The 71,538-nt window shown below is 51.0% G+C and overlaps 1 protein-coding gene and 1 non-coding gene across 2 annotated transcripts in view; both read left to right on the forward strand.

Moving 5' to 3' along the window:
- Positions 1–50,805: 50,805 nt before the first annotated feature.
- LOC142432808 (U4 spliceosomal RNA) lies at positions 50,806–50,946 on the forward strand. Its single transcript, XR_012780917.1, has one exon. It is a non-coding gene; the product is annotated as a U4 spliceosomal RNA (small nuclear RNA).
- A 16,644-nt stretch (positions 50,947–67,590) lies between these two features.
- Positions 67,591–71,538, forward strand: part of TSHZ3 (teashirt zinc finger homeobox 3) — an 87,788-nt gene continuing 83,840 nt past the window's right edge. Inside the window, exons 1-2 of the mRNA XM_075537179.1 lie at positions 67,591–67,717; positions 68,161–68,844. Of these exons, the coding sequence (XP_075393294.1) occupies positions 68,805–68,844 (40 nt within the window). The 5' untranslated portion in view covers positions 67,591–67,717; positions 68,161–68,804. The remainder of the gene's footprint in view (positions 67,718–68,160; positions 68,845–71,538) is intronic.

The raw sequence follows: 71,538 nt of genomic DNA on the forward strand, positions 1-71,538 counted from the left end.
CAGGCTTGAACCATCAACCTGGGGGTCAGCTGCCGGTGCTTACCTCGCAGCACCACCAGGAACACCCGCGGGAGGGAGTCAGAGTCTCTCTTTTGTGAATTGCTTGTTTTGTACTCTTTCCCTCTTTTCCATTTGAGCTGCTTCTGTGGTCTTTGTGAAATCTAGAGCCAGTTCTTTTGGGTCAAATGAATGGCAAATATCTTTTTTCCAACCCGCCACATATCTCTTGAAGTCGCCCGTATTTCCTCTGATTGGTGAGGAGTTGACTCATGTTTACCCCCTCGTCCCGCCCGACTGACTGACCCACCTCATTCTTGCCGCACCTGCAGAGTGGGCAGAAGAGCTGTCCTGGTGTCCTCGGCTGGTCTGACAGACATGGGGCGAGGGCGCCTGTAGAAAGCGTCGCTCTTCCTTGCAGCACGTGTGCCATCGTGTGTGGTGGAGTCGAGTCTGACTCACAGTGGCCATGTAGGACAAAGAAGGCAGTCGTTCCTTTTCCTTTTGTTTTCAGCTTTTTATTTTGAATCAGGTGAAAGTTTATAGAGCACAGAATCCCTTTTATATCCAACAATTCATAGACATCTTTGCTCTAATCTATCCATTGGCATCCCCTCAATGCATCCCCTCTTAGGGCCCGTTCTCCCTCGCTCCAGACCCCTGAACCTTGTCCTGGAGGAAATGCTTCCCTGTAGCTGTTTGATGGTTGGTTATTCTGATGCAGGGCTGAAGGGGCAGTTAAGGCCAGAATCCTGAGGAGTTTACCTGTCTCTGTCTGCACAGGAAGCCTGGTTTTTTTTAGTTCTGTTCCACATTTCCCACCCCATCCCCACTCCATCTCCCTGCCTATCCAGAACCTTCTAATGGGATCCTTTGGAGACTCTCTTGATGCAAACAGAGAGCCAGGTCTTCTCCTGTGGAGTGACTGTGTTCAAGCTGCCAACCTCTCCGTAAGCAGTGAGGGCTTAAGCAATAGCTTGTTGTTGCTTTCCACTCGGGGTCAGCGGGTTCCTCATATTGATCAAAGAAACAGTCTAAGTGAACAAGGAGCCCGTCTGATGCCATCTCAATCTGCCATGTTCTCTCTCTTTCTTACCAGGGCTCTTTGTGGTCCCTTTCAACCTGGCAGGCCCAGCCAGTGAGGAAGCCAGGAGTCTTCTGGCTTCTCTCTGACAATCTCCCACCAACTCCCACACTCAATGAGGACCTTCCATCTTCCTGGGGAGCTGCCCAGATGGAGACACATGTCCCTGCCAGGGGTCGCACAGGGTGCCAGACCCTCTCAAGAAGACGGGCTGCAATTCTATCTTATGAATCTATCAGAACTGGAAAAACAGGGAATACAGGACAGATGACTCCTTCAGGACCAGTGGTGAGAGTGGCAATGCCTGAAGGATGGAGTGGAAAGGGGGAACCGATTACAAGAATCTAAATATAGCCTCCTCCCTGAAGGATGGACAGCAGAGAAGAAGGTGAGGGGAGATGTCAGACAGTGTAATATATGACAAAATAATAATAATTTATGAATGATGAAGGGTTCGTGAGGTAGGGGGAGTGGAGAGGGAGGGGGACAGTGAACAGCAGATATTAAAGGCTCAAGTAGAAGGCAAATGTTTTGAGAATGATGATGGAAACAAATGTACAATGAATAGATGTATGGATTGTGATAAGTATTGTACCAGACCCCAATAAAATGATTTTTAAAAAAGAAGAAGAAGACGGGCTAGTGTGTGGGAGCCACTGTACCTACCTCTGATGCTTTGTGAGCCAGGGGCCTTCCCCTCCAGGAGGGGTGACTTGAGAAGGCATCTGGGTGATCTGCTCCTCTCAGCAGGAGGTCAACGAGAACCGCACAGGCTCCGCGCTCTCCCAACCACAGACGTGAAGATGAACGACAGCTGTTTTAGGCAAAATGCGATGCAGCTTTCTTAAGAGGCGTGGGCTTAACATCTCGCAGAGAGAGACGGGGGTGCTGGAGCTCCAGGGAGCTGGTGGCAGAGGCAGATCCTGCACCCGGAGGCCTGGGAGTGCTGCGGCGGGGCTCTGTCTGAGCCGAGTCTGTCGGAGGCGAAGCCCACCAGGAGTTTCCAACTTTCTTCCTGCTTAGGCCTCTGGGCCTTCGGACTAGAAAGATCCTCATTCTTGCAGACCATCCCTCGGGAACAAAGATGGCTCCCATCCCATGTAGCCGCCTGGCTGAAAGGAGACGTCCTGTGTGGCTTGAACTGGGCCCACTCCACAGATACGTGAGTACTAATCTGGGGCTCCCTGAACCTTGTTGAAGAATAATGTTTTGAAGACCTTGTCATGTTAACACGAGGCCAAACTCCAGTTATAAAAGAAGTAGATGGAGAGAGAGGGAGAGGGAGAATGAGGGAGAGGGAGAGAGAGAGAAATCACAGGAGGCCTCTCCTGTCCCCAGCAACTCGGAGAGCGGAGTGGCCTGTCCTTCTCATAGGAGCTGAGACCACTGTCAGTACGCCTGATTTGAACTCAGCCTCCAGGACTATATAGAAACTATACATTTCTGTTCTTCTTTTGGTTTTTGTGTTTTTTACTTTCATAGACTATTTTCTTTCATGGCTACTAAAAAGGGAAAGGAAATCTAGTCATGTACATAAAAAAAAATAACAAACAAAAAAGGATCGCCCCTCTCTGCGTGCGCGCACGGGCCGGGTCCTAGGTGAGCAGGGACCAGATATGAGGCCGTGGTGGTGATTGACCGCTGCAGTGAAAGCAGAAATGGCGGCTGTGTGCCGGCCCAGCCGACAGTGCATCCTTTCTGTCTGTCTGTTTGGCTTTCTCCCTCCACTTGGGTTCCACGTCTCCGAGTCACTACTCAAGCCAGTTTCCCATTCTTTCCTCCGAAGTCCAGCCTTCCAGGATTACGTCTGTATCTGTTGCAGTTGGTCTCTCATGTTAGAGGGGGGGAAAGGGTTTATCGGCATGTAATTCAAGGGGTATAGAATGCAGTAGTTTCAATATATTTTAAAGCATCGTTTCATTATTGCCACAATCCATTGTAGGACATTTTTCATAATGTGCCCATTATTATTACCTCCCTGCAACTTTTCAATTTCCCCTGTTGTAACCCTAAGAAACTATTCATTACTATCTCTACGGAGGACCTAGCCTGAATTTCATATTTAAAAATTAATACCAAAAAAGAGTAACAATCAAAGTAAGTCACCCACTTTGTAGGATTTTGTTGCTGTACCCTAAGAAACAGGGCCGCCACTCTATTCACTTCCTTTGACAGATGGGGAAATGAGGGCAGCAAAGGGGTGGTGAAGTCCCTCGATAGAGCACAGCGAGTCAGCAGGAAAGTCAGGAGCAGATGCCAGGTCGCTTCATCTGCTTACAGAGAGACTTGTTTCTGAGGGAAGGCTTACAAACAAACAAACAACCCATGGCAAATGCAGCCTGGACAGTGCCCTGGTGGCACATGCACGTGGTCCTCCCTGGGGAACTCCATTAGGAGATGAGTTTGGGAAAGAGAAACCAGGACCCCTTGGAGTCCACACCACCACTAACAGCCACATCCCCCGTGTCTGCCCTCAAAGCGGGAGGCAGACACTGCATGCGCCATTGCTTCAAACGTGGCCAAGCCTTGTGGACGCAGCGTGCCCTGGGGGTGGCAGGCCTGGAGTTCAAAACCAATCCAGTGGAAACCCAAGCTAGATCTTTGCCTTCCACCACACACAGGTGCTAAATTGAGATCAATGAAAGATTTCAGTGTCAAAAGTAAAAACGACAGAACCTGCGTGAGGGCGTTACTGCCGAGGAACAAATTACCTGCAAGGGTAACTTAGTGTCTGGCAGTTTGGGGCCTCTCCATGACTTGACATAACTGGGTCCCCTCCATCAGTGTTGCTGTCAGGCTCAGCCAAGGAGGTGGCTGTCATCTGAAGGCTTGACTGGAAAAGTGTGCTCTTCCAAGCTCATTTGCTGTTGGTACAATTCTGTTCTCACAGGCTGTTGGGCTGAGTGCCTCAGATCCTGACTTGTCACTGGTCAGGGGACTCACTCTGTCCCTCGCTGACCACATGGGCCAACCCAACATGGCAGCTTGTTTCTTCAAAGCAAGCAAGAGGGCAAAACCAAGTCACTATGGAATCATCAGCATGACATCTCACCCATCTGCTTTAGTCTGGGTGACAAGAGACACAAATCCAGAAACACTCATATATGTGTAAGAGAGAATGTTATATTAAAGAGCAATTAATTAGTGGAGAGCAAATGCCTTGAGAATGATTGGGGCAGGGAATGTATGGATGTGCTTTATACAATTGATGTATGTATATGTATGGATTGTGATAAGAGTTGTATGAGTCCCTAATAAAATGTAAAAGAAGAAAAGAGAAAAAAATGATTAGGGCAAAGACTGTACAGATGTGCTTTATACAATTGATGTATGTATATATATGAACTGTGAAAAGAATTGTATGAGCCCCAATAAATTGTTAAAATTAAAAAAAAAGAGCAATTAATTTTACATTAAGAAAATATCCCAAAAGCTCCACCAGGGGAGTCCTGGAAGCAATAGAGGAGGTTGGCAGAGTGGCAGGATACAAGATCAAGAAACAAAAGACCATTGGACTGCTATACACATCGGATAAGACCACAGAAGAGGAGATCAAAAAGGTGGTACCCTTCACAATAGCCATGCACAAATTGAAATATCTAGGGATATACCTGACTGAAAAAACAAAACATCTATATGAGGAAAACTACAGACCACTATTAAAAGAAACCAAACCAACAAATAGAAGAATATCCCATGCTCGTGGATTGGAAGACTCAATATAGTAAAGATGTCATTTCTGCCCAAGGCACTATTTAAGTTCAAATGCAATCCCTATACAATTACCCTCATCTTTCTTCAAAGAAATGGAAAAACTGATTACCAACTTCATATGGAGAAAGAAAAACGCCCAGAATTAGCAGAGAACTCAAGAAGAAGGACACAGTGGGAAGGCTTGCTTTACCTGACTTTAACACATATTACACAGCCACAGTGGTCAAAGCCACATGGTATTGGTATAATGACAGATACCGAGCCCCATGGAAAAGAACTGAAAACCTAGAAATAAAATCATCAGCATACAGACAACTCATCTTTGATAGATGCCCTCTTTAACAAGTGGTGCTGGAAAAAAAATGGATATCTACCTGCAGAAAACTGAAGCAAGACCCTTATCTCACTCCATGCACAAGAGTGAACTCTAGGTGATTCACAGATCTTGAAGTTAAAGCCCAAACTATTAGGGCCATCAATGAGGGAATTGGGATCAACCTGAGAACTTTGGCACAGGGAATACACGGGCTATCAGAAATAGGGAAGGACACAAACACAGAGGAGGCACAAATTGACAAATGGGATATACTGAAGAAAAAATGCCTGTGTACATCGAAAGAATTCACCAAGAGAGTAATAAGAGAGGCCACGGACCGGGAAAACATCTTTAGCAATGACACATCAGACAAAGGCCTTATTACTAAAATCTCCAATACTATGTTAGCGTCCAGAAAGAAAAGAACGAATTGCCCACTGAGGAGGTGGGCAAAGGACCTGAACAGAAGCTTTACAGGGGCAGAAATCTGAATGGCCAACAAAATATGAGAAAATGTTCCCCATCTTTTTTCCCCATAAGATAAATGCAAATTAAAACAACAATGAGGTGCCACCTAACACCCTCAAAGTTAGCTCAATTAAAAAAATCAGAAAGCAATAAGTGCTGGAGGGGCTGTGGGGAGATAGGAACTCTCACCCACTGCTGGGGATCTGTAGGTATGTACTGCCACTATGGAAATCAATCTGGCGATATCTAAAACAGATGGAAATCAAGCTACCATATGACCCAGCAATCTCCCTATTGGGTGTATACACAGAAGAGGCAAGAAACAAACCATGGTCAAATATCTCCGGTGTTCATTGTAGCAACGTTCACAATTGCAAGGAGTTGGAAACAACCCAAATTTCAATCAACTGACGATTGGATTAAAAAGCTGTGGTACATACATACAATGGAGTACTACGTAACACTAGAAAGCAGTGATGAACATATGAAGCATATCACTGCATGGGAAGAACTGGAGGAAACCATGCTAAGTGAAGTAAGCCAAGCACAAAAGGATAAGTACAACATGAGTCTGCTGAGGTAAGCTTTAAAAAAAAATGCAAAAGGGGAAAAAGCTACTGTATACAATCATTCCTGGGGTGAGGACCAGGTAGTATGGCGAGGGCCAGACCAAATCCAGGGATACATATGGTAGCCAACTAAATGGGTGGGGAGAAAAGGGGGGAAAAGAAATGGGTAGCGGGGGCACAGGGAACTAACCCACCCAAGGGGAGGGTATTGTTTATATCTCCACAGGGAAAGAGGGACCAGACTTCAAGCCAATGCTCCAAGATATGACTGCAACATGTCACCATGGAGTAGGGAACCAGTGGAGAGGTCTGAGGGGCCAGCCCCAATCCCAACTACATAGACACCTGCCCCTCCTCCCAGAAGAATTTATTTCAGAGGACAGCACTGAAGCTGCAGCTCAGGGAGAGGGACATGTGTGATCAGAGCACATGGGAGCCAATCAAGGGGGAGCAAGAGAGAGTGGAGCACATCCTGGCCCTCCAAGCCTTGACAGATGAGATTTCCACTCAGAGCAGCCACAGCACAGAGAGGACCATATGACCGGCCCCACTATGAGACACGACATCCCTCACTGATCCATAGCCCTACAGGGGACAACACTGGAGACACAGTGAGGGAATTGTGACGAATCTGATCCCACCACACCGAGGCAAAACACTAAGCGCATGCAACAGAACAGCAAGGGAAACAGAGCAACGGAGTCCCCAGGGAGTATAAAAAAATAGACTTTGGGGCCAGGGCTTAGCTCCCCAACAGACTCGACAGGAAAACACTCCTAAAGGCCAAAAACAGTCCATGAACTAACTACAAGCTTTTCTTTTTTGTTGTTGGGTTTTGTTTTTTTGTCACTGGCTTTTTGTTGTTGTTTTGTTTTCTTTTGTTTCTTGGTTTTGCTCTGTCTTGTTTTTGTGCATGTTATTATCTCCACAGATCTGTTTAAATAAGCTAGTCTAGATGAACAATCCGGAGGAGTGATGATTCTGGGGGGACATGGGAGAGGGGGAAGTTGGGGGAAAGAAAGTGGTGTTAACAAACCCAGGGACAAGGGAAAAACAACTGATTCAAATCAGTGGTGAGGAGGGTGTAGGAGGCCTGGTAAGGCATGATCAAGGGCAATGTAACAGAGGAATTACTGAAACCCAAATGAAGGCTGAGCATGATAGCGGGACAAGAGGAAAGTAAAAGGAAATAGAGGAAAGAGCTAAGAGACAAAGGGCATTTATAGAGGTCTAAATAAAGGCATGCACATATGTAAATATATTTGTATATGATGATGGGGAAATAGATCTATGCGCATATATGGATAGGTTTAGTATTAATGTAGCAGATGGACATTGGGCCTCCACTCAAGTACTCCCTCAATGCAAGAATACTTTGCTCTATTAAACTGGAATTCCATGATGGTCATGTTCCTGATACAAACACTGAAGACAAAGTGGGTGCACAAGCAAATGCGGCGAAGAAAGCTGATGGTGCCCGGCTATCAAAAGATATAGTGTCTGGGGTCTTAAAGACCTGAAGGTAAACAAGTGGTCATCTAGCTGAGAAGCAACAAAGCCCACATGGAAGAAGCACACCAGTCTGTGTGATAACAAGGTATCAAAGGGATCAGGTATCAGGCATCAAAGAACAAACAATCATATCATTGTGAATTAGGGGCAGTGCGGAGTGGGGACCTAAAGCACATCTGTAAGCAACTGGACATCCCCTTATGGAAGGGTCATGGGGAAGAGAGGAGCCAATCAGGGAGCAATGTAGCAATGATGAAACATATAACTTTTCTCTACTTCTTAAATGCTTCCTCCCCCCTCACTATCATAATCCCAATTCTACCTTACAATTGTGTCTAGACCAGAGGATGCACACTGGTACAGATAGGAACTGGAAACACAGGGAATCCAGGGCAGATGATCCCTTCAGGACCAGTAGTGAGAGTGGCGATACTGGAGGGGTTGAGAGAGGGTGGGGTAGAAAGGGTGAACTGATTACAGGGATCTACATAAAACCTCCTCCCTGGGGGGTGGACAACAGAGAAGTGGGTGAAGGGAGATGTCAGACAGTGTAAGATATGACAAAATAATAATTTCTAAATTATCAAGGGGTCATGAGGGAAGGGGAACAGGGAGGGGGGAAATGAGGAGCTGATGCCAAGGGCTTAAGTGGAGAGCAAATGTTTCAAGAATGATGAGGTCAATGAATGTACAGATGTGCTTTACACAACTGCTGTATGTATGAATTGTTATCAAGGGCTCATGAGGGAGGGGGGAGCAGGGAGGGAGGGGGGAAAAAGAGGACCTGATGCAAAGGGCTTAAGTGGAGAGCAAATGCTTTGAAAATGATTAGGGCAAAGAATGTACGGATGTGCTTTATACAATCGATGTATGTATATGTATGAATTGTGATAAGAGTTGTATGAGCCCCTAATAAAATGTAAAAAAAAAGAGTTGTATGAGTCCCTAATAAAACAATAAAAAAGTTGTATGAGTCCCCAATAAAATTATTTTTAAAAAGAAAGCACCCAGCCCAGTCCAGATCAAGGTCATGAGTTCAATATTAGCCCTTAAATCCTATATTAACCCATGAATTTCTTTTGAGAATCATGCAGCATGGCCAGGGGTGGATCCAGTGGTGGTGGAAGCGTCCCAGGTGTGGGTCTCCATGTGTCTCCTCCAGCTCCAGGGCTCTGGTTTTCATCAACATGGCTCCATGTGGCTTGTCACCAGGAAGATGAAGCAGTGAGTGTCAGTGTATCTGGCCTCAGTGAGCTATTTATCTCCATGGTGCCTCCAAATGAGCTCATCAAGCTGCGACCTGATTGACAGGCTAAACTCCACCCCTTCACAAGTTGATACCAGATCACGTAACTAGTATACCATCTTTGCCAGATTCCATTTGTAGGCGCCAGTGGCTAGCAACGAATGATGAGGTCCAGACCATCTTCAGTGGCAGGGGATTCTACAAGGGTGTGATGACCAGACAGGCATTTCTGGCAAGCGTAAATGGCTAAGTGATTAACTGCTAACTGAAGGCTTGGTGGTTCCTCGGAAGAAAGGCCTGGTGATCTGCTCCCCAAGGTCACTGCCGTGGAGACCATCGTGAAGGTCAGTTTACTCTGAACACCCAGGGCCACCGTGAGCTCAGACAGACCTGAGGACCACAGATCTGGTTTGGTTCAGTTCAAAGATTACCAGATAACTGGGACCAGAGGAGGCATCTGGGGTCTGCCTATGAAAGAACTACTCAATTAGGGAAAGCAGTAGGCGAAACCTACTCAACGGAAATGGGCATGCGACCCTAGGAGGGGTTAGTTCTGATGTCCAAGCAACGCCTAGAAATCAATAAGATGAGAGAAACCCCAGAAGAAAAAGAGCATTGTTCCAAGGCTATAAATAGGCAATTTGCCAAAGAGATTCAAAAGGCTAATTAATGAGCACATAGAGAGATGCCCGTGTTTATTAGTTATTAGAAAAAAGATGCCATTGAAACGAGCTATGGCTTCACACATTTTATCCTGGCAAAGGAGACGGCTGGAGAATGCCATGCACTAGCAGGGATGTGGGGCTGTGTGGCCTGCTGGTGGGGGTCCAGATGGGCAGCGAGGGGCATCGAACAGCCAAATTAAACCTGTGCGCACCCAGCAACCCAGGGTCCCACCACCGGAGAGAGCGCCTAACAAACCCCGCACACCGATTCTGAAGGACAGTCCTCGCGGCGATGCCCACAGTGGAGAAGTTGAGGCAATCTGGGGGCCCTCCTCTGGGCAAACGCATGGGCATCTTGGAGCTCTGGGTAGCTTCCAGAAGCAGCAGCTTATGGGTTAAAGGGGGAGCATCATGGGTGTGTTGTGAAACCAGGAAAATAACGTGTTTCCTAGCACGGTGTCATGCATGTAAGTTAAAAATACTTACCCAGGAAACAAGGGTATACATGCAACATGTCATGGACATCATTAGAAAATATTGAGTTGGTAAGTGCTGTGTTATGTAGACTGTACAGCAACAACATGCAAAAGGTCCGTTAAAAATAAAAATGGTGTAATGTTAAAACAACGCATATTAAACAGCATGCAATAGTTGCTTATAGGAACAATAGTGGTGTGAGGGACAAAGGGGGGAAATAGCATCAAGAAAGAGTCAGATACCGGCCCGTGACCCTAAAATCCTGTACACTCAGAGGGGCAGAACCCGGGACCCTCAAAGACAGCAAAATGAAACAGAACAAAAAATGTCTGCCAGCACTTTTTGTGGGTGTGGCACATGGCACCAGGGGAGCATCCGCCTTCTTTGTGTTGGGTGCTGCCTCGCGCCACGCGAGCCCAGTCTCCATTTCCTGACAGAAACCACAAGTTGTTGGCCCCGGCTTCTGCAAACCTACCTGTGACTGCCGAGCCACGGCGACTCTCAGCGACTGCATCCCCGTCGGAGGAGACCTGTGCTCACGGAGTTCTCAACGGCCGCTTCGAAAGGAGGAAGTGGATTGCCAGGCCTTTCTCCTGCGGGATCTCTGGGGGGCCTCCTCCCTCCACCCTTTCAGCTTACAGTGAAACACGACATTGTTATGATGAGTCAGCCCACTGGGTTTGCATTCCTTTTACTACCCCAGGAAGGCTGGGGGTGTTCATGCTTATGCCAGTGCGTGAGTGTCTATGTGGTCTGTGTGTGCGCTAAATCCAGTGCGAATGTTATCACTTGGGAATTAATGGTTCTGTGGGTGGGTACATTTTTTTCCATAACGGCTCAAGGAGTTAATTTTGCCAAACTCTTATCTGGCTTTTTAACTAACTTCTTAAGACATTGGAATGTTTCTCTTGTTTTTTCCACCCCCAGCTTACTCTCTTCTTTCAAAAGGCATCTTTCTGCTCCTGAGTGGATACGTAGTGAGCAAGCTTACCCTTGGGTTAAGCTCGAACCTAGGAGGCCTCGTATCTGGAAACCCACTCATGCCTGCCAGCCAGCTTCCAACGAGGGTCTAGCCTGCAACATTATCAGCACCTGGCAGGATGAGACTTTGCTATGTAAATGGACTCATTATTATTAATTTCTGCTGGTGCTGAACGATTTATGAACTGCGTTTGGAATGTAGGAAAGTGGTTCATGAATCAGAAGGAAAAATGCTCCCCCAAACTGGCATCGATAAATAACGACTTTTATTCATGGATCCCACCCACGATGGCTTTTGCTTCAGAAAGGATGGAACAGAAACCCCAAAATCCCTGCAGCAGGGGGTCGGGGGGCCCACGGGGCAGCGATGGTGAGGAAATGGCAGATGGGGTCCCTGAGCATTTCCTCCGAGCAGCAGGGTATGATGGGCCAGAGGATCCTCCTGGTGCCGTCTGCCCATGGCCATCAGGTAGACAGACGCTGAATTCAAACCACTTCTGACATTGCCAACTGCAAATGGGCTCTATCAGGCATCCAGTCTTTATACAGAAAACATTTCTTCATTTTGCCAACCCCACTTTGGCTTAGTGTCCCCAGATACCTCTCTGCACCTAAAGGCCAAAGGTGTCCATGCTGGGACTTTCACCTTGAGAGACTCTTCTAGAACTGCTGTGACCCTGTCACATAAGGAAGGGAGTTTAGAGATGGCTCAGTAAGCTCTACCTGCTTTGAATTTCTAGACTCCAAAGTCAGACACCATAGAGGCTCTCTGGCTTCAAATGTATAAGATTACATCCAGGTTCTGCCAATTAGAAAAGACCTTAAACCCTGATGACTGGTACTCTGGCTATTTTGAGTTTGATAATCTGACAAGCACCTGAATTGGGCACGGCACTCCTAGCATTGGCAAAGAAAGGGCGCTGGGGAGTGTTCCCGGGCCTCTGACACCTTGCCAAATGGATCCTCTCTTACCTGGACAGAACTCACCAAGTCAGACGTCCTTCCAGGGCCTCCACATGGTACCTCAGCTGACAAAGCCTCCTGAGGAGTGGGAAGTCCGCTGGCTGGCCATGCCCCTCTCTGGAGAAAAACTCACTCCCACTACCAGCTTGCCTGTAGAAACTACAAGAGCATTGCCACTGCTGAGTTAGTGCAAATGAAGCTGTAGGAAGGAAGTAGGAGAGAGAGAGAGAGAGAGAGAGAGAGAGAGAGAGAGAGAGAGTGAGAGAGAGAGAGAGGAGCCATGGTGGAAACAGTAGCTCAGTGTACCTGCCAGCTCACTCTGCCAGCTTAAGCCCAGTTAGAAGCTTCTCCTGGAGCGTCATTTCCACAGGTCTCTCTTTGAGTGGCCATCTCTTAGTGTGCAATACTAATGCTCGAAAATATCTATTTGTAAAACAGCTATTTAAAAAAACCGATTTAGTTGCGTGTTTAACTCCAGTGATACGTTTCAGCACCCGAAGAGAAACTGGAAATGTAGCTGTGGAGTCATCAAAGGGCACACGGCCACTTCCAATGGTGTGCGTGCATCACAAGCTGGGCAAGCCGCATCTTCTGTAAGCTGTGACTTCTCAGCCACACTTCATCATGTTTCCACATGTAATAAACTCCGACCCCTGAAGTCTGCTGCAAAGCATCCAGGAGAAGAAAGAGCGCCGAGAAAGAAAACAGTTCTGTTTTATTTTTCTTTGTTTGGAGCTGTTTTGTTTTATGGCAAGTTAATTGAGGGAGCGCATGAGCATCACTGTTTTCACATGAAGCGGGGGGAGCTGAGATGCAAAGAAGACAATCACCCCACAATGACACACATGGTAGCAGATTGGAATGGAGTCAAGAGGGAAGCCTCCTCTTGGTGAATCTTCCTCCCGACAAGCCATCCGTTTAGCTGTGGGTGTCATCTGTACCCCGGTGCTTTGCTGGACACTAGGAGAGAGCTGCCCCCAAGAGGGGCACAGCCCTTGCCTGTCCTCCTGGTGCTGTACTCCAGTGGGAGGATATGATCACCGTCAATGTCAGAATCAACTGAAACCCAGTCATGGAAAGTCAGGCTGCTGTTCTCTCAAAAACAGAGTGGTCCTTGGGCAGCTTGTCTGAGGAGCAGAGATCAGACAAGAAGAGCCCCACCACAGCAAGCATGGGAAGAGGGATCCAGGGTGGGGGCATTCCACTGACGGAGGGCTCGATGGTGGCCATGCGAGACTCAGGTAGAGAGCCGGCCCTGGGGATCGCCCAGATGGATGGACGGAGGTGAGCTCTCCAAGGGATGCTGAGCCAATTCATGGGGGACCTGTGGTCGCTGGTAGGGAGTTTGACTTTCAGTTTAAGTGGCTTGGGATAATTTGTTAGATGAGTCACTAAGGTTTGTTTCAATTACTCTATTGCCGTGAAACTTCAAAAACTACCCACACTAAAATAAAAAGCAAAGAAATATATTTTCTCAAGGTATTGGCAACACCAGTCCTGGAGGCGGAAAAGAGTGGATTGGCTGTCATTAGAGCGTATGTAAATCACCCATGGCTGCTGCATGTCTGCTCTGGCCCAGGCCCTCCAACATGAGCCGAGCCACCGTGGTTCTGCAGGCACCAACGGGTGTCCCACTCTGAAGTGGTAGGGCTTGAGGGAAACAGCATTTGGGAATTAAATATGTGCTTCAATCGGTTGAACTTTTATACAGATTGACTGCAGTGAAAAATTAGAGCTTTGTGTAATCCAGTAGAGTAAAATCAAGTGCCCCAAATAAATAAATAGTTGTCTTTTTTTATTAGCTTTCCATCACGCCTGGATCCATTTGTACTTCGTATTGTGTCACCTCTCTCTTCGTTTGCAATGTTGCCTCTGAAAATTGTTCTGTTTATTCGAGCTCAGCAATCAGACTTAAATGTACCAATATATATTGTTCTAGAGTGTAGATTTTTTTTCTGTCTCCTAGAGACATAGTGACTGCTCCTTTTATGGGAAACCAGTCATTAATCCAGTAAGTCTGCATGAATCAATATCTTTGTGAAATGACACCATGTTCAAGTTATTTTATGTTACGTTGATGGTTAGCTAATTTTGGAAGGAAGACAGTCCTTCTCAAGGCAGACATAGTATAATTTAGTGACAAAGCGTCCATCACCACCGGCTGCATGTCTATGTGCAGGCAGAAGAGGGCAGATTTATGGAAGGATGTGCATCTGACCCAAAACATCCATTTTACTTACAATTTTGTTTGACAAAGTGACATCAGGTGCAACCACTAACAGGATGACAATGCCCAGAGTCATCGTGGTGGGGTTCTGAGTCCCTATCTGCTTCAGGGAGACATGGGAACCACTTCCGTGCAGGGCCACCAAGATGCTTTCCTTCTCTGTTGGTAGAAATCTACAAAGGAGAAGTCTGCAAGGGGCTGCGACTGTTCAGAAGACAGACAACCACCTCTCTGTTGCTGCCCTCTAATCAGGCCCACGGCCTACGAAGTGTCCGAGACGGAACATCTTTATAGAAGCAGGAAGTGTTGTTATCTAACAAAGCGGTTGGTGGGTTTAAAGTGCCAACCTTGCAGTTAGTAGCTTGATGCCTAACCCATAGGGCCACCACGAGTCCTTAAAACAGACACTAGTCTCCGACTTAAAACAAACCAGCAAACAAAACAAAACCGACCCCACCATTTCAGAAAACTTACTTTCAGTATAACTAACGAGTTGCCATTGAGTTGAATCTGGCTCATAACAACCCCAAATGCACCAGGGTAGAGGTGGGCTCCATGGGGTTTTCAGTGACTGACTTGAGGAACTAGATTGCCAGGCCTTTCTTACATGGTACTGATGGTGGCTAATCTTCCAGTTAGCAACTTAGCACTCAGGGACTCCTGAATCTCTCAGTGCAAATGTGGAGAATGGAAATCGAGTGGATGCAGAGAGAGTGTGGGACAGCGAGACAAGAAAAGGAGGCTACTTAGACATGACAAAGCTGACGAAGCTGGATGGAGGAAATTCAGCAGCACATCTGATTTGGGTACTGTGTTCCAACCGAATTACAGACCCGATGAGACCCTGGGAGCATGCTTCCATCTTATATGAAACGCCACTCACACAAAAAGACGCGCTTAGCTGATAAGGAGTTTCTCACAGAAAGCAGTACTCAATATCCACAGTAGAACTGGAATTGGAAAGGTGAGATTGGTTGTTCACCAAGGGCCCTGATGAGCCAGGCTCCTGTGTAGCCCCTCACACAGAGACTGGACCGCTATATATTTGTTAGGACCACACACAAATGTGATGCAGGTGGAATTTAAATGAGCAACAGTTAACCATCTGCATTGTTTCATTCTTCCTTACAGAGCTGCGAGTTAATTGCTGATAGGATACACAGGTTACAGCTGAGGAAACCCAGAAACAAAGGAGTAAGTCCCTACCTGAGGTCCTACAGCAGGCAAGTGATCGGCCAGCGAGAGACAAGGCTGGACAGAGTCCCTTCTCCCCCCACCCCTACCCCCCACCGAATGCACCGGATCAGAGTGAAAAATGGCCTCTGCCTCTCCCCTCCCCTCCCTCAGCTCCCCAAACTAGTCGCTGTCTCCCACCACCCAGAGAAGTGTGGGGTCCTAATATACTTCTGCTCCCTGTTTTCAGGGGGCCTTGGTGACAACATGACGTTCCACGGGAGGTGCATTTATGTGGCTGCAGAAGGCACAGCGAGGAAGGACTGCCTGTAACCCCTTCCCTGTGCATGATGTGGAGGGCCGTGTCTTCGTGCACCCAGATTTGGGGGTTGGGAAAAAACCCAAAACCCTTTCCCCATCCTCTACCAGAACATGTTTGAGCTCAGGTTTGGGGCCTATCTTGACATGCCCCCAGAGCACAGCACGGGGAGGATTCTCCCAAATTTTACGGTCAAACAGCAATGTTTGCGCCAGTGGGTCTCCATTTCCTTTGGCCCACTTCCACTTTGGTAAAGGTTCCAGTAGGCTCTGGAGAGTGCAGAACTTGTGAAGGGCATTTTGAGAAGGGGAGAAATTAGGAAGGAAGCCCCTCGTATACAGGTGACCAGGCAAAGGTCACCTCTGTGCTCCTGGAGAATCTATCCATGATTCGCACCCGCTCCTACACTCCGACTCAAGGTTAAGGCTGCCAGGCGAATGTCATGCTGACAGCCACACAGGGCAAGTGGCGAGCATGCTCGGTGGCTGATCCACAGGGTGGCTGTTGTGTCCATCCAGAAGGGCCTCAGAAGGACAACATGGTGCTCTGCTTCCAAACAGTCAGCTGTGGAAATCCTGCGGAGCACACTCCCCGACACCCCGACACAGCGGAGGCTCCGGAGAGGCAAGGGCCACGCGGGGCCACGGCTGGACTGGCTTCCAACTCACTGACATGGAGGCCATGTGACCCCTAGCGACCCGAGGACAGTCTCCCTAGAGGACACTCTTCTGGTTTCCAAGGTTGTAGGTCTTGGGAATAGATCACGGAAATACAAAGCCCCGTCTGTCTCCCAGGTGAGAACTGTTGGTCTTGCGGCACTGGACCCACTACACCACCAGGGTTTCCTGGCTCTACAGCAGCGGTTCTCACCCTGTGACTCGCTACCCCTTTGGGGGTCAAACGACCCTTTCACAGGGGTGGCCCGATTCCTAACAGTAGCAAAATGACAGTGATGAAGTAGCAACGAAAATAAAGTTATGGTTGGGGGATCACCACAACATGAGGAACTGCATTAAAGGGTCGTGGCATGAGGAGGGCTGTGGATGCAGTGTGCTGTGGGTTAGGTGATGGGCTGCTAAGCACAAGATTAGAGGCTCAAACCCACCAGCTGCTTCATGGGACGGAAGATGAGGCTGTCTGCTCCCGAACAGATTCGCAGCCTCGGAAAACTTTTAGGGCAGTTGTGGCCTGGGGATGAGGCTGCGTGAGCTGCAGGAGACAGAGAGAGCAGCGCCCCGTGAGCGGCTTCCTCGTCCAGGGGGTCGGGGTGACATACACCCAGGGTTCCCAGCACACCACTTGGCTTTCTCTCTTGTGCATCCACATGAATTCTCAGAGCAGACAGCCCCCAGCCCTTAGAGTGATATTGAAAACAAATACCAACCTCTAGAGGCTAAACATCCATTGCTTACAATTTGTGATTGTAGTGCAGGGGCTGCAAGTGGGGAGAGGGGTGGGAAGCGAATGAGTTCACAGAGAGACTGGGGTGGGTTGGGGTCAATGGCCCCCCTCTGCTCCTCTTTCTCCATTTGTTGGGTAAACCCAAACTGAAAAAAATAAAATAAAAGCCAACCCAACTGCCATGTGTTCATTCCAACTCTTAGGGATCCTCTATGGGTTTTCCAAGCCTGCAAGCATTTATGGGAGCAAACAGCCTCGACTTTCTCCTGAGGAGCACCGGAGGGCTTGAACCAAGGGCCATGTGGTTAGCACCCATGCTTACCTGATGGTGCCCATGAGACTTTGTATCTGATGGGAAAGGCACCATAATTCACCACAAACACAACCCCTCCAGATTCCACAGTCTCCACTTCCCAGAAAACATCAGTCCCCCCATGGACATCATTCACTCCATGGGACATCATTCATTCCATGGGACATCCCACTCCATGGGAAAGGACACACACACACACACACACACACACACACACCTGCCTGGCTGGGGTGTGGAAAGGCGATCCCAACCAGCTCCCTGCAAAGCCCTGCTCTGCATCACAAACCCAAGGCAGTCAAGACATCAATCAACCCAAAGGCATCTCCACCCTTGAGAGGATGGCCCACCAGCCTCACCATGCTGCGGGATGCAGACCTCAGTCACAGCTCAGAGGGCTTCCCTGGTCTCCCAGAGACACAAGAACACACTGATGTCCAGGAATTAGCTCTTCTCCGGAGGCCAGTGGAGGCACCGTGTGCCAAGGAGACAGCCCGTTGGAAGGTAGACCAGAGAGAGACATCTTACAGGTGCCGATTCTCCACTGGGCTAGGATTCATCTCCCTGCTTTGGGTTCTTTTAATGAATGTTCCCCATCTCAGGCAGGGAAACCATTTCCTTGCAAAATATAACATCTATTGCTGAGCACGGCAACGAGAATTAACCTTGATTACCGTAGTAATTTACTAATCAAAACTGGAGGCCTGCTAATCAAGCTGGAATTGCCAGCTGCTTGATTTTTATAGTAACATAACCAAAATTGAACATTTGGTAAACAAGGGGTGTGGGTGTGATGGGGAGATGCAGGGAGAGTGAAGGAGGGGCATAGCCAACCAGCCAGGGAGCAGGGGAGAGGGAGGCTGACGTGTGCTCCCTTGACCTGCCAGGGACTCATCACCCAAGAGCATCATGGCACAAACAGGACAGACAAGACCTTTGTCTTGAATGGGAAAAACCTGCGTGCACACAGATACAATGAGAGGTGGGGCAGAAAGAGCTTTCACAATATGACCACGAGCCTTAGGTTGGATCCTTCCAGAAGCAGAAACTTAGATAAGGAGACGTGTTGGTTTGAGGGACAGCCCCAGAAAGCACCAGCAGAGGATCAGTACGTTCAATGCAGAGAAGAGGGAGGATAGAGGATGTGAAAGTCAGCGGGTTACTGCCAAGGGCCGTCCGGGTTCAGGCTATGCAAGTCCCTCTGGGGGATTGTCGAGTGCCATCCAAATGGGGATCCACAGAAGGGGGATACAGAGTGTTTATCTTCCAGATCCGGGGTCCTATTGGCCGAGGGCTGCTCCTGGGGGTGCAAACTCCTGGTCTTCTAGCTGCCTCACAAATAGATGCTATGGTCCCAGGAGTTTTCAGTAGAACGAGATCAGCACGTAGCTACCTCATGTGGTGAGCACTCTGGAGATACACGGCTCTCCCTGAGATTCACTAGGACGTCAGGATGTAGCAACTGTACCCTTAGGGGGTGTGAGTCCCTCTGACAAGCACCAGTGGAGGGAAGCAGGTGCGATGCTCCATCACACGTCCACCGGCTCTGGTCTCTGAAGGGATGGCTCCAATGAAGGAGCCTTTCCTCCGCTGGGGGGCTCTCAGCTCCGTTTCCTTTCTGCCCAGACAAGCATCTGTGCTGTGCACTTCCTTCCCACCTCCCACGTCTGCTTCTGGGCTGGCAACACACGGAGGACCAGAACGAGGACCTTCTCCACATCTCTGGAGTCCCTGACCCATGATGGCTTCCCAATAGATGTTTGCTCACCGGGCGACTGGATGAAGAGGCTTGTTTCTGGGTGGCGGGAGAGTTCATCCCCTCCCTCACATCAACCTCACACACAATCTCACGCACACACAAGACATCAATGTTAGAAAGCCCTTCCATGTACATGACTCCATTTACTCTCAGGCCACTCATGAGCTGAGTAAGCCATGCAGGAAGTACTAGACAGTCTTGTTTCACTCTAGCCCCAGCCACATGGGCGTCCACGCATGCTGTTGTGGGTGCTAGTAGGTACCCCCAAAGATATACTGGATTCCCATCTGCAGTCAATACCGGTGGCTGCATCCTGGAGGGAAATGGAGCCTGGAGATTTTACCCATTGCAGCAAAGTGAGATCAGCTGGAGAAAGGTGGGTCATAATCCAGTCAGAGTGGCATCTTCTCAATGAGAAGATAAGCAGAGAGAGCGAGAGGGAAGAGAACCCACGTCCTCAGAGTTTGCTACAACTGCAAGGCAAGCCCAGGGACGCCTGGGCCACCAGGAACGACTGGAGGTCAGAGAAGGCCTTCTTAGTAAACATAACTCTGCCCACCCTCTGAATTTGGACTTCCAGCCCCCAAAACAGAGAGACAATAAATGCCTCGCTGGTCTTGGAAGCCACCCAATGTGTGGCAGCCCTTGGAAACAGGTATCGTAGGCTGAGCACAGAACTGAGTCATGATGTTTTCCGTGTGAGTCACTGATTCTGCCTGAACCACAGAGCATCCTCTACCTGCTGCGACTTCTGTCTCAGGACCCTGATTTCTAAGGACCACACTGAGTTCTTTTCCTGCTGTGCTATCGCACGGGAAATGCCGATGCAGTGAGCAGCTTCTCAGCTAATGCCCTGGTGTTGGTCCTGAGAGTGACAGCACTCTCTGAGAAAGGGCCGGCTCCTGGCATCCTGTGCTCTCCATCGGATTGGATCATTAACAATGATCAGTAACAGGCTGTACTTTGTGCCCCTTCCCTGAAAGAGGCTGTTATTCTGGAAATGGACCAGAGCCTTGTGAACAATGGAGGCTTCGCTGCCTAATGTATTGAAGTAGACCCCAGGCCTTTCTTCCTTGACTGTTTCAGTCTGGGAGATTTACCTATTTGGCATCACAGCCACAGGCAAGCCTCTCCTGGACAGAGGGTTGGTGGCTTCTCATGCTAATCATCTGGATGATGTCTTTGTCTTGTTTGGGACTTGGTAAATAGCCTCCTAAATTAAATTTGAGATTTGGGGTCTCCTTTAAATCCTAAAACAATACCATCAGTTATATTTAGAATCAATTAAACATAAGTGTGCTAGGCTGGGCTGGCTGGAGAAACAAAACCCATGGCACTCCTGCATGTACAAGACAGCACTTTATATCAGGAAGGCGTCCCAGTCCAGGCCAACTCAAGTCCAGGGGTCCGAGGCGAGTTGAAGTGCTCTTCAGTCTCATGTGGTTGCAGGCCAGGTGTGTTAGTCTGGGAACTTCAGAGAAACAAATCCACAGGAACTCATGTATGAGAGAGAGTGTTATATAAAGGGTAAGTGCACATCAAGAAAACATCCCAACCCAGTGCTGCCCAAGCCCACAAGTCCAACATTAACCCATATGCCCAACACCAATCCACAAAGTCCTCCTCCGTCTCACAAAACACACACTATGATGCCAACTACAGGAGGAAAGCCAAGTCAGTGAATATATAAGCATCTCCGCACTGGCAGGGGTCTCCACATGGATGCTCCAGCACCCAGGGCTGCATCGGGGTAGGTCCATATGGCTTCTCCTCAGGGATATCCTGCAGGAAGTGAACCTTACCAGCTAAAACAGGGAACTGGCTAAGGCAGCTGCACCCTGTTCCGACCATCAGAAAGCAAGAGACCCGAGAATTCAAAAGTTGGCTCACTGAGCCATTTATCCCTCTGCCCTTCAATTAACCCCACATGTGTTTATCGGCCAGGTTGGCACAATAAACTAACTACCTCACCAATGATGAAGCAAGGTAAAGTGGGATGCAGGAAGATCACAGGCTGGTGGGTGCAGAGATTTGTGGGGAAAGTGCAGATTGACAGCTCCCAGGGTTGGCATCCCTCTGGGGACAAACAGAGAGTCCAGAGAGGAGGAAGGTGAAGGAGCAAACAGAGGAAGATAAGCTCTCACTGCCTTTCTTCTTGAAAAGGCCACACCCCCAAAGGAGGCATCATCAGGCTGTGACCTGGTTGATAGGTTGTACCCCACTGTTATACTTTCACACAGGGTCAAGTCGACACAGAATCTAGCTGCCACAATAACCGGTTAGATTACTAAAACAAGCAAATGAGCCCTAAGTTCATTGTAATCATATGTAGGAAAAACATTTGTTAAAAAGTATCACCTATTCCTTGTTAAAATGAAATTAAATAAAAGATGAATATCAACAACAACAAAGAAAATAGATGATGTTTTGAGGGGTAGGGTTATTGATATTGCTGTTATCGTTCCACATAGGTGTAACAGAACACTTCTTTGTGACTCAGAGTCGAATTGTCGAACTTAGATCTACGCACCAACTGTTTCCTTGTTCCTTGGTTAATGGGCAGTTTCACTCGTTTGGCCTTTGCTTTACAGCCGCACCATACTGTGCAACCATCCTTCTCAGTGACGCCCGCGTCCACGCACACGAGCTTGGCTGAAGGGCAAGCCCCCACCAGAAGTAGGAATGCCGAGAAGACAGGAAGTCTGCGTGCGTTCTAGTAGAGAACGACCGGTTCCCACTGTGATCGCCTAAAGGCTAGTAAGAAATGCCCTTCCAACCCAGAGCCCACATCGCCCTATGGTCAGATCCAAAGGTTTGCCAACCTGGTAGCGTATGAAAAGTGATTTTTTTTTTTTTACTGTTTGACTTTCCATATTATGGACAACTTGTGTGACTGAGCAACTTTTGTGCATTGGCCATTGGAGTTTGTGTAAGAAACCCTAGTGTTGCCTGTCTTCCTATTGATCTATTTCTCATTGAACTATAGGTTTTTATATGTCATACCCACCCACACCCACACCCACACAGACATGTGCACACGTCCTAGATGCAAACCCTTTAAGTTTTCCTATTATGTCCAAGTCATGGAAGCTTTTCTCCTCCTCCTCCTCCTCCTCTTCTTTCTCTTCCTCTTCTTCTTCCTCCTCCTCCTCCCTCTCCCCCTCTCCCCATCCCCCCTTCTCCTTCTTCTTTCCCCCTCCTCCTCATCCTCTTTTTGTCTTCCTGGGAGAATCCTTGCTCTGCTAAGAACACGTGCTGACACGGGGCCCCCCTGGGAGCCTTGCCCCCACCCCACTGCTGCAAAGGAAGCGCCCTGGCTCTGACACGGACTGTTTAAGAAACGAGCCAGTTCTTTCCGTCTGCCTTCTTGAAGCCTTGTAATGAAGCAAAGGCATAACGCGTGCTTTTTCCAAAAGACTGGGGCCTCGCATGGCACACCCAACGTGCACAGCAGCCACTACAAGTTCCTCCGTGAGCCCCTTCTCTCCCAGCCTGGATCCGGCCTCGGAGTCCCTCCTAACAGGAGCGCTCATTCCTGCGTACCTGCTGCCCCACACTCAGCATAACCATGTGCGTTGTCATCGTCCCAGCTAATGGGGTTCAGAGCATCTCTGCTTCACCATGACTGTCTCATCAGTGATTTCATTATGAAGACAAACGCTCAGCTAATTGGTAACCGCGATCTACCATTGGTTGAGTGGCTACTCTGTGCCAGCCTCCACAGAGAATGCTCTTTGCATCTCTTCTTGTTGGACTTGACAGCTGTTACTTAAGTAGGGTTGTGTCATGTCACAGGATGAAGGCAAACTGTCCCCCACCACTAGCTGCTCTAATTCGACCATTTCCTGTTCCAGGATGTAATGTAAGATGTCCGCTTTCATCCCACTGGGGCCAATACCGTGTCTGCCTTGTACACCGTTCTTGTTGCCATGATCCGGAATGCCGAGCTTTGCTTGTGGGAATTCACTCCTTCCGGCCATCACTCGTGGATTGGACCGTGGCGACACAGAGGATTTTCAAAGGCTGGCTTTGGTAAGTAGACCACTAGGCTTTCCTTGCCGGTCCCTTTCGTTTGAGACACTCCATGGAAACGCGCTCATTACCACGGCAGCAACAATTCTGTAGTGGCGGCCCCGGAGGTACACCGGCTGGGAAGGCAGCCCAGATTTCCTGTGGGGAAGGTGCGAATTCTCCCAGGGAACTATAGTGGGAGGAAGAAGCCATCGAACATGATTTCACTCAGTCGTCATGTCAGCCTGTTGGTGCCCCACTCAGACTCCCTTTTCTGGGTCATTATATCCATGCTCAGCTGCCACAGATGCCGAGTTCAAACAGCGCCTGCTTCTCCTGCCAGCTGCTCGTACCCACTTTCTAATCCAGGAAAACCAGCGCCCACATCCCTGTCTGAATGGAGGGCAATGCTTGTTACCACCCACACTCCAGAAGCCTCCATGGGGCCCGAGGTGAGATTCCAGCTGATCCTATGTCTCCTTTGGGCTTTTGTCATCTTCTGCCTCCTCTGCCACGGTGCATGAGCTCACACCCAGGAAGCCCAGCCTGCGGCCAGGACCTGGACAAGCCCTGCTCCTTGAAGCCAGGTTGTCCTCTCCTCATGACTCTTCGGTTCTAGGGCATCTCTTTGCACCTCCTGAGGTGGGCCTCAGGAGATCTAGTTCAAAGGAAGAACGACTGTGTCTGCAAGGAGACTCTGGGTCCTCTAGATCTCCCTAAGAGGCTAGATGACCTGTCTGAGCATCCCCGATTAGCTTGCTATGTCTTCCCCTCTTTCCCTTCAAGTCAAGAAAGCACATCAAGATGCAAGTGAGAGGGGAAGCAACAAAGACAATTGTTCGTGATGTATTCCAGTAGCAGTTAGTTAGTTAGTTTGTTTTCAGTTAAAATACTACCCCAGTTAGTGTTCTAGCTATTGAAACTATTTGGTGAACTGAAGAAAACTGACCGTTTGAAGTCATCCTAATCCAGTGATTTAAGGCATCAGCAGATCGCACATGAGGTGCGGGGTCATTGGGACAGTGCCTGCCCTCTCTCCTGCCAGTTGCAACGTTGCCTGTGCTCGGCGCCTGCTGACTGGCAAGGAGGCCTCTGCGTCCCATGCCCTGAGTCCTCCAGCCTCTCTCTGCTAACCTCACACTCCATCTGCCCAGCATCCTGGGCAGGAGTAACCTGAGTCCACCAGAACAAGGAGTAATAGCCACGTAACTCTGCTGGTGTTATATCTAAGCACGCTTGGTCCTGGCATTGACGTTTCCGGGCAGTTTTGTTCCCCAGACTTCATATAGTTTATGAATTGTCCAGCTAACTGCCATGCTTCTCATTGTTTTGCTTCTGCATGTGGACCGGGAACCAGAAAGTGACAGGAGGGGCTGTCCTCCAATGCCAAGGCTCTCGCGAGAGTTGGAAGCAAAGGCCACTGGGCCATCTTGGGTAGGGAAAAACCAAGCATCATGGAGAAGCTGGTTTGCCTAGGAAGTCTCCATCAGACCAATACCATAGACTTCCTCCTCCTGCACTCGGACCCCCATTTCTTTCAACGTGCTCTGAGCCTCGCCAGAAACATTGTTCACCAAGCCCTTGCTCACCTGGAAAAGAGAGCAAGACTTGCCTTGATGTGCTAAATTAGATGCACCCCTCCCAGTTCATCCAAAGTCATCAGGGATCTTCTGGGGAGCACCCCTTCAGTATTACAAGTGGACTGCTAACTGCAAGGTCAGCAGTTCGAAATCATCAGGCTCTCTCCATGGGAGAAAGATGGGGCTTTTCACTCCGGTGAAAAGTTAGTCTGGGACACTCACAGGGCGGTTCTGCCCTATCCTATAGACTTGGTTTGACTCAATCAACACAGTGGCAGGGAGTTGAGTCAATCCCTTCATCAAGGAGCCCTGGTAGTGTCATGGGGTTCCCAGCTGGGCTGCAAGGTCAGCAGTTCAAACACATGGAGTGCTCCTTGGGAGAAAGGTACAGCTTTCTGCTCCTGTGAAAATATACAGCCCTTTCTGTTCTACTCTGTCCTGGAGGGTGGCTATGAGTCCGAACCAACCAAAACAGCCCCCTTCCCCACACTGCCCTAGCTGGTTGAGCAGCAAGGTAGCACTGTGCCTTTCTTTATTCAGGTCCTGTCAGCAGCCCCTTGGGCAGGGCTTTGTCTCTGGAAGTTTCCATTTGCTCTGCTCTCCCGCAGCCTCCCTTAAAGACTGAAGGACCAGCAGGGTAATCCTGTCTGGTCTCCCTCCCCTCCCCCCACCTACCTATTTGGGGACAGCTGCCTTTCTCCAGAATCTTCTCTGGTGGCAAACCACCAGCTGGAGGTTTACAGGTGGAACGTCATATTAAGGATGCAAGTGAACCCTAAATACTTCAAACAGAAGCTCCTGTCTCTCCTTCACACCTGCATTTGGGAACTGGGTGCTTTTCGGAATGACCAAGGATCCCTTAGCACTCGGCTCCAGTGCGTACCAGGAACGTCAAAGCCAGTGAGCACACCAAGACCACCCAACGACAGAGCAGAGACCGCCTTGCCCTGCTGCTGCGGGCTGTTCCCAGGTCCGCGACAATTTATCCCGCCATCGGGAGCATCCCCCTCGTGTCGTCCAGTCAGGCGATCGTTCTCTCCCGGTTAACGTCCAGGAGCAAGAGAGAGCCACACACAGCCTCCTGACGTCACAAATCAATTTTATTGAAAACGTATTAGGTTTCAGTAAGATTGAAGGGTCAGGCACCAGAGGAGAGGATGTCAGGGGTGGGGGTGGGAGCAGGAAGGAGACAGCGCGCCCTGATTTACTTCTGAGTGCTACAAAATATTGAACTAAAAATAACATTAAAGATGAAATTTGTAATGAATCTCAAGCTGCTAAATTCCCCAAGGCTGGGTCTGCCAAAGGCTGTGCGGCAATTCCTCTGTTCTTGCCCGTCTTTATTTAAATATTTTATACCGTTGTCTCCGCTCATGTGCGCTGTGAGCTGTCATTTATATTTCCGTCTGCGCTAAAATGGATCTCGGGCCACCCCCAGCTGAGCGGGCGCGGGTGGGTCTGCGCGGAGAGGTGGGCTGGAGTGGGCAGGGTAAATGAAGAAGGATCCTTAATGTACTTTGTGTGTACTTCTATTTGGCTGTCATGTTTTCTGCCTTAAACCTGATTTGTAATTCTATGGGTTTCGTGACATTATGATAAGATGCGATGTGCGCAAGGCCCCCATTTAGCAGGGGCATTGATGGGCATCTGAGTTAAAGAGAGTGGTTGACTGCGAGCAAGGCAGGGTTCGGGCCCCGCGGCTTAATGCTTTTGCACAATAGCCTGCTTCCCCCGGAGCCGTAGTATTTCATGCTTTTCTATACATTAGACTTTGCCAAAGTGAACTTTGGGAAGAATAAAACATTTCCCAGAGAAATTCAATTGTCCCGCGTGTTGGACATAACTGGCCATGGCGTGGTGTGATTTACTCCTGTTTGGTGCATGAGTGCATCACCCGTTCTCATGGGGGTACGGGGAGTGGGGGCTGCAGTTAAGTGGTGGAGCCAGGTGTGGATGTGCAGGAGACAGGGGCAGGGCAAAACACATGGGAGGTTTTGAGGGCCCCCCAGACCCACCCCATTGCACAACAAGCCTTTGTGTGTACGTGTGAGGGGAGCGAGACTGGATCCCCATCAATACCCGGCTTGGATTCTGATCAGGGGCCAGGGCTGGCCTCCCCGTGGACCACACCTACAGGGTGATAGGCTTTTTTGTCTTCTAGGGTGACAGGAGTGGGCCGAGGGACAAGGAGCACTGAAGTCCTTCCTTCTCCCAGGCTGCCTGCCAGGTCTTACCAGGGTCCACTGTCTCCCGCCTCTGGTGCTTGGCCCTGCCCCTGTGGAGGGGCAGTATTTTTCTTTTGATGGAGTCCCGCCCTGGAGAAGCAATTCCGCTCCCTTAGACACTTGGCCATCACCTTCCAATGGACACACCCTGAAGGAAGCTCTCATTCTAGACCCACAGCACCTTCTGGGGGGAAGGGGAAGGGGCTGACTTCCTCAAGGTCTCCGGCTTCTGAGTATTGTTAGAGTTGTTACGGCCGAGCTTCTGGGATCTGTGGGGTGTGCTAGGAAAGGACAGAGCCAGCTTCCTGCTGAGGTATTTGTGGGAAAGAGGGGTAAAGATGTGGAGGAAATCCCAGCCACAGCCCCAACACACATGGACACACATGGCTAGTTCTCTAGAGCCAGAGGTTTGAGCTACATTGTTGCATGCATGTTTCTCAGCGTGTGGAGGACTACATGGAGCTGCCAGGCAGACTTGCTATTTGCTCCACGCTGCCCAGAGAGTCGGGAGCAAAGTGCACTGGACACAGTGGGCAAGAGGCCAGAGGAGAAAGAATCGCCCGGCTCCGGGTAGTCCTCCACAAACAAAGGAATCTGTTCTTGGAAGTACAGCCCTCAGAAACTTGCAGCAGGAGGAGGCTGGTTCCCAGGGTGTGTCTGTGTCACTCCAGACCCCCTGCAAGGGGGCAGTGACTGGCAGTGCTCTGGAAACTCCACACCAACCCTCCCCAGCACATGGCTCCATGTCACATGGCCAGGACTGCCCACGTTGGCCATGGGAGTCAAGTTCCCAAAGTAGGAGGGGTGAGGTAAGAAGATGGCTCCTCCTTTTACCTTTCCCCCAAACCTCAATCAACACCCACTCCCCTATCTATCACACCCCAGTCTCCACAATGTGATGGATCTCCTGGCTGGACACCATCAGTCCCTTGTCTGGAGAGACGTGACAACGTTGCTGGTGTTAAAGAGGTCTATGGGGCAGTGAACTGAAGGGGAGGGGCCTGACCTGGACCTGCAGTCTGTGCATGTATAGAAGCCCCTTCCCAGGAACCCACAGCTCACAGAGCTCTCCCAGAGAACCTCATAGGACAAGGGGTAGCCCAGCCAGAGACTTCCGGAGGGTGGGGGCCTTGTCCTTCATGCCTCCACGGCCTTGGGTGAGACAAGAGCAGAGGCCAAGCCTGCTGGGTGCAGCAAGGTCAAATGACTGCCCTTTCCCTAACCCTCCTGCACACACCCAGGCTTTGCCTATGAACAAGTTCACCCTTCTTAGAGAAGCCCAGCCGGGAAAGGCGGCAGCGTGTAGCAGAGTCCCCAGGCAGGACTTCCATCTCTGGACCCACTCTGGGACACTGGTCTGAGCCACAGGCTCTCTTGGGCCCTCTTCCTCTTCCTCTGTGAAATGGGCATCCGGGGCCCTGCTGCTGGCCGCGTGGGCCGGTCCTGCACCTCCTCTGTGGTGTGGGAAGAGGAGCACAGCGTCCCTCGGATGCAGAGCTTCGCTGAGCATCAGGGTTCAGGGCAGGGTCCCTGGTTTGCTTGTTTGGAGGCAGAGTTTCCCTGGGCTGTGTGGGGTCGCATCCCTGGGTATTTGAGGGGGAGGGGTCACAGAGAGGCCCTGGTCCCACTTCATTCGCAGGAGAGGGGCCAGGCCTGGGGCAGGGGCTTGTCTGGCTGCGGTTCTATTAGGCCAGCCCCAGTGGGAACACGCCCTGCCTGGCCCTTGCTGTTCCCTCTTAATCGCCTTTGTGTTTCCTCACTGACCCTGGGCGTCCACCTGACTTGTGACCCTCTTTCTGTTCACTGAATGCAGGCATTTGGTGAGCGATTAGGCATTCATGCTGGGGGCCGACAAGGTGATGATTAGCTCACAGAAGCCCCCAGGGAGCAGGAGGAGGGGGCTGGGCTCGTTGACCTGATCCATGACCCTGAGCTCGTCCTGACCAAACGAGACACGTGTCCTGGACTAGTAGGAAAGAGACAAGAGCAGCGGAGTGCATCCTTAGGACAAAATCTAAGGACGAGCCTCTTCCTGTTGGCAGAAGGAGGCAAGTGATGCAAAAGCTGGGCAGTGAGGGGATGGGAGAGCCCCAGAGACTATGACCCTGAGTCCCCCTGCGGCTCAATCTTCAGCCTAACAGCAGACAGGTTTGTAGGGGGAGCTTGTATGACTTAGAACCACTCACCGTTTGAGATCCAAAGGGCAGCCTTTACCCCAGGGCGAAGGAAAGAAGGTGGAATGGAAGCAGCGAGCCCAGGGAGGAAGTGGGCTAAGTGCTGTTGTATCCAGGGAACTGCAATCAATGCTCTGAAACAAAATGGGTCTGAATTGCTGAGTGCACAACTGATCTGCTAGACATGCCTTCCCCCAATTCACCATCAAATGTGAAACAAAAATCAAAGACGAGGGAGAGGAAGAAGTGAGGGAAGGAGGTTGAGAGGGATTCCTCCCAGGAAGGAATCCAGGAATATGAATACTGGGGACCACTGCTCCTCCTTAATAGCAGAGTTTGACCCCTTAATTCAGTCGGTCCAACAGTAGGCTCCATTAGCTGTGTTTCTTTAGAAACACCCTGAAACATCACCATTGTGGTCACGGTCACATCTGATCACGAGTCAGTTACAGTTTATGCTGTGTGCTAATTCAGGTTTTAATAGGCTGTGCTCTCGTATAAACAGCTCAAAATGAAAGTGGTTCTCAACCTTCCTCATGCCACGACCCTTTAACGCAGTTCCTCTTGAGGTGGGGCCTCCCCAACCATAACATTATTTTTGTTGCTACTGCTTCATAACTGTCATTTTGTTACTGTTATAAACTGGGTGACCCCTGCGAAAGGGTTGGGTGACCCCTGCGAAAGGGTCGCTTGAACCCCAAAGGGGTCGCGACCCACAGGTTGAGAACTGCCGGCCTAGGCCATCAGCTCTCAGGGTCACTCACTAGCTGTGGTCGATGGGTTCCCGAGTTTCAAGTCCCTGACTCAGGCTTGTTCCTCATTGGCTGAGAGCTCTTGGAGGGCGTGGACCATGCGCTTCTACAAGCCTAAACTTAGCTCACTGCCTAGCACAGAAGAACTGTACGGTTTCTCGAGTGGGCAATGCCTCGGTTCTTGGTTTCCCAGGAGAAAGAATTCGTGCCAAAGCCCGTTTTGTAATCCTTTTTATGATGGACAGGAGAAGTGTCCGGTTTTACAGTCTATTTCAGGGGAGCTTGCTGAGCCGCACGGAAGCTGCCCTGGGGTGCACCACTGGTCACGCAGCCTTACAGAATGGTGCCCCCACAAGTGGGGAACTCAGGGAGGGGTCTCAGAGACCGAGGGGTCCGGGGAGAAAGGGCAAGAGGACTGGAGCCCAAGGGAGTGGGGCATGAGGGAGCACTGGAAGAAGAGAGGAAGTCCCAGAGCATGCTTCCTGCCTTTATGCTGGCCCACCCCCTGGCTGGGGGAGGCACGGTTGAAGGCGGTGGTTGACCCAATTGGCTGTGTTAAGCTCACCTGGGTGATGCGATGGTCCTGGGCCTACTTTGTGTTGCCCAGGTGTACCCCCCACCTGGCTCGGGGGCTTGGATTTGAACATTCTCAGTCAGGGTCTTCATAGGTGTCTAATGGTTGCCTGAGTTCTTCCCAACCACCTTTGTGGGGGACTTTGCAGGCATGGGAGGGTAACCCCCTTGTCCTTGAACCTAGCTACCTAACAGAACCATCAGCACAATCAAACAGTTAATACGTCCTGCCTTAGTCAAGGACCACGGCACCACCTGTCACACCAATGGAAGATACCTGGCAGCATCGACCTGAATTATTACTTAGCTTGCATCTGATAAAATCTTCAAGAATGTGACTTGCCTTCCCATCCAACCTTAAAGGCCCGTGAAGACAGAGCCCTCCCTTCTCACAGCAGAAGACTGCACCCATCCGGTGCCCAGCAGGTGTTCACTGCAGATCCACGGAGGAAGACGCACTCAGAGAAGATCGTTCGGGGGTGGACATTCAGGGGACAAATGGACATTCGACCATCAGGTCCCCTGGCTTTCAACTTCCCATTGGTTTGGGGGAGACAAAGAGCACCTGAACACCAAGTTTCAAGTTCCGTGACTCCAGGCTGTAGCTCGGAGAGCTACATTTTAAATGATCTTTGGAAGTGGCTTTGATTCAGAGGTCATGTTCCAGGACCACTGCTGGAGACAATGACACTTTTGTTCACTGCCATCAAGCCAAGTCTGACTCCAGAGGAAACTACAGGATGGATAAGGATTGTTGGGGCGGGGGGGAGAGGGGGTAAGTGGGGTGTCTGGGGCAGTAAATCTTTAGGGAATCAGAAAGCCTCACCTTTGTTCCATGGAGTAACTGGTGCGTTTGAACCACCAATCTTAAATTCAGAAGTCACTATGCCATTAGAACTCCTTGGAGATACTGACTGTGACCCCTAAGGTGGAACTGATGATGCTTTTCAGCATTCTATGGACCAGCCACTGCAGTTGGAGAGCTTGCTCCCTGCCTAAGCACAGAGATGTTTGTTGCTTTTTGCACTACGGGACTGATAAACAACACAAAATTATCTAGCTCTGCTTGGGGGGGAAGCCAGTTGGACATCGGTCAGTGAACATTTGCATATATGAGTGCATCTCAGTGGAAGTGCGTGCTCAGGGGGAAGCTTGCAAATGTAGCACAGAGAAAACCGCATCAAGACCGTGACGGCAGTGAGGATGGACACAACGATGTGTGGGCATAGATCCCCCTCCGCTCTTTTTTTTTTTGAGGATGGACACTATTTCTGGAAATTAGGGAATTTCAGCATTTGCTTTGGGAGAAACAGCTGCCACTCTAAAGCCCAAACTCTGAGCCAGGAAACACTGTCCTTTGAGCCGAGGTGGTCTCGTCATTGAGATGAGTGAGGTGTGTGATCTCCAGGCTGTGTGTCCCCCCCACAGAGACCCCTCAAACTGCCTCTTCTTCCACGAAAATGCAATGCCAGCACCCGGAGGAGCAGCGGGCCCATACCCAGGCCAGCACACTCCCCTGAGAGCCGATGGGCAGATAGCAGAGGAAAGGTGTGAACGAGGGAGACACGTGGGCCTGGGGTCAGGGGACTGAAGCATCAGGGACCTCCCTCTCTCTGGTCCTCGGTCTTTCTCTCTGCTACATGCAGGACACGGACTCCATCCACGAGGCAGACGCACTGATGGCGCCATGACAAGCCAGGCCTTGGGTGGCCACAGACACCAGTAAGGAAGGATGTCTCCCATGTTGGGCAACGTCTCCAGGTTTCCCTGGTCACTAGGAGGCGGAACCAACTCAGCCACAGGGACTCTGTCCCTCAGATGATCTAAAAGTGAACACCCCCATTTCCCGTCTTTCTCGTGTTTTTCTTTCTCAACCCGCAGGCCGGGAGCCTCCGGCAAACAGAAGCATCCAGCTGGCACTTCATCCTGTCATCTCATGTTCATCCACTCCAGGCAGTGACCACGGCTCTGCATCTAGGGTAATGGTACCAAGGTTCCTCTTCAAACACAGGTGCGTGAGCATAGGGAATGAGGCAGCACCATTCATTAGATGGATGCAGATGCTGATGTTGGGGGAGGGTGGCCTTCACATGTCAACTGTTTGGGCATCCCTGTACTTTCCTATCGCCAAGTGCCCTCGCGGCTCACCTCACATTATGTCTTTACTAGAAGCAGTCCTTGTGCCCAAGGCTCACATCTTTTCTGGGGATCGACCCCAGTAACCGGAGACAGGGACCTGTGAGCCTGTGGTTTCACGGTTGTCTTTCTCTTCCTGGGGATAAGCCTCGTCTTCTGTCCACAAGAAAACCTTTCCTCTGCCGCTCATGGCATTGAAGTCTGAGCCATCTTAGACTCCTCTGGTGCTTGCCTGTTTCTCTCAGAAGGCATTCATGTGAGTGTGAGCATTGTGTCAGAACCCTAGCCAGTTCCCCTGCCCGTTTACATGAAAACCACACATTGTGATTCCAATTACTTTCAAGATAGGCTCACCGGGATGTCTGTACTTTCTAAAAACTCCCCTGTCTATCTCTTTCTGGGGTTATAGGCTAACATGGTTTTGCTAGGATAAGAACTTCTTTCAAAAAGCCCCAGACGTTTGCTAAACTGTGGAGATGATAGCTTGATGTTAAAGAAGTCCTCTTTCACAGCCAGGCCTGGGTGAAGGGAGTCGGGACGAGGGAGTTGGAGCTAGAGGCTGCTTTCAGCCTTCACTCGATGTTTGAGTCTCACTGTCTGCGGGTCTGCAGACCGGCCCGCACTGTACACGGGAGCCACGAGCTGAAGCCGTCCATCCCTACCACCGCGGAGGGAAGGACTCACACTGGGCACCCTCAGGGTTTTCCTGGGAGCAGGGCAGCCAGGTGCTTCTTAGAAGTGAGGTTGACAAGACTTCACCTCATTAGCTTTGGACAGGTCACCAGGAAAGACCAGCCCCCTGCATGGACAGGTCAGCAAAGCCACTGAAGACGCCCCTGCGATGAAATGCCACCGGGCCTGCAATAACAGGCGGAGCATCACAACGACTGTCAGGGTGGTGGCTCACGGGCAGGGCTGTGTTCTGTTGTACTGAGGTCACCATGAGTTGAAAAGGACTATGAGGCACCCACCAAGTAACAAGAGCAGCACATTTAAGAGGAATGCTGGCAGGTCTCTATTCTTCATCAGGGACAGTAGCACATGTTAGTCCATGTGGGTGAAGACTTTCTACCAGTCGGCTCTTGGTACATGTGCATGAGTGGACTTCAGTGGCGGTGAACCTGGAGACAACACTGGAGGATTCCCGGAAAGAGCCATTGGCCATTCGAGGTTACAGAAGGGGCTCAATCTCTGGGCGTGTGACCTGCAGTCTCTTGGGGCCCTGAGAATGTTATTACCTTCACCTTGGCATTTGGTGTGAGTCTTAGTGGTGGTGGGGGGCGGGGGGGAGGTACCAGCTCACGTTGGATTAAATTAATTGGTAGATAAAGGGACTGAGATGTCCAGCAGGAGCTGGATCCTGATACTCAAATGACATCATCGGGGAACTGTTTCGCCATTGCGCCTGACTTTTCCATTAGTTTTGTTCTCCGGAAGGCAACAGGGGGCCTCCAACTGCTCCAGGACCACATCCTCATTCCCATCTGGCCTGGAAAAGGCCTGGAAGTTTTTCTAGGAAATAAATCAAACACACACACACACACACACATGCACAAATTATACAGAGGAGCATTCACTTGTACGAGGGAGTTTCCAAATCTTCCTGGAAAAAAAAATCGACACATCATCGATTTCCAATGGTGAATGAATGGTTAAGTACATGGTTGTATTTCTAAAAGATGTGATAAACACAAGCAATATAAACCATGCCTTCTGAGAATAGCAATTGCACAAAAATATTATTGATATATTATTAAACAAGACACAGAAAGGAAACTTAGTAAGGTCACCATTTTGTTATATACTTCATATTAATTAGAAATCTAGATGCAAATGTGCCAATATGTTTTCTCACTCTACATGGGTTACAGACTACATTGTTTTAAAAAACAACAACCATATTGTTTTAAAATGTATCTTGAGGTCTCTATTATGAAGACCTATTGTTTTGTATGCTTTTAAAAAAGCAAACAAGGTTGTTTGTTTTTTTAATGGGTCGGTGTGTAGTGACTGATAAGTGGACCCCAACTGGGGGCAGTTGATGATCCCACAGGAACGGCTCATGCTCTGATCTGAAGCCAGGAATTCATAATGCTGAATTCCCAGAAAATTCATAATGCTGCAGTGGGGCGGGGGCTTCTTTAGGAGGCAATCCAGGGAGCTGGAGCAATCGAGGCTGAGGGTCTCCTGGTGAGCTCTCCTAGCCTTTGACTGCTCTAGCCACCAGCTCTGGACTTGGTCACGCACGGCTCCACGGAAGTCCAGGAGAGCACATGCAAGGGCAGGGCAGAGGTGTGCGACAGGCGATGGTTTCAGACACTAAATGAGCTAACACGTGCCCGTGGCTGCTCACGCCACTTACACGGTTCAGTCGGCCTCTGCATTTATGGATGTTACAGGTTTTCAGGGTACACATTTAGTATGCATTCCTCAAGCTGAAAATTAAAAACAAAAATTGTGCTTCCATCAAGTGGATTTCAATTCATAGTAATAAAATTGAAAAAATAATTCAAGCTTTGAATTGAAATACTAAAGGATTCTATGGACAAAATATTGATCGATGCAGGGAGCAGCAGAAGGAGATGGAAGGACTACATAAGAGTCACTGTACCCAAAAGAATGAATTAATGTTCAACCAGCTCAGAAAGTAGCATATGAATACTACAATCCAAATCTAAAGCGGGGAATGGTGTACGAGCTTAAATTGTGACCGCCTGCTTTGCAAAAGGGTATGGGTGACAGTAAAGAAGACCCAAATCCTCACAACTGGGACACTAGTAACATCCTGATCAGTGGAGACAAGGCTGAAGTTGTCAAGGCTTCTGTCTTGCTTGGATCCACAATCAATGTTCATGGAAGCAGCAGCCAAGAGATCCAAAGACGAGCTGCATTAGGTAGACCTGCTGCATAAGGCCTCTTTGGCGTATTGTAAAACAGGGATGTTACTTTGAGGACTAAGGTGCACCTGAGGCAAGTCATGGTAGTTCTCATTTCCTCATAGGCATATAAAAGTGGGATATTGAGGCAAGAAGACTGAAGAAGAATCGATACATTTGGATCGTGTTGCTGGAGAACATTGAAAGTAGCATGGATTGTTTCAAGGACAAACAGATCTGTCTTGGAAGAAGTACGGCCAGAGGGCTCCTTAGAGGCAAGGATGGCCAGATTGCGTCTTACACACCCGGGACATGTTGCCAGGAGAGACCAGTCTCTGGAGAAGGACATCTTGTCTGGTAGAGGGAGGCCCTGGACAACCACATCACGGGTCAGAACAGCCCACCCAGGCAGAGCGAATGGGCTTTTCCATCATCGTCCAGGGCCGAGCCCAGCCCAGGGTTGAATGTTCTGACGACACACATCCATGTTCATGTGACTTAATTCATCCTCCCAGAGGTGCTGTCCCCAGTATGAGAGATGCTGCTGAGGCAAGGAGGGGTATGGGTGCAGGGAGTTTCCCTGTGTTTCCTTCCTCGTTCTTGGGGAACGACGGTCTCCTCAGAAGATGGTCACATTGTGTTGTATATGTCCCTTTTGGGTAGAAAATTCCAATGATGTATCTGATTTATCTTCCTTGCAAAGAAATACAATATATCTATTAAATCAGGGGTCCTCAAACTTTTTAAACAGGGGGTCAGTTCACTGTCCCTCAGACCGCTGGAGGGCCAGACTACAGTTTAAAAATAAACTAAAAACAAATTCCTATGCAGGACAGGCAGTGGCAGCAAAAACACCTGGCAGGCCGGATAAATGTCCCCGGCGGGCCGCATGTGGCCCGTGGCCATAGTTGGAGGACCCCTGTTTAAATAATGCATTTGAGGATGACTATAACAGCACGCACTGTATCTGCATAAAATTGGAATCAAGATATTAAATTATGTAAACATAACAAGACTGGAAATCCTACCCAGCATTTCCCTTTTGAGGTTGTATGTCTCTTTCTGGGATGAGTCCATATAGGAGGGTCCCACCGATCAAACTTCCATGATGGCGGGCTCTTTCAAAGCACGTCGCCTATGTGCACACAGAAAAGCCAGCCCCTTTATGTTCACTTCAGTTTCTGTAGGTGTCAAAACTAAAAAAGCAGAGGGATTTCAGAGGAAGCAGTCCCCCATGTGCAGAATTCTCCCTTTTCTCCTGCCCTTTACACTGTGGCTCCTTCAGCCTGGGGAACAAAATCGGGTGTCAGAGAAAGCAGATGGCTGGAGAAAAGGCACCCGAGAGGATGTGGGGGCCAGCTGATGTGCTTCCAACAAACTGCTAAGTCTCGCCCCTCCCCGAGGCCCCCCATGCAGCCCCTTTCCAGACACAACTCAAGCTCTTATCCGCCCAAGGAAGGTCCATCCCCCGAGCATCACATGACTCATCCAAACAAATTGCCCTGGCTCAAATAGCAGCAACATACTTCCCAGTGGCCACTTTCCTTTCTGGCAGCTGTCCCTCTGTTACGTAACATTTGCTCTGCTTATCATTTCTGAGCAAAGACATGAATCACACACCACCGAGACAGCTATTGCTTATGCAGACCCCACATTTGGGAGCAGGGTCTATTTAAGAGGATTCCACAACTGAGCGTGCTTTTCTATGTGTCTTTGTCCCCCTTCTAGAAAAGGAAGTCCAGAGCACTCAGATCTGAACTCCCCTTTGGTGTGGAGAAATTGGAGCAGGCAAGACTCTATGCGGAAACCCGTCAACGTACCTTGAGTGCCACCTGCCCTTTGTGGCTCTTTTTAAGCAGGAGATATTTTTCTGAGGGCCCTGGTTGCAGGGCCAGCGTGTCCCCTGAGGGCGGGTCCACATGGACCAGCGAGGGAGCGCTCATTCACCGCAGCATGCAGAGTCAGGCTTGGTTAGGCTACTGCTTCTGAAGCAGGATTGGGGGGATGCGAAATCAATGGATTCTCAGGGCAGGGGACTTGCAATGGAGCACGTGCACTGTATCAGGTTGTGGGCTGCACCCTTCTGTGGGTTTCCTCCAATGCCATCCTCAAAACCCCAGCAGGTGGGCAGCCAAGGTGACATAATCAAAGATGGAAATAGGCAGATCGAAGCTTAGGGTCAGGAAAGTCTTGGGGCCTGATGGATTGCTTGAGTTGGGTTTTGAAAGGCAGGCAAGGTCTACCTAAATGGAGAGAGACCACGAATGTACTGGTGGGATACCAGAATTTTAGAGGATAATTTGAATGGATTCCCTTGGAGCTGAGGGAAGGTGCTGATACCGAAAAATACAGGAAGTAGACCCACTTCTTCTCAGGGCTCTGGCTTTAAAGTGCACACTGTATTTCCTGCCCTATGGGAAGAAAAGTGATCTTCCCAGATCATTCTCTGAATATCAGGTCCTGTTCATCTTTTAAAGACAAATACCCAAGAGTGTTTGACATGCACATATTAGTGGAAATGGGATCACAATAGTTGAGGGGTGGGCAGAAACCATTAAAGAACTAGAGGAAAGTTGTATGCTTCATTGTATGCTTCAAAGTTGTATGCTTCACTGCGCCCCGACTAGCTCGTCACCTCCCCACGACCCTTCCATAAGGGGAGGTCCACTTGCCTACAGATGGACTTTGAGTCCTCACTCTGCACTCCCCCTCTTTCACAATGATATGATTTTTTGTTCTCTGATGCCTGATACCTTATCCCATCGACACCTCGTGATCACACCAGCTGGTGTGCTTCTTCCATGTGGGCTTTGTTGCTTTTCGGCTAGATGGCCACTTGTTTATCTTTAAGCCTTTAAGATCCCAGATTCTATCTCTTTTGATAGCCAGGCACCACCAGCTTTCTTCACCACATTTTCTTATGCACCCATTTGTCTTCAGCAATTGGGTCCGGAAGGTGAGCATCATGGAATGCCTTTTTAATAGAACAGAGTGTTCTTGCATTGAGGGAGTACTTGAGTTGAGGTCCAATGTCCCTCTGCTAGCACACAGATCTATTTCCCCATCCTCATATATAAACATATTTACATAGGTACGTGCCTGTATTTAGACTTCTATAAATGTCCTTTGCCTCCCGGTTCTTTCCTCTATTCCTTTCCTTCATCTGGGTTTCAGGAATTCCTCTCGGTTACATTGCCCTTGATCAAGCCCTACCAGGCCTCCTACACCCTCTTAGCCACCGATTTTGGATCACTTATTGTTCCCTTGTCCCTGGGTTTGTTAACACTCACTTCCTTTCCCCGGCCAGCCCCCCAGCTCCCATGCCCTGCCCTCCCCGAATTGCTGGTCCCTTTGCAAACCACTTTTTTTAAAAAAACAATTTATTAGGGGCTCATACAACTCTTATCACAGTCCATACATATACATACATCAATTGTATACAGCACATCTGTACATTATTTGCCCTAATCATTTTCTTTTTTTTAAACATTTTATTAGGGACTCATACAACTCTTATCACCATCCATACATATACATATATCAGTTGTATAAAGCACATCCATACATTCCCTGCCCCAATCATTCTCAAAGCATTTGCTCTCCACTTAAGCCCTTTGCATCAGGTCCTCTTTTTTTTTCCCCTCCCTCCCCGCTCCCCCCTCCCTCATGTGCCCTTGGTAATTTATACATCGTTATTTTGTCATATCTTGCCCTATCCGGAGTCTCCCTTCCCCCCCTTCTCTGCTGTCCCTCTCCCAGGGATCCTTGTAATCAGTTCCCCCTTTCCAACTCACTCACCCTCCACTCTCCCAGCATCGCCCCTCACACCCTTGGTCCTGAAGTTATCATCCACCCTGGATTTCCTGTGCCTCCAGCCCTCATATGTACCAGTGTACAACCTCTGCCCTATCCAGCCCTGCAAGGTAGAATTCGGATCATGGTAGTTGGGGGAGGAAGCATCCAGGATCTGGGGAAAAGCTGTGTTCTTCGTCAGTACTACCTCGCACCCTAATTAACCCATCTCCTCTCCTAAACCCCTCTATGAGGGGATCTCCAGTGGCCGACACTCGGGCCTTGGGTCTCCACTCTGCACTTCCCCCTTCATTCAATATGGTATATATATATACATATATATACATATATATATATATATATATACATATATACACATACATATACACACATATACCTTTTTTATTATTTTTTTTGCATGCTGCCTTATACCTGGTCCCTTTGGCACCTCGTGATTGCACTGGCCAGTGTGCTTCTTCCATGTGGGCTTTTTTGCTTCTGAGCTAGATGGCCGCTTGTTCACCTTCAAGCCTTTAAGACCCCAGACACTATCTCTTTTGATAGCCGGGCACCATCAGCTTTCTTCACTACATTTGCTTATGCACCCATTTGTCTTCAGCGATCCTATCATGGAGGTGTGCATTCAATGATATGATTTTTTGTTCTTTGATGCCTGATAACTGATCCCTTTGGGACCACTCGATCACACAGGCTGGTGTGTTCTTCCATGTGAACCATGTTGCTTCTGAGCTAGATGGCCACTTGTTTATCTTCAAGCCTTTAAGACCCCAGTCACTATCTCTTTTGATAGCCGGGCACCATCAGCTTTCTTCATCACATTTACTTGTTCACCCACTTTGCCTCCAGCAGTTGTGTCGGGAGAGTGAGCATCATAGAGTTCCAATTTAATAAAAGAAAGTATTCATGCATTGAGGGAGTATTTGAGTAGAGACCCAAGGTCCTTCTGTCACCTTAATACTTAACCTATAAATATAGACACATAGATCTATTTCCCCATCCTCCTATATATATATTTGCATGTACATGTCTTTGTCTAAACCTCCATAAATGCCCTGTGACTCCTAGCTCTTTCCTCCATCTCCCTTGACTTTCCTCCTGCCCTACTACCATGCTTTGTTGCCACCTGGGCTAGAGTATACCTCTTCTCTAAGCAACCTTACCCTTGATCATTTCCCACCAGGCCTGCCACTCCCCCTTCTCTACCATTAGGGTCCCATGTTTTTCCCTTGTCCCTGTGTTTGTTAACACCGCTTCCTTACCCCCCTAATCCCCCACCCCAGGTCCCCCCGGCACTGTCGGTCCCGTTGTTTTTCCTCCAGATAGTTCATCCAGTTTGTCCTATTCAGACAGACCTGTGGAGACACTAACATGCAGGAACACAAGACAGAGGAAAACAAAGCAACAGTATACAACCAGACAACAAAACAACAAAAACAAACCACTGACAAAGAACAAAACAGAACACTTCCCAAGAGAAAAGCTTGTAGTTAGTTCAGGGATCGTTTGCTGGCCCTTAGGAGCGTTTTCCAGTCCAGTCTGTTAGGGCACCATGCCCTGGCCCCAAAGCCCACTTTCAGCATTCCCTGGGGACCTTGCCACTCCATTCCCTTGCTGTTCCGCTGCACTCCCCCAGTGCTTTGCCTCGGTGTGGTGGGTTCAGGTCAGGTGCAATTCCCACACTGTGTCTCCGGTGCAGTCCCCTGTATCGCCCTTAGTCACTGATTGGCATCATTTCTCATAGTGGGGCCAGCCATGTTGTTCTCTCTGTGGACTGGCTGCTCTACTCAGGAACATCATCCTCACGGCCTGGTGGGCCAGGCTGTGTTCCACTCTCTCCTCCTGCCCCTTCAGGCTGGCCCCAGCACCATAAATTAAGTGGATTCCTGCCCCTCCCCCGAAAAGAATTTGTTCCAAGGGATGACATTGACTCTGCAGCTCCAGGAGATGGACATATCTGATCAGAGCAAACCACTTTTAAGACACTACTACACACAGGTTAAGGAGCCCTGATGAGTTGGTTAGAAAGCACTCAACTGCTCATTCAAATTCAAATTCTCTGCCATCTAGTCAATCCCAGCTCATAGTGATCCTACAGGATAGAGTAGAAATGACCTGTGGGTTCAGAGACTGTAACTCTTTACAAGTGTAGAAAGCCTCCTCTTTTTTCTGGAGAGCAGCTGAAGGTTTGCAACTGCTGACCTTGAGGATAGCGGCCCCAAGCCTAGCACACTATGCCACACCACCAGGGCTTCTTTCTGCGAACCAAAAGGCGACAGTTGAAACCCGCCAGTCTCCCAGCTAGAGTCTATGGTGGCAGGCAGTTTTTGGAAGACTGCAGCCTTGGAAAATATATGCGACAATTTCTGTTCTGCCATACAGGGTTGCTTTGAGTGAAAATTGACCAGACAATGACCGGTGTGGTAGCTACATAATCCATTTTCAATTTGAGACTCTTGAATAAAGGGGTGGATTTTAGGCTGTCAATCAGGTCACTGATTCATGACCTCATTTGGAGGTGCTAGAGGAGATAAGTCGCTCGCTGGAGGTGGGCTACACGCTCTCTGCTTGGGGTCCCATGTAAGACATTCCTGTTAACAAGCCACATGGAGCTAAGCTCATGGCAGCCAGGGCCCTGGAGCTGGAGGAGCCATATGGAGACCCGTGCCAGCCAGAGATGCTTCCACCCCTACTGGATCCACAAGACTTTCCATCTACTGGTTTGTGATATTCCTGCATTCGGCATTATTGCATGGCCACACGAGTCTGAAGAAGAATTTATAGACTGGCATCAGACATATGAGCTAATATCGGACTTATGAACTTGATCTGGACTGGGCTGGGATGTGTTCTTAATATATAATTACTCTTTGATATAGTTCTTTCTTATACATGTTTATGAATTTGTTTCTCTAGTCTCTCCGGACTAACACAAATAGTCAGTATATCTAGGCACACACACATATTTAAATGCTTAAAAATATGACAAAGGAGAACATCAAGTGTTGACAAAGATACTCAGCATACAGTGGTAATGAAAAATTAGTAGAAGCACTCTGGATAATGGTTGGAAAGTTTCCTATAAAGTTAAGCACATACTTATCACATCAACTACCAAGCCTACTGCTGAGTATCCTAGCACTTACGTGAACCGTGTTCACACAACAAAGCTACACATTCCACTCACCTTTACAGCAACACCATTCACAATCAGCAAGAGCAGGAGCCCATCCGATGTCTATCGCCGCATGACTGGGAGCACAAATGGCGGGGCACTCGTATGTTGGACTTCTACCCAGCAACACAAAGAAACAAATCGCGAACACGGGCACCAATCTGAATGAGTTTCAAAGGCGGCATGCGAGAAACCCATCTCAGATGGTGACCAACCTCATAGCTCCAGCCATACAACATTCTCAGAGAGGAGACTGTGGTGCTGGAGAGCAGAGCAGGGATGGCCAGGGGTTAGGGACGGAGGGAGGCTTTGACTACAGAGGACTTTGAGACCCATGGGAGGGTCCTGCAGGTGTACTCGAATCCATGCAAGTTTGACAGCATTCGGAAAAGTCGGCCTCCTGACCACGCGCACAGCAACCTCCTCTGCTCTGTGAGCCAGCCCAAAGTGGCCACTGGACTCCCGTGCTTCATGGGAGATGTTCACCCTATCCCCTGGCTTTGGTTTGCATTTCACCTCAGGCCTCGGCTGGGCAGCCTTCCATGGGCCATCTTCCATTGTCCAAAGGGATGGGGGTCACACTCTTGGGTGGGAAGGAGGACCTTGAGGCCTACGGAGACTTCTAACCAGAGCCTTCCCCTGGGTGGCCCTGAAGCTGCCTGAGCTCCTCTGGGTACCACCTGCAGACATGGAGCACAGCAAGCTCCAGGAGCACCCCTTTCATCTGCTTCTCGGCCTTGGCAGCATTTGGTGATGGCTATCTGCCCATGCGCTTTGGTTTGTCATTCATCTGGCTTCATCTGGTGTCTGCTTGTTGTTCGGGGGAATGGGTAATCAGAGGAGAAAGGATTAGAAACTTCTCATTTCTGACGACTGAAGACATCATCGTAACTTCCAGGAACTAGACAGGAGCATCCAAAAACTGTGGGCAGGTAGCCTCCAGGTGTGAGAAGGAGTTGCTGTAACCAGAAGATCACCTGGTACCTACCATCTGGTGGGACACTGCCATGAGGGGTTATGGGTAGATGTGGGAACATTCAATCATCGGTAGAAAGAAAATCAAGCCAGTGGAAATGAGTCAGCTAGTAATTCCGGGGAGGGGGGGGGGGTTAAAGAAAATAAGCCATCACTCCTATCATGATATTTGGCTCAACTGTAAACTCACTGCGATCGAGTCAATACTGACTGATAGTGGCACTGTAGGACAGGTAGATCTGCCCCTGGGGGTTTCCGAGACAGGAGCTCTTTACAGGAGTAGAAAGTCTCACCTTTCTCCCCTGGAGCCTCTGGTGGTTACTAACTGCCGACCCTGGGCTTCTAGCTCAATGAAGAACCACTATGCCACCCAGCAGGACTCCTATTTGGCTCAGCAGTAGACAATATTTAAATAATGAAAACCATTTTACTGTATAAAACGTTAAGACACAACTGTTGGGAAAGAACAGAGAGTAAGGAGGAGTTGAAAGAGACCCGTTTACAGAACTGGTAAAACTCAAGGGCTGGGCTCAGACCCCAAGTCATCATCAGCCTCGGTCCATCGTTATAGATGGTGGTAGCCAGAGAAAACCCGGTCACCAGGTGGCCATTAGGGTGAGAAGGGTGGGTGATGGACACCCTCTCCAATAAGAGAACCGGTGAGGTAAGTGTTTGCCTTGCCTGCAAGGAGCAATGGGAGTGAAGGTCTCTGTGGTTCGCCACCTCCCTGAGGTTGATACACAGGAACTTTATTTGCCAGGATTCCATGTCCCTGAGCCAACTGGAAGCAAATGGATCCAGGGAAAACTTGCCAGTGCCTAGATGGGAACTGTGGCCACAAAATCAAACCCAAACCCAGCCCACTGCCATGGAGTGGATTCCCATTCAGTGACACTCTACAGGGTTTCCAAGACTGTAAATCCATATGGGAGCTGACAGACTCTCTTTTCTCCCAGGGAGTGTTGAGTGGGTTTGAACCACTGATCTTGGTTGATAGTGGAAAACCTCCCTTAGAGTCCTCTAACGTGATCACGTTCCTGACCTTGCAGGCCTCTGGAGAAAGCTGGAAAAGCTTGCTGTTTTAATCAAGCATCCAAAGGTGAGGTAACGTAGTACTTAAAGCACAGCTGACAGGTGGGCTCCTGCCCTGTAGAAATGAGGCCTTGGGAGAGAAGAGGCAGGCTGACAGACTGCCTCACAGCCTGGCTCAGGGCTCAACTCTGCCCACCCCTTCCTATACCTTCCCAGATGTGTAAGCCAGCGGAGAAGAGAGACAGAGAAGATTCAAAGCTCTGACCCAGATCTCAGCCCTGTGACAGCTGAGCTGTTATGTGTTTAGGTTAGGGACCCGCTTCTCCCCTTCCAGGGAGATTCAACATGCTTGACCTTAACTTTGTCTGCTTCATGCCCTACCTGTAAGTCCTTGACTGTCATGTTTCCTTACTAGGAGTGCCTTCCCTACATTTCCCAGAAAAGGGCTAAGATGGGAAAGTTTAACAATCCATGTCTTCAGAACTGAAGGTCCAAATTCTACAACCACCTCCTTTTCCAGGCCGCCTGCTATATAGTTCCAGAATGGTGAGATTGGTCTTGTTCCCTTACTGTATTGTGAACCCCTTTAGCGCTCGGATTGCAGTAGGCTGTGCTAAGCTATTATAACTGGTAGGCCCGCCATCTGATGGCTCAACATAGTAGATATTTATTTCTTATTGCCATAAAAGTCTTTGGAGGAAATGTGTGTCCACAAGGATCCTGGGCTCTTCTATTTGGAGACTCTACCTTATACCAATTCCTTATCACTCCCTGCATCCAAAGGGTGGAAGAGGAAAGAGAAGAGAGGCGTGTTCCCAAGAGACTTTTTATGGGCTATGCCTGGCAGTAGAATGCATCACTTCTGCCCATGTTTCATTTGACAAGATTAACTAAGGAGCCACACTGGGTTTCAAGTGAGAATGATACAGTCTAGCTGTGTCCCCTAGAAGACAATGGCTTTGGTAGATCAGCTCTTTGGAGGCCTAAGTCTCCATCCCCTCCCAAGACCCAGGACAGAGAAAGGACTTCAAAGACATTCTATGAGAAGTTGTTGGGCCAACCAAATCCCTCATAGTGATGGATGGTTGATCTTTCTATGCACATACACCCCATCCTGGCCTTTGCCCACAGAGGTCATGTCCCTAGGTGGCAGGAGGGCATTGGTATGCAGTGATGTATTGTCATGTCAGAAAGCTCCGACAGTGGTTCCATCTGTCCTGGACCAGCTCTGACTTTCACAGATGGGGCAATGAAGAAGCAGACAGTGCCTTGAGGGGTGTAGTTTTAGCAGAGGCGCCAAGCCTAAAGCCGGACTAGGGCACTTTATGGAATGAACGTAAGGAGGTGGACTCAGGCAACTCGCCGGAAAAAAATAAGACTCAAGACAATAATGCCTATCACAATTCATCACCCCGTCTTCACACATGCGCTGCGGAGCCAGTGCCCTCCGTCCTGGGACTCCTCTTGCTGCTGACATGGGCTCATTGCTCAGTCAGGCCCTTTGCCTTTTCCCCACCGAGAAGCATCTTGCACGGGCTTTGGAGCCACCGATACGAGGCAATAGCTACGAGGACGTTCTCTGCTGTGCCGAGTGCCGGGGTGGAAACCAAAGATGCTGTCCAGACAACTTATCCTCAAAGTGATCGTTCGGTGTTGGAATGCTCACTTTGTACACAGCAGCCTTGGCGAGCTTTCAGCAACGCCAATCTGGCTCCATCACTCGCCTCCTTAACAACCTCCGCACCCATACAGCTTCCCATACAGCCATTTCTGCGTGCTCTTATCCAACCTCATCCCTGTTCTTCAGAGCAACTCATTCTACTCGAAATCATCCCAGAGGTTTGCTCACTTTGATGGATCGGTTTCCCCACAGAAGGTGAGGTCCATGCAGAGGACGTGCATCTTTGTCCCTGTCTGCGCCCCCGACACCTCACCTACCAGACATGCTGACACCGAAGACACGCCGCTGCTTGAAGTTTCCGTTTTCTCAATGACCAGATGGCGATTACCCACTGCTATTGAGTCGGGTTTGCCTCGCAGTGACCCTATGTGCAATGGAACAAAACAAGGCCAGGTCTTGCGGCCTCCTCACAGTTGTTAGCAGTTGAGTTTATTGCTACAGTCACTGTTAAGCTATCTCACCGCCCAGCCGTATTTGAAGGCTCATCATCTGGCACGATATCTGACAATGTCCCACTATTGTCCATCAGGTGTTCAGTGACTAATCCTTCAGAAGCGGGCCGCTTCTTTCTTCCTCATGGTCTGTTCTCAGTCTGGAGGCTCTGCTGAAACCCGTCCACCGTGGGCATTTGAAATACCAGTGTTATAGCTTCCAGCATCCTAGCAACACGCAAGAACCCTCATCTGACAAACTGACAGGCAAGTGGTGGTAACGAACCGACGGGGGCAGCGCGTTGGGAGTTCCTCTGTGAGGGGACATCTCAGGGTTAAATGAGAAGACAAGGCAGAGAAGGTCCACTCCCTCCGGTGCAGGGTGGACCCATCACCAGGGCTCCCTAAAATGCTTACACTGCAAGATGTTTTCAAATGATCACTCCCCCCTCCCCCCAACGAATGGCGGCATTTTTGCATGAAACAATAGCTTCCACACTCCTCCCAGCCGAAAAACTTAGGAGTCTATTGAAAATAAATTAATAAAGCCTCATTCTCAATGAAAAAGTCGGAGAAAAGCTGTATCGTTTTCTTTTTGTCTCAGTTTATAGACTCACATAAATCACAAGGTGCAATAGCCCACCTGGTGCCGTGACGACTTTGACCCTCTTCAACCCCTGCCAATTTTTATCTCATTTTTGTTTAACTTTATACATCAGAGTTTCATTTGAAAGCTGGTGGAGAAGACAGTGATGTATAGGTTACATCAAGTGCGGCCGAAATTACCCTGTCCCCAGGGACTTTGAGCTGAAGGAGGGTCTTGGTCCTGTTTCATGGGGCAGAAGAGGGATGGCACTATGTGCCCCTTGGACCCTGCCTCCCTCCCCCCACAGCCTTCACCCAGCCTCTCGCTTATTGATCCGGCTGGACTTGAAGCCCCTCGTGAGATTGTGTCCATCAGGATCCCTGTTTCCCTGTGCTGCCGTAGGCTCACAGTAGTGGCCACTGTGGACAATGTCATTTTAGGGACGAGCACAGAAGTTCTATTAGCATTGATTTCTTCTTTAAATGGTTATCCTCTCTGAGAAAGAGTGCCTAGTTGGCTGGGCTATCCAGCCAAAGAGAAGGCTGGCCTGGCTTCCAGCAATGGCTAGAACACACCCAGAAGACCCAAGGTCCTCCGGTAGGGGCGGTGCAGGAACACGGGCAGGAGTGAATGGAGGACCGGCCCTCTGCTTCATGGTTGCGGTGCGAGTTCCATCTACTCCCACTCTCCTGGGAGAGAGGGCTAGGACAAAGAGATGGGCCATGTGTCTGTGACATGGACCGATGGGCTTTGGAAACCTTCCGAAGCAGAGTTATGGATGCCTGGGCCTGAAAGGGACCTTGAGACCTGCCCTGGCCTCTGGCTTCCGGCACCAGGGTTCGCCAAGCCAGGGACACACCCACTCACTCCTCTTATATATTCTAGGGGCTAGCCTCTCCAGGTATGACTTCGTGGTCAGAAGTTTAAATATCTATGTTTTCGTTTGTACCACGTCTTCCTTCTCACCGCCATCTAGTCACTTCTGACACACAGTGACCCGATAGGACAGGTAGACTTGTGAGTCTATGGAAGTAGAAAGCCTGGTCATTCTCCCACAGAGAGGCTGGGGTGAGCTGCTGGTCTTACACTCAGCAGCCAATACATCGCCAATATGGCGCCAGAGCTGCCCCTTACACAACGTGCCACCGTCTAAAATGTTACCCTGTGTGATTTGGGTAATATCTGTCTGTTTCATTAGACATTAGATATCTGTCTGTTCATATGAACACTGGCAAGTTCTGCAATATACACAAGACAGTCTGTTCACCTGATTCCCCAGGGCCAGGTGGCGCCCCCCAGAGAGGTACAAAGCACTCAATGTTAACTTTGGGATGAACGGACACATGCTGAACATAAAGTGTGACAGGGAGGAGTCTATGACAGGAACTTGCTGTCCTCCATGAAGAATGTAAACATGCTGTACAGTTTCTGTAAGAATTAAGACAACAGAAAAGAATGCCCAAGGTTGGCAGCTATGGGACCCTGGCCATCTGGTCCACCCCCAGTTCAGTCAGCAAAGGGGTTCTGGGAGACAGATATTAAAAGGGTGGTGGATTTAAGGAGTAAATGAAGAAAGAGGCCCACAGAAGCAAATACGGATTCAAAAAGTTCTTGGAAAAATTTTAGTCCATTGGCAAGGAGTTGTTCCACAAACTCTCTGAAGATCCTGTGTATTGGATGGGAAGTTCCTTGCTGGGTCTGCGCCATCCACTAGTCGCCAGGAATGGCATATGGCTTTTGAGTCACATGCATTGTGTGCAGTGGTTTGAGATGGTTCAAGTGATGTGCCCTTGGCTGTGTATACATTCACCGAGACAAAAAAATAAAACCCTGCAGAAGGACATTGTTATTAAGTCTAGAGCAGAATTCAATCTGGTTGACCATTTTCATGTGCTGCCTTACATTGTCAAAGGCATACTACAAATTTTAGCAGAATACATTTTGAAGGTTCCTTCACAAAAGATGGCAAAATATCTCATGAATAAGCTTTATTTTGATGGAATGTTAAGACAACAACATCTGGGCTATAACTAGTTAAGTAAATTTCATTATTAAAATCAATTTCTCTTCGTTCTCTTGCTTGATTCACTTATGGTGACAGCTGGAAAGCTCTTGAGAACCAAAGATGCAAAGAGTTTGTCTCATGTACTTTAAAAGTTATGCGATTGGTGGCGGGAGCAGTCCCTGGAGAAGGAGCTCACGCTTGGTCAGTGCAAGAGGAAGGCCCTCCAGGAGACAGGCTGGCGCAGTGGCTGCAACAGTGGGCTCAGACATGGTAACGGTTGTGAGGGTGCTGCAGGACCAGTGTTTCTTTCTGTTGTCCACAGGCTTCCCATCAGCAGGAACGGAGCTGAGGGACTCAACAGCAATGCAAGGAAATACAGGACGCTTGCCATGGCTTGTATAAGTGTCATGTTGGACCTCTGGAGGACCACCTTTGGGGGCATTCTTAATTGGGCAAGAGCCTGAATGTGATTGTGCACTGAGGAGCCCTAGATCCTCTGAGCTGGTGCCTCTGACACCACGTCTCCTCGGACGCCCATGGCGATCTCCTCTTTCTTTCCTGTCCTTTAATGACACGTTGCTTTCTTCATGAATGTTCCCGATGTCCTCCCACAGCTCATCCGGCAGCCTGTCACGCATGTTCGATGCAGCAAGCCTGTTCTTGAGATGGTCTCAGAGTTCAGGTGGCAGAGACTCCAACATCCATTGCAGCAATACATTGGCAGGGGCTACCTGACATTTGCATCCAATTCAGAAGTGATGGGCAATAAGGGATAGCATAGCTGATGTCAGGCAGCTCTTGGCTGAAAGCAGAGAGTACCCGAAAAAAGTCTACGTGTATTTTATTGACTATGCAAGGGCATTCAACTGTGTAGCCCAAAATCAACCATGGACAGCCTTGAGAAGAATGGGAATTCCTGAACACTTAGCTGTGCTCCTGCTGAACCTGCACTTACATCGACAGGCAGTATGGGGACAGGACAACAGCGTGGTTTAAAATCAAGAAGGGTGTGTGTCAGGATTGAATCCTCTCACCATGCTATTCAATCTGTATCCTGAACAAATCATCAGAGAAGCTGGATGATACAAGACACATGTGGCATCAGGAGCGGAGGAAGGGTTATTAACCACCTGTGCTAGGTGGAAAATAAAACCTTACTTGCTGAAGATAAGGAGACCTTGAAGCACCTGCTGATGAAGATCAAGGGCTGATGTCTTCACTGAGAATTACAACTCGGTGTCAAGAAGACCAAACGCCTCACAACTGGACCAATAGGCAATGCCATGATCAACGGGAAAGACTCAACTTGCCAAAGGTCTCATCGTGCTTGGGTCCACAATCAATGTGCTTGGAAGCAGCAGTCAAGAGCGCAAAGGACTTATTGCATTGGGCAAGTTCATCACCCAAAACTTCTATAAAGTGCTTAAAAATAAGGAGGGTTCTTTGAGGACTAAGGTGCACCTGACCACGCTGTGGTCATTTCCATTGCCTCATCTGCATGTGAAAGTCATGGTCCTGAAAGTCCCATGGAGTGCCAAAATAACAAACACATCTGTCTTGGAAGGAGTCCAGCCAGAATGCTCCTTAGAATAAAGGATGGTCAGCTTTGCGCAGTGGCACCGTCGTAGCCAATGAGGTGTACCCGAGGTGCGATTGTTGCTCATTGAAAACTTTTCCCAATGCCCCACCGTGACGCCTTGAAATACAGTCGGCACCGGCAATTTTTGACGGGCTCCACAGAGACCGAGTAATCTGGTATCAACAGTAAGTTGTATTGTATTGCAACTTTCCTGGAAATAAAGTGAAGAAGAAGAAGGAGAAGGAGAAGGAGGAGGAGGAGGAGGAGGAGGAGGAGAAGAGATGGCGAGACTTTGTCTAACATGCTGTCAGGAGAGAGTGGTCCCCAGAGGAGGCTATCTTGCTGGGTCAAGTGGAGGGGCGGTGACAAAGAGGAAGGCCCTCAGTGAGATAGATGGACAGACACAGTGGCTGCAGCGGGGCTCACGCACAGGAACACTTGTGAGGACGGCGTTGCCGCAGGCAGTGATTTGGTCTGTCATAGGTAGCGTTATTATGAGCTGGAACCGACTTGATGGCCCCCAAATAAAAACACACATGCACACAACAGTGCCCCTGGTTTTGCTCGTTCACTAGAGAACTCGGCCTGGAGTGACTCTTCTGCAGTGCATGGCTCTTACGAACTCTCCTGGCTTCCAGGAATTCAACGTGCTTCTCACCTGGCAGTCTCTAGTGGAACCCCCCTTGCATGGGCCCTACTTGAGCTCGTCAGAACTCCAAGGGCACGTGTTTCCACCACGTGCTTATCCTCTGAGCATGTGGGGTCCGGAGGAGAAGATGAGTTCTGGGGAAGACAGACCTGAGGTCAAATTCAAGGCCAAGACCTCTGTTCCCTCACTTTCCTCATCTGGAAAATAGGGTGAACACATCTAGCTTCTTGGCTTGTGGTGAAGATTGAATGAGATAAGGTTCTCCAAACATCCGAGCGCCTGGTGGGCCCTCTCCTGCAAAGACTGGCTCTCACTGCGCTTGCATGTGCTTCACAATGCAGTCGTCCCAGCCAACTCCCCCGATCGCAGGCAGCCTGCTGCTTGCTGCTGTCAGACCTGGACGCCTGGCAACTCCATGCACAAAGCAACACACTGCTCCCTGGGTTGGCGCCAACCCTGGGATCAGTTTCTGATTGGACAGTTGTGATACATTGGGTTTCCATGGGTTTGTTGATTGAGGTACAAAACCAGGCTTTTCTTCCTGGTCTTACTTGATTGAAAAGCCACGCAAAAACCTGTTCAGCTTCACAGCAACACACCAGCCTCCACGGACAGACGGCGGTGGCTGTGCAGGTGGTGCTCCGGCTGAGAATGAAGCCTGAAGCCTGAGGCCCCCCTGAGTGACCACTGCCATGGTGACCAAACTCACTGTTATCCAATCCATTCTGACTCAGAGCTACCCAAGCTGAGCACGACAGCCAACCCCCTCTTCCTGCTGCAGAGTTGGGCTTGAACCATCAACCAACCATCAACCAACCATCAACCATCCACCACTTAGCCACTGCGCAACCAGGACTCCTTTAGCTATACTGTCCCCAACTCACTGCCACTGAGTTAATTCTGACTGAACGTGACCCTGCAAAGAGAGTCCAAGGCGATACAATCGAGATTGGAGCTGAAAGCCTCATCTTTTTTCCTTGCAAAGTGGCTGGTGGGTTTGAACCGTTAACCTCAGCATTAGTAGCCCACAGTGCCAACAAGGCCCATTCTAAACTCAAAACACTGTCATCGAGTCAATCCCTACCCATCAAGACTTTATAGGACGATAGAGAACAACTGGCTCCTCTGGGTTTCTGGACTGTGAATCATCATGAGAGTAGAGAGCCCCATCTTTCTCCCACACAGCAATGGGCAGTTTTGAACTGCTGACCTTGTGGTTAGCAGCTCAGTGCACAACCCACTCAGCCACCAAAATGAAAATTCAAACTCACTGCCAGTGGAGTCGAAGCCAACTCATAGTGACCCTGTAGGGTAAAAGGACTCCTGTGAGTTGTCAGGGCTGCAGTTGTTTATAGGCCTAGTGCACCCATCTTTGTCCTGTGGAGGGACTGGTGGTTTGGAACTGCAGACCTGGGTGATCGCAGCCCGGCGTATAACCACTATGGCACGCCTATGCTTCCTAGGCTGCAGAGTGAGACTACCGGAAATGGCCAGCTCTGTGGCCATTGCCAGCCTGTGTTGTCCCTGCTCTGTGTGGGCTCTTTCCTTGACTGGCGAAGGAAGGGCTAGTCACTGAGCGAGATAAGGGCAGGGAAACCAGCAGGAGATAAAGTGCACTTTGAAAAATCACTCATTTATTTAAACGTTGTACTTGTAGAAAAACAGACCAGAATTAGAACTCTGCATATCTGTGATAATAAGAAAAAAGCAAGGAACTACTTGATTAAAAATCCAGGAAAGACTGACAACATATCTGAAATAAAAATTTGCATCTTGGAAACATCTGTATTTCAGGCTCGGAGGAAAGGTAGTTTTTAAAAAAGCCCTTTGCAAACACTTCCCCATTCCCTTTGTCTCATTTCTTTATAAGGAATTTTCTGATCTTTAACTCCCTGTGGGGACCTCCTTATAAATGAGGATTTGCCTCTCCAGGGATTAGTATGGTTAGGAAAGTGTTTTATTAAAAAATATATGTTTGCCACAGAATGCTGAGCGATATAATTAGCTGGTCCCTTCTGTTTTATTCTAAAAGGCTGTATGGCCAAGTTCTAATTAAACATATTCTCAGGACGTTTGAAATGTGAAGGTGCCTTCGAAATGGGCACTAAAATGAAAGAAGCTTGGGGCGTTTAAGCCAGACTCCGCCACCACCAGCCTCCTCTCTTGCGGAGAGCACAGCCCCCCAGGACTCCTAGCCCACCCACTGGCGGTGGGTTACATTGGGCGGCACACCTATGAGTTGATTCCCTGGCAGTGGGGCTGGGGGTGGGAAGGCCAAGCATGAGGGAGCTCCTTGGCGGTACAAACAGCGAGCAGTGCACTCAAGGCAGAGACATCGCTGACGAAAGGCTGGCTGATCTACCTTTGAGAACTCAGCCACTGAAAACCCCAGTTATACTCCAGCACCCAGGGGTCACCATGAGTGGAACTCGGCAGTAATAGGTTTGGGGGATGGGGTGCCAGTGACTGTCATTCCCAAAGTGAGAGCCGTCACGTCCCTGGCAGCCCTGACCTTCGGTTGCACCACATTGAGTGTGCTCTTTTCAGTAGTTTTGAGTACCAAGTTGTCATTACCCTGCCACCCTGTAAGAACCCAGGAGGGTGGCCCATCGGGCTGCCACCGCTGTGACGCTTCCTGAAGGAGGACGGGCCACGTCTTCCCCCGGGGAGCACCTGGTGGGTTTGAGTCACTCATGTTCTGGTTATCAGGAAACTGCTTGAACTGCTGTGCCCAGATGTGGCCCCCAAGGACTAAAGGGAAGGGCTCGGATGACATGGGTCAGTAGAAAGGGCATCCTCTTCTCTCTTCCCTCCTGGATGTAGAAGAGGGAAGGCCTCTCACCTCCCACCTATGGTCCTGCTGAGGTCATCAGAGGAAACATGTTGCAGAGATGAGGACACAGAGTGGTGTCAGGGGCCAGACACAAACAACACCAGGTGAGCTCACTCAGCTGAGGCTTTAGACCAGCCGTCCTCCAACCACACATGCGGCCCACCGAGGACATTTATCTGGCCTGCCAGGTGTTTTTACCCCATTTTTTTTTTACTTCAAAATAAGATATATGCAGTGTGCATAGGAATTTGCTCATGGTTTTTTTAAAAAACTGTAGGCTGGCCCTCCAACGGGTCTGAGGGACAGTGAATTAGCCCCTGTTTAAAAAGTTTGAGGGCCCCTGCTTTAGACTCACTGCCATCGGCTTGCTCCCAATGATAAAGATCTGACAGCACAGGGCAGATCTAGCACCATGGCTTTCCCAGAAGGTAACTCTCCCCGGCAGCAGAAGGCTCACCTTTTTCTCATGGAGTGGCCGCTGGTTTCAAACTGGCAACCTTGGAGTTAGCAGAAGCACATCGTGTGTAACGTTCTGTGCTACCCTGAGGCAATTGCTTTTAACCAGCATGAGCTGAGGTGGCTGTGCTGCTCACAGACTAGGGCATTTGATTGACTACAATCCATCATCTCATAGAGCAATTTCCGACGTGCTCCACAGTCTCGCGGCCGCTGGAAACCAGTTGGGCAGTAGGGAACTTTTACCCAATCATAGCTCCAACACAAAATGAGGAAAGGCCTTGCAAATTAAGAAACCCAAATGACTACAAACATTCACGGCACTGGCAATCATGGAAATGCAAACAGACCACGGTGAGGCACCAACTGCAACCACGTTAGGAAACATTACAAGCACAGGCGAAAGCGAAGAGGACCCTATGCTGATGTAAAATGGGGAACTCTGAGATCCTGTTTGCAGGAGTGGAAATTGAAACATCCACTTTGGAAAACAAGTGAACGTTGCAGATCGACTTACTACATGGTCAAACAAGCTATACCCAACAGGCATTACCAGGCAAGCTCTTACACATGTGCCCTATGGTACAGAGACAGGCATGTTCATGGCGGTATTTCCATAATAGCCAAGAACTGGGGGTCACGGCTGGATCCTAAATGCCCATCAAGATGAGAACACATGGCAGTGCCAGGGTAAGTAAAAAGTATTTCTCCAAAATCATAGAAGCTTTGCATCAACAAAAATCTCACAATGCAGCTGTTTTTCAACATCCCCTTTAGCTAGATCAACACCCTTCTGAAGGTGGTACTTCTTCCTCTCCAACCCTTCCCGGAAGAATCTTGTGCTCTCTGATTGACACTTCAGTCTAAGCAGCACTTTTGGAGGCAACTCTTGTTATTTTCTCATGAACTTTTTCGTTGGGGAACACAGGACTATGTGAGTGAGGCAAGGTAAGCACTATGGGGCAGGTGGGGAAAGTTTCCCCCATAAAATTCTAGAGAGCAGTCAAGGCCGCCCTTGGCGAAGGAGCAGGTGAACCGTCATGACAGGGAAGGACATCAGAGGTGAAACTCCCCTGCCTTTTTCTTACCAACGCAGATTTTAGTTGTCTTCGGAGGTCTTCATCATAAGCCTCCATGATGGTCATGACCATCGGCGCCAACCTCTGCCTTGCTTCTAATTGGCTCAGAAGCCACAGCTTTGACTGGACTTTTTTGATGCCGTTGAAGGCCCCTGAACAAGAGCAAGACAAGTGCATTACCGAGAGAATTTGCCTACAGCCATCCATTGCTTCTAGAGACATGGTTAGCGTGTTTTGCTCGGCATAATGTAGGCATGTATGAACTGGGATCCTCGTTGTAACATATTATTTTCACTTCCTCTCATGTATTCATTGTCTGCCGCTTTGAAAATGAGCCAACTGCACACATTCATACAATTGCACCCACCAATACACCATTAGGAAAAAAATGGCATAGTGTCCAATAAATTGATATGTCTGATTTCATTTCTATCAAGTTAAAACTGAGCAGGTAAGGGATAAACACCTAAGAATGAAAACCAGTGAGCAGGGCGGGATGATTACCGTTGATGGACTGCCAGGGGGCTGGTGGCTCCAGGAGAAGGGGCGGTCATTGGGGACTGCTCGTTGTGTTTCTGGGGACCGAATGATGCTTCTGTGGAAGTTTGCCTTAAAATTATGATTCAAGTGATATACATATTATTTACATATGTTCTGCATTAAAAATATATCTATATTTCCCACAACCCAAACATTGTGAGGTGATGTAGTCAACATGTTTGGAGCCAGCCAAATGATTCTGGGTGAGGAATTCTGGAGGATTTTGCCCCAAAGATCATTTATTCTGGTCTAAAAGATCCCTCTTTGTAGGTCTCTGGTTTGGGTAAAAGTCGCATCCTTCTGAAGGTATCAGTTCTCTCTCTTCTTTTTCCTGGGTGTTTATCTGATAGAATGCCCTTACATGGTAGGGATCAGATCGTGCCAGATGAGTGTTTCTAACAACTTAACATAAAGGTCCTCTCCAACAGCTCCTGATTTCCCTGGAGGGATTTCATCCTCGAATGAAACCATCAGAGCCAGAAATCCAGGAACCACACCCAATGCCTCTCATGCTAGTAAAATGGACACTGAAAGGGTCCAGGCATAAACTACACTTAGTTTCCTTGTTAAAAAAGAAAGAAAAAAGAAAAACCTTCATGCCCTTTTTTGAGCCCATTAACTCTTCTCTTATTTAAACTAGAAATCTAAGCCACTAAAACATCTGTTTCCATGGATCTATCATCTTAGAGACATGAAGTGGAGGAAAATTGGAGCTAGACCAAGTGACAGTCAGAAGTGACGCCATTAGAAAGAGAGAGAAAGAGAGAGAAAGAGAGAGAGAGAGAACCCTCCCAGCTTCCCTTGGCTTGGGGAGGCATTTATTTCAGAGACCCGATGCAACATTAAATGAGAAGTTGACTAAATTCTTCCTGATGAAATAAAAAACATGTGCAATAAATTATTTCCATCAGAAGTTTAGCAAACCCTTTTTTATGTAGAAGAATACATGTATATAAATGTTCCCTCTCCACATGCAAGAATAACAGGACTTTCATCCAAATCCAAGTGCTTATGAGTATACATGTATTCATTAAACAAATAGAAAGCAAATCAATCTCACTGCCATCAAGTCAATTCCATCTCGTACTGACCCTATGGGTCAGCCTAGAACGGCCTCTGTGGGATTCTAATAGTATAAATCTTTATGGGAATGGAAGCCTTCTCTTTCTCCCAAGGACTGGCTGGTGATTTTGAACTTCAGACACTGGGGTTAGGAGCCCAATGTGCTATCTACGACGTCACCAGGGTTCCCATGAATGTGCATAGGTAAAGACATATGCTCAAAACTGCACGCACGTGTGCCTCGGTGGAACACAGGGAAATGCCCTTTAGGTTGTGGGTAGCTGTGTGTGTGTCTGTGGGTTAGATCCCATGAAAGAATTCAGGATTCCAATGGAATTACCCCATGGCTGAACAATTACAGAACAGCTGCATCCTCCGAACAAAATGACCTTTTCATCAAGTTACAAAACATGAAAGGTTAAAGAATGTTTGAAAGGAAGTTAATACTTCTAAAACATTAGGACAATTGCCATCCTTCCATTTCAGAGAGGGGACCCTGGATGAGAGGGCGTTGCTGGCGGCATTTAGTTGCCTCACGGGCTTGGGCTCCAAACCATGAATGAACCTGCCTCCTGAGGAGGCGAGAGGCAGCGAGCTCAAGCAAGGCACCCTTGGCAGGCTGGCTCCTAATTGCAATTTTGAAGTCACATTTCTTCCTCCTGTGAGTAGCGATAGCAAAGAGAGCAAATCAATGAGCGTGTCAGATTTTCCCAGCTCCTAGTTTCCGTCTGACCTGGATGGTGCAAATTCCAGCCGCTACTAACAGGGAAATTGAAATATCAGCGCAGCTCCTCACCATAGGCCTGCCTCTAATGAGCTCACAGAGCGGCTGGGAGAACCGCCTTATTAGCCCTGCATGTCTACTCCTCTGAGGAAGTCAGGAGGCCTGGGCCCTACCTTCAGGGGCTCTTCCCCATCCTTTCATTAGCCCCCATCCCAGGGACCCCTTGCTTCCAGGGCGCCACTTAGAAGCCTTTGTCTTCAGGGATGCATGACCCAGCAGCTCTCCCCACAGTGACTTGGCAGGGGCGGTGGCGGGGTGGGCTTGGCATCTTGGATGGTCTCCTTGGCTGCTGTATGCAAAGCCAATGCCTCCCAAAGGACCTCTGCTGCTCCTCTTTCCCTGACGAAGGAGCTGGGAAATGACTTGCCCAGGGACACACAGCCGCTACTGCTACTAGTGCGTCTTTCTTACCGGGCTCTGACTCCCAGCATGCAGCTCCAAAATGGGGGTGGGGTGGGGGGTGGAGGCAAGCAAGGGCTTTTAGGTGCATGTCCAACTTTTAGCAAATGTTTCTCTCAGGGACGTCCTACTAGGCATGGAAAATGGGAGAGTGCTGTCCTGTTTTAGAGATGAAGGAATGAGGCTCAAATAGTAAGGCTTTGCGACCTGCTCAAGGTCACTTGGCTAGAGACTGTGGGTGCACACCTGCCTGCAGGCAGGGCCCCGCTGCCCACCATGCATGCACAAGTACAGGCACACGCAGGGCAGACCTGGATCTGTGTGTACCGCTCATGGGACTGATCTCCAAAGATAAAGGATGCACTTGCTTTTACCCCCTCCTCCTCCCCTTTCCAGTTTCTCCTGGATGCTGGGCTGGTGCCGAAGTGCTCATCTCATGCTCACTCCCCTTTCCTACTTTCTTGGTCTCCCTAGCCCCCTCACCCCCAAGGCTGCGGTGTCCTTGAGAGAGAGCAGCTTGCATTTCTGGACATTTGAGTCAGGAGAGACTCCCTCCGTGGCAGATGTCACTGTTCGGAGCTAACTCTGGTCCATTTTGGGGTCTCATTCTTCAGGGTCAACAAATGAAACCTAAGGCGAAGAAGGGTTTGGAGCTGGTCATGCACTCCAAAGCAGGTCACCCTGCCTTCTCAGGAACTCTCCCTCCTACTGAGACCAGCTCCCTCCTTAGTGGAAGACCCTGGCCCCAGCCCTACAAGTCAACTGGGCCGGAGGTTTTGCTTGGAGGGAGGAGGGCTCTCCTGTGCCTGAACCTGGCTGTCTTCTAGCTGCTTCCAGTGCACTCCCCCCAGCCCTGCGGGGCCCCTAGAGCACCCCAAAGGATGCCATGACCTGTGTATGGATTAAGCCTCATTCACTGGACCCTATCCTTCCCCATCTTGGATCTAAGAATATTACCTAGGGAGTCATCGAAAGCCAACAGCCTCTCTCAAGTCTGCATGTAACGGCCGCGGTTCTGCTGGTGCCATTACGTTGTGTGGGTGAGTTCCCGGGTCTCTGCCGAGGGCTGGGACTAAGCCGGTCTACAGAAAGGTTTGAGAGGGCAGGCGGGCGGGTGGGCGGGAGCCCAGACTTCCGGCCCAGTGGGCCCCACCAACGCCTGGGAGGAGATCAAACGCTGTCTGAGGCAGTGGTTGGCTAGGAGGACGTGGAGCCTGAGCCTGGCTGAGAAGGAAAAAGACGGGGGCGGGTGCTTTACTCCCTTGCAAAGTCAATTGCACTTCAAAAGAAAACATTAAAAATGACCCGTGGGGGGTCTGGCCGGAAGCTGCTTGAAGGGTAGGCAAACCATCCTGCGCCAGGTGGGCGGTCCTGAGCCTGACGGACTTTGGCTGATCCTCAGGGCCACAGGCCAGTGTCCAGAGAGCCAGGACCTCGGGGCGGGGCGGGGCCAGCTTGCCAGGTCCTCTATGCTGCTGCAGTTCCCAGCACCCTGAAGTCTTCTCTCCAAGAACCAGTTCAAACCCCCGACCGCCACCCCCCTTCTCGGTGCTCACGCCCCCCTGGCACACCTTGCACACTTTCCAGGAGCTCCAGTCCGTCCACCCGGAGACTGCTTCCTAGTGTAGCTTCTCGGAGACCTGCTGTGGCGGCGGCGCCCAGGGGAGCATCCCCGAACGGCTGGCTCCCGCCGGCCTAGGCCAGCAGACTTGCTGGGTGCCTGCTTTTCTTCCTGGGAAGACCAGTGGAAGTTTTGTGCCCCGCCCCCCGGGGGGGGGGGCGAAGGCCTGGGGCGCCCCACCCCCACCTAGTTCCTGGCCAAGGTGTGTTGGGGGGCGGAGGGGGGGCGCATGGTACTTGGCACAGGACATGTTGAATAATCATCTTCGCCTGCCTCCGCATTTCAAAAATGGGGTGCTTTGAGGAAAGAGGAGGTTAGCTAGCTGCCTGCTGTGGGCACTAGGCTTGTCTTGAAGGCCTTGAACCCAGCAAACAGTCTGATCTGCCTCGGTGGGGAGGTGTGGGCGTGTTTGATAACCCAAGAGAGGGTGTTAGAGCCAGGGGCTAGAGTCCTCCCTAAGCCCGGCTTAGTATCACCGCCCCTCCCCGCAGGGCGTGCACACGGCTGTCCGCCCGCCGGTGCGCGCGTCCTCCGCCCGTAGGAAGCGTGCAGCGGCCGCTCTGAAGTCCCCGAGTGTGGGTCCCCGCGCGCCTGGAGCCGCGATCTCCCCGGACCTGGCGCCTGGGCGGCCGCTCCTGCGCGCGCCTCTAGGGGGCGCGGATGGAGAGGTGCGCCCGCAGAGGGATCCCCAGGGACTCAACCCCTAACCCAGGGCCTAATTTGAATATTTCCTTGGCTGCTGCCAGTCTGGTCAATTTATCATGCAAATGCCGGTGCCCTCCGCGCCAGAGAGGAGCCACGGCCTGCGCAGGAGAGCGGCGCCCGATTGGTGGCCGAGACAGAGGCATTTGTAATATTTTTCTTTAGGTATTAAGAGTCATTTACCAATGCCATCGCCGCAACTCCAGGTACTGAATCACGGGCCACTTAAAAGGCTTTTATTGGCAGCTTTGAAACTTCTCCACATGTTATTTTCTTTGAAACCAAGCGTCAGCCTATTTCTGATTAGCTAGGTCCCCACCTAAAAGCCTGCAATGTCCTTGGATCCCCCTCGGGTCTGGGGTCTCCGTGGCCACCCACTCGCCGCCTCTCTGAACAGGACTCCCAGCGCTTTGGGGTTCGCGCTCCCGCAGCACATCCGAAATGAAAAACCTTCCCGAAGAAGTCTTAACTGAAAAGAGGCTGGAGACGAAGGGGAAAGGTGACGCAGAGGTGAAAGGAGGTGGGAGAAGAAAAACAAGACAACAACAACAACGGATGGGAAAAGCGAAATCCTGGCAGAACGGTAAAGGCAGCAGGTCTTCCGGGCTGAGAGGCAGGGCAGCCACGGGGATTGTGGACTGTTTTCGTGCCCTGCCACCGCGGAGCCCAGCAGTATCCTGCGTCCCGCCCGCCCGCCTCGGGCTGCCGCAACACACGCCTATTCACCAAGTGTCTAGAATTTTAAAAAGACGAAAAAACAATAACGAGGTCCCAACCTGCTATCAGCCCAACTGAAAATTAGCGCCGGGTCTTCCCCGTTTGGAAAAATCTGGGACCCAAAACAAAACCGAAACGTGCAAGACAGAAAAAAGGACCAAGCTAAGAAAATCGCAAAGAAAAAAAAGGCACTCGCCCCGTCTTGTAAATGTCTTGGCCAGTTAATGAGGTCACCAGGGCTGAGGAAGCCAGGCTGTGCGGGCTGCCAAGCCGAGCCGGGTTGGATTGGGGAGGAGCGCGCTGCTCCGCCCGGGTCCTGCGGTGCCCAGACTCAACACCGCAGCTCACGCACCCGCGTGGGGAGAGGTGGGCACCTCTGCTTCCCAGCTAGCAAGGAGCTGCTAGCTCCCCGCCAGCGCCGAGCCCCAGGGTGGAGGCGGCTCTGTGTCTAGAGTTATTTTTCCTTCAAAGCTGTGCTCCCTCCAAATCATTTCACCCAGCAGGGGGAAAAATACTCCAAACAACCGAACACGTTGAATCCGGGAACTTCCCGCGCAAACCAAGTGGATGGGTAAGGGTGACATTGCGTCTGACAAACCGGGTTTCACACTGGTCTGTCCTCCAGAGACAGAAACACAGACACTTAAAAAAATCTTCCGTTTAATCTTCTTTCCGGCTCCTAAGAAAGTTTTTTGAAAGTTCGGCAAATGTTTGGGCAGAGGGAGGAGGGAACCTAAGCAGGGCTTGGGCACACCAGAAGATGAGTGCCTGCTGGCACTCCTATGTGAGGGGCTGGGAAGGGAGAGGAAACCCCAGCCTTGGTTCAGAGGAAACCAGAGAGAGCGGCCACCCCCAAACACACAGGGAAGGAGTGGCTGCTGGTAGACCAGGTTCCTCCCCTGGCAACCTTCCTCCTTCCTCTAATTAGAGCTTGGTTTTATTTTTTTTCCCTTTTAAAATCCTCCTGGAAATCCAGATCTGCAAAAGCAAGGCATCAAGGAGGGGCACCTGGCTAGCCCACTATCCCCTGTAGGTGAATCAAGTCAGCTCCCAGCTTAGTGTCCATGTTGCTTTGCCATGTTCTGGCATTTAGGGCTCTGCTTCGGCAAGGAGACCTTTCTGAAAGCGACAGCTACAGGACTGGCTCGGAAGGTGGGGAGTCAGCTAGTCCAGGTAGAAAAGTCTGGGGTGCAGTGGGCTTAGCCAGTAAACTGTGCCCATACCTCTGTGCCCCAATCCACAAGAAATTGACAAAGTAGGGTGCACTGGACTGGCAGGGCAGGGCATGTGTGAGTGTGTGAATGCTGGGGTTTGGGGAAAGGAGGGAAGGATATGCCAGGACCAAGCACTTCAGGAAGCCTGGGCACCAATACTTGGTTGATGATGCACCCGGATTTCTTCAAGGATTGCCCCTTCCTGTTCACTTCCACGCTTGCCTGAAACAGTTCCCAGAGGCACCACAGAAGTGGCGCTAATATACCACTCCGATTTTCTAAGGTTTATTTTACGTCAAAACTGTAAAAGTTCTTGGGAGAATTTACAGACAAAACATCTGGTTCGTTAAAACAAAGCTACCAGGGGTGTGTGTGTGGGGGGGGGAGGGGGGGAGGCGGTAAAAAAAGAGAGAGAAACAAACTTCGCTGGTGTGTGAATGCAGTTTTAGAGGGCAATTTCCTGCCTGAGATGGGCCTGGTCCCAGCCTCTGAGTCAGTCCTCAGAGGGTTCCAAATGCCCAGGTCCTCTCCTGGCTGAGATGGGCCAGTGGCGGAAGATCACTTCCCATGCACCCTCCACACTGCCTAGTCCAGACTGCAATACGGGGAGGTGTGGCAATGGAGAAATCCTGACCCAGCTTTGGGAAGACCCATAGGATGGGTCTTGGTGGGCCCTCCTAGTGCTCTCACTTTGCTCTGGTTCCCCAGGAGCCCATTCCAAGAGATCAGCCCTCAAGCCCAAACACTGGGGAGGAAGGAAGCTCCTTCAGGAGGCTCCAGCCTCTGGGGTCAGGGTTTGGAGACTTGGGCTGCTCCTGGAACTGAGGTTTCTAGGATTCCTTTTACCCCAGTGGCCATCCCAGGTGAAGCCACACCTCAGGCCCTTTGTCAAGTGGCTTGTCACACATTGCTCTCAAGCTCCACCTACACAGAAATGTAGGCTGCCTCCAGCCAAGGGCATGGCTCTTCTTTCAGCTCTGTATTTCTTCACTCCTGCAGGCCCTATTGCAACCGAAGCCCTGGTCCCGTGGCTGCTGTCGCCATCTCCTCCGATTGGGTAGGGCACTGGTTAGCAGGGCACAAGGGCTCCCTGGACTGCATGGACCTGCTTAAGCTCACCTGGGACTAGGGTCCGCAACTTGTGGACTTTTTGCAAGATGGAGTCTGATGTTAACTCCCACTCTGAACAAGTGCAGGGCTTGCTACTGAATGCAGCTCAGAGCCCTGCTGTGGAGAAAGAAGCTTTCAATGGGCCAGAGGCACAATCTTGGGTGGAGGGGGTGCCAGGAGTTTTCTTCCAGGGCTCCTGGGGATGTTTTCAGCTCAAAAAGGTGACTGACTTCCCAATCTCTGCGGTGAGCCACCTGGCCAATTGTGAGCTCTCATTACCTCTGAGGGCAGTTCACTGAGTTTCCCCACTGCGCTTGGCCTAAATGTCCTCCTCTGATTTGTAGGGATTAAAGTAAAATTAATCAGGGAAACGGGGGACCTCCCAGAAATGGGAACATCTTCTTAGCCTAAGGATTTACTTTCCTGCATGACTCACATGGGTAAGTTACCAAAGTTCCTCCACAAGGGCAGATGTCTAAGGTTGCTTTTAAAAAGATATCTGCAACTCTTCCAAGTGAGGTGAGGAATTTCTACTCAGTGCCTCTTCCACCGAATTCTAGCTCCTCTACCAGGCGTGCCCGCTTTCACTGACTCGTTTCCTATGAAAAGCATTCCACCACTAAACCATTGGGCAAAGTCTGCCTCTTCGAGCGTAGATTCCTCGGGCCCACAGGAAGGAGCCCCAGCGAGCTTCTTAGAGGCAGTGGCAGGCTGCAGAGGAGCCCGGGTAGTGGTGCTGCCAAGTCCAGTGTGCCCCAGCAAGCCGAGCCCCTTTGGCTTAATCATTTGCACATCGCTGCCTGAGCAGCTGCTTGGGCTAAAACTCGCCTGCGCTTTGGCCTCAGAGGGGCAGGACCCAGCAGGGACCCGGATAGAAGGACTTGCAGTAGGGATCCAGCCAAACCCCGCTGCCCTGCCGGAGTGGATCCAGACCTCTAGCCACCTTGTGGGGCCGTGTAAACTGCCCCAGAGGGCTCCAAGGGTGTGGATCTCTAATAAAGCTGAGGGCACACCTCCTTCCCTTATCCTCCTTCCCTTATCCTCCGCAGGGGCTGGTGGATTTGAACCACTGACCTCTTGGTTAGCAGACACACGCTTCAACCACTGTGCCACCAGTGCTCGCAGTCGGGATTAAAATTAGGTTTAATGTCAGGTACAGCCGCCCTTGCAAATGTTTAAGGATTTGCCCCCCCAAGTGTTTTGCCTTAAATTGATGGGGAAGGGTGGGGATGGGTCAGTGATTAAAAAAAAAAAGGCCTTTAAGCCCATCTGACAGATCAGGGGCAGGTGTGCTGATGTTTACTGAGCAGCGGGTGGGAAGGCTGGGGGGTAGGGAGAGTCAGGAGCAAGAAGCAAAAGCAGGAGGTACCTGCAGCTGCTGCCCAGGTCACATGTCTCAGAGCAGTGGCACGAACCCGCACAACCCGAGTTTCCCTAAGATACTGCCCTGTCCTCTCTCTATAAGGAGCACGTGAATGACCCAAGTCCGCCCGGCAGGCTGTTCCATTTCTACCTGAGCGGAACTTCAGGTTCTCAGGTGGGACTCTGGGAAGGTTTCCTCCTCCCCCCCCACCCCGCCCCCATCTCGGGGCACAGAACCATCAGGCTGAGCCAGGCGGTATTTCCGCCGGAGACCTGGTTTAGGATCTGCCTAGCGACCCGAGGCACTGGCTGCTCTCAGGTTCAAGCACATTCAAGCCCCAGCATCCAGGTAGCTTCCCGGTTCACACAGTGCTAAGAGAGCAGCTTAAAGAAACCTCCTTCCGTTCTATCCTCTGCCACACCCAGTCGACAGAAGCTGGGTAGAGAACTGGGCATAGTAAGTAACTACTCCATCCCCCTCCATCTGGCCCACCTCTAATATGTCCTGCGAAACTGTACATTTGGGGGGTCCCGATTTTAAGAAGGGTGCGGTTGGCCAAAAGAACATCTGAGGTTCCAGGCAGTGCCAAGCCCGGCGAGAGCCCAGCTCGAGTGGTTCGCAGTATGCACTCCGAACAGCCCGTGTTGTGCGTGACGGGCTGTCGCCAGGATGTGCAGCCCCTTGACACTGATGGATGCGCCAATGGTTGGACGGACAGATGTTAGGGGCGGATCGCCCAGGGCTCTGCCACTGAGCGGGGGAGGGCGAGGCAGCGATCGGGCAGCAGCGGCAGATGACACGGAGACCCAAGCTCAGGCCTACGCCCGCAGGAGGTGGTGCAAGGGACGGAGGTTGGAAGGGCAGCCGGGGGCCAGCTCCGAGAAGGGGGAGCGGAGCGTCGAGTCTGGAGAGCAGTCTGCCTCCGGTGCGCGGTGCCCAGCGCTGCGCACTCACCGCCAGCAAGCGAGCCGAGGTGGGCGCTAGGCATTGGAGGGTGACCCGGGGGCGGCGGGAGCTGGCCTGGCGCGGCGCCGCCTGTCCTCTGGGTGAGAGCCGCTCCGCACGAGGCCGCCCGCGGCATCTACCAACTCACCGTTTCCTCGCTCGCAAGAAGCGTCTCGTGCCCCACGGCCGCGTCTCCCGGGCCTGGCGCAGCCGCCGCTCGGGCCTCTGCGGCGACAGACATCCGCCGTGCGCGGCGCCCCCGCCCGAGTCCGCGCTGCACGCCCGCGGGAACCCCGCCGCAGCCCGCCTCCGGCTCCGGGCCCCGCCTGGGGTCCGCGCCCGCAACTCCCAGAGCCCGTGCGCGCTCGAGCGCGGGAGGCGGCTTTATAGCCGGGAAGCCGCGGCGGCCCATCTGCATTCAGGGAGGTGTCTGGACCCAGCCCAAGCCCGCGGGCCGGGGGCGAGCCGGGCTGTTTGATCTTCCCGGCGGGGTGCTATCTCGGTCCCCCGGTCTGGAAGAAAAGAAAGCACGCCAGTGAACTTTTCAAACAAACTTGCCAAAACCGCCCCAAAGGGGGGATTTTTTAGAAGAGGGGAAGGAGCCAGCGAAGAGGGTGGAGGAGACTAAAAGAAACCTAAGTGGGGGGGGGCGGTAGAGAAGAAGCCGAAGGCAGGGGTCGGTGGCTCCCCGGGCGCTGGCGGCCAGTCCCAGGGCGCGGGCGGGGGGCTAGCCCGCGCCGGGACCGTGAGTGGCTGGCCCGTAGGTGCGCAGGGGCCCCTGGGGCGCGTCCTGGCGCAGCGCCGCCTCGGGGACAGTGGGCCTGGCGGCCGCCCCCGCGCCCCAGCCGCCGCTGCCAGGCAGCGCCCGAAGCCGGCCTCGCCGCGGCCGCCCCATTCCCGGCCCGAGAGCTGGCCCAGGGAGACGCAATCGAGCCCGCAGCGCATCGATGTGCCGCCGCCCGCGCGGCCGCCGCTCGGGCTCCGCCGCCGCCGCCGCCGCTCGGGGGTCGCCCCCTTGAGCATCAGCCCACCCGCGCCTAGCCATCCCCCGCAAGTGAGTTCCCGTCGCCCTGCCGCCGGTGCAGCCCAGCCAACTCCTCCTCTTCGCAGCCCGCCGGCTCGGCCCGTCAGCGCTCCTGCCACCCCAGTCACCCAATCAATAATCAATCCTCCTGGCCCCGGAGGAGCGGCAGGCCGGGCGCGGGGCGCGGCGGTCCTCGCTCGGGGGCGCCGGGGCAGGGGGATGGGCACGGGGGGAGCAGAGTGCCTGCCCCCGCCCGGGGCGCGCCCTCGTGCAGGCTGGCACCCGGGATGGGGCCGGGCCCCGGCGCCTAGGGGGCGCGGGGCGGGTGAGGGGGACCGCGGTCTTCCCAAAGTCAGGGGAGGAAACTTGGAGACTCCTCTTCCCACACCGACCCCTGGGGCGGGCCCGGGGAAAGTTTGCCCTGGAACGAAATTGGGGTAAGTGGCGGCTGCGGACCCCGGAGGAGGAGCCGGGGTGGCGCCGGGTCGGGGCGCGACCCCTACCCCCGCTCCCCGCGCCTCCTCCCCCGGGGGCAGCGGCGTCAGCTCCAAGGTCTTGGCGTTCCCAAGGGCCGCGGGCCCAGGCCCGGGGTCCACGGGCGGACTTTGGGGGCGAGCGGCGCGGGCAGGGCGAGGCTGCCGGGGGCGGCCCGAGGGGCGAGGCCAGAGGAGGGGACAGGGCGGGCGGGGGTCGCGGCCCGCCGGGGACGGGCTCGGCGGGACCGGTGCCGCGCTCCTGCCGGCGCGCTCGGGGCGGAGGCGGCGGGGCCGCGCCGGCTCCCCGGACTGGGCGGGGGTCTTCGGCAGGCCAAGGGCCGCGAGTGGGGGCGCGGCGCCCCCGCCGGCGGGCGAGTGACACGATCATCTCCTTTTCCTTTAAGCTTGCCTGTTGCCGCCGCCGCCGCCGCCGCTCCAGCCGCGCCGCGGGCCGGAGACTGGACCGCTGAGCCCGGGGCCGCGGCCGCCGCGGCGCGCCCCCCCCCCCCTGCTCCCCGATGCTGTGACCCCGGGCCTGGGGGCGGGGGCCGGGCCGGACCGGCCGGGCGGCTCCGGCGCTCCTCCTCCCGCTCCTCCGTCCGCCTTCTCTGCCCCCCTCTCCCCGCCCCCCAGCCCCGAACCCAGAGCACCCCTTCAGGGGACGCGGGGCGGGGGGGGCAGGGCCGCCGCTCCTCCCCGCCCCCTCCTCCTCAGGCCTCTGGAGCGATTTGTCAAACTTCCCATTCCGCCGGCTGCGCGGTCCTCCTCCACCTCCTCTGCCGCCGCCTCCCCCCGCGCTCCTCCCTCCCCGCGCCTCCCGCGCCCGCCCTCCTCCTTCCCTCTGCACGTTCGGGGATCGCGGCGGAGAGCGGAGAGGGGGGGACGCGGAGAGCTGGGGCGCAGCAGCATCCTGCAGGCGGCCCCTCTCCGGGGGGGAGGCTGAGAGCCGGCCCGCCTCGCCCCCCCCCCCGCAGGCCCGCCGCCCCTCCCTCCCTCGCAGCCCGGCAGCGGCGGTGGCGGCGGCGGTGGCAGTCGCCGGAGGAGCATCATGCCGAGGAGGAAGCAGCAGGCGCCCCGGCGCGCAGCAGGTACGAGCCGCTTCCCCTTCCTCCTCTCCTCCTCTTCCTCTCCCAGCGAGGCGCCTGCAGCCGGCGGCCGCCCGGCTCCGGCTCCGGCTCCTACTCTTCGCCCCTCGGCCGGTGCAGGCGCTGAGTAACTCTGGGGCGCCGGGCTCGCCCGCCCGCCGCTCGCGGATTTGGGTACGCTCCCCGGCGCCCCCCGGACGCCCGCTGAGCTCTGGCACCCACTTCGGGAACCTCGCTCGGGGCGAACGGGATTGGGTTGGGTCCCTGCCACCTCAGCTCTCGGGCCGCGGAAGTGGTGGAAAGGAACCCCTGTCTGCCTCTTTCGGTGGGGGTGGGTGGGGGCGGGCGGGCGGGGTCACCTGAGTTCCCCGGGACACCTTCGGTGCCCTCCCGGGGCCGGACGGTGGGGGACCGCCGGTGCCTTCGGAGGCAGAGCCCGCGAGCGGTGAGTGAGTAGGTCCCCTTGGCCACCTTACTGCTAATCGGATTGATTCTTCATTTATTGGGCCCGAGCAGGGCACGGCGGTGGAAAGCTAAGCGCCCAGGGTCTGGGTATTGTCAGCTGCCTGTCAAGTCAGCCTTGGAGCAGAGATGGCGTGGCTTTCGGCCCGTTGGTTGCTCGTGCCCCTACCCCTCCTTCCGCTGCTTCGCCCACCCTCTCCTACCACTTAGTTCCGGGACATGTCTGAGTACTTTTCTTCTTCTTCGGCTTTCTTTCCCCTTTCTTCTTTTGCTGCCAGGAGTGTCAACTCCTGTTAAGATTGAGCTGATTTTTTTTTTCTTGGAAAAAGCATCATTGAAAACAAAACAAAACCCCACACACATAACATTATTTTGCAATAATGTCATTTGGGGGCATGTTGCCTGGAAGAAGGGTTTCTGGCCAGTTGCCACCCTTGATTTGATGACTGATTGATCGCCCTTCATGCTGCTGCCTTTGATCTATTCATTCCCAATAAACATCAATAAATCACTGGCAATAGTGAGGCCAACCTCTGTTATGTCAGGAGGGCCCTGTCAGAGCAACTTTAGGGATTCGGGCGGATTGCCTGGAGGACCACATATGGACGTGATGTATTTTGATATGAGTAACACTCAGATGTGCGGAGGTTCAGATTCTGAGAGGAGGTTCTTTTCTCTGGCCTTCTTTTGGTGGAAGCAGGAGGGTGAAGGGTAGGGCCAGGCTCTGCGCTCTCCTGGTGCTCTTCTGCCGTCCCGAGAGGGCCTGGAGCTACCAGAGGTGGTGGTGGTTGGTTCCCATGCCTGCCAGCAGCACCAGTACAGCCCATCCTATGCCTGCGTGCTGGCTGCAGGGCCTCCATACCCTGGTCCCACAGGGAAAGGAGGGACCTTGTGCTCCAGGCACTGGATTTTCCTGCCAGTGTCTTTAGAAAACCAGACTTGGGTTGGGGCATATCATGCATGCAGGTCTTACTCTTTGTCCTCCGTTTTGCCCCGTTGTTTAAAAGTTTTGACAACCCAGTGGTGACTGTAGGGAAAGGGCTGCCTTCCGCCTCACCTTGTAATGTCAATCCCACCCTTCACCAGTGCACTTACCTGCCCAGAATAAGCCCTCAAAGTTTGCAGGGCTCCTTCAGAAAGTTAGGCTGGAGGAGAGTCTCCAGCTCACAGTTGTCTTTCCTTTGTGGACGCCTGGTTTAAGGTAGCCATGCACCTGGAATGGGTGAACCCTGTGCGATGACAACTTTCCACTTGGTCGGGGACTGCCTTCGTGTGACATCTTTTATTTATTTAGTTTTATCTCCCTCCGACCATCTGCAGCCCTTCTATGCTGCTTCTGCTCACATACCTAGATCCATGTACATATGCACATCTCTGTACACACACATCTAGGTCTGTATGGGAGGGAACAGGGGAATGGATGGTTCATTTTATTTCTTTCAGCTTTTTGAAAGCAACCTGTTCACTAACCTTTTTGGCACCTTTAAGAAAAGCTAGCCAGGAAATCTTAGGTCAGTTAAGAAATATTCATTACATAAAAACTTGACTGCACGACTAATAGGAGATGGAAGAATGGTTTTGCTCTATCAAAATGACCCGTCAAAACGACTTTGTTTCATATTTGATTTAATTGTCTCTCCCCTGACAGGCACATTCATCAATAGCTTAATGGTCAATCAGAAGTTGGCAGCCTGAGTGCTTTCTTTCTTTCTCGTACCCTGGTTTTGGATTTAGTTTATCAGAATGCCTCTGCCTAATGGATGTGTGGAGGAGGGGTGGAGGATGACTGAAGGGCTGGCTACTTATTTAAGAAGAGTACAGAGAAAGAATCAAAGAAGATTAAAAAAAAAAGACACCCCAAAACAACAACGACAACACACACGCACATAGCTACCCCCTCCTCATTTTAGGCTGGATGTGGGTACACACCGAGCAATAAGTAAGCTGTTGTTGCTTCGATGGACAAGAGACTTCCAATGTTCCGTCCCGTTCCCCCCACCTTTTTTTTTTTTTTTTAAGTTCTCACAGCTGCAAGCTATAAGGTTCAGGCCTGCTTTTGTAGCATAGTGGGGAGTGATGACAAATTGATTGCTTAGTACTAATAGAGAGAGAGGGGAAAGGCAAGATGTCGGCTGATGGGTAACTGGAAATCCAGTCCCCAGCAACCTTGAGAATACTCGAGAATTTTATTTTTCCCCCTCCAAACTGAAAGGTCCGCTCAGCCATAAAAAAAGA

Source organism: Tenrec ecaudatus, chromosome 18 (genome assembly GCF_050624435.1).
Source record: "Tenrec ecaudatus isolate mTenEca1 chromosome 18, mTenEca1.hap1, whole genome shotgun sequence".
NCBI classification, from domain to species: Eukaryota; Metazoa; Chordata; class Mammalia; order Afrosoricida; family Tenrecidae; genus Tenrec; species Tenrec ecaudatus.